The sequence below is a fragment of the Rana temporaria genome, chromosome 3 (genome assembly GCF_905171775.1).
Source record: "Rana temporaria chromosome 3, aRanTem1.1, whole genome shotgun sequence".
NCBI lineage: Eukaryota > Metazoa > Chordata > Amphibia > Anura > Ranidae > Rana > Rana temporaria.
In genome coordinates this window covers 65,661,152-65,733,240 of record NC_053491.1, presented here as the reverse complement: position 1 = coordinate 65,733,240, position 72,089 = coordinate 65,661,152, and the positions used below count along the sequence as shown (strand labels likewise).

The window sequence follows — 72,089 nt, the reverse complement described above, 5'->3', positions numbered from 1 at the left end:
CTTGCTCTATCCAAATTCTCTGAGTGAATACAAACCTGACTGAAATTCTAGTCCTTCCTCACTATCCAAATTAATAAATTGTTGGCTCTTTAGCCAGTTATCAGTTTGCCTGGCCTCAGAGGCAGTGAAGGCAAGTGTAACCAGCAAGTAAGTTCTCTATATACATTTTGGGGAACAGAGGTTAAATAGACATCAGGATGAACTGGGTTCGTAAAAAACTCGGCTGGAACCCATATCACCCAAACCTCACATGATCATATCTCTGCTAACCCAATGAGCTTCAGTAGATTTCTCTGCCCCCCACTGCATGTAACAAAGGGGCAAGGATGCTAATGACATCATTGACATAATATGGGCATATTATTACAATGCCATTGCCCTTAAGTATTTGGCAATATTAGGTGTGGTGGTGGGACCCTGTGCTACCTGGAAGATTGCTGGTTTATGCCAGATTTTGGAGAGAAAGACACATTGATTGCACAGCTGTGTGTTTGGCTATTTAGTTCTGACCAGACTATGGCTCAGGGCCCCACCCAACTGACAGGAAGTCTGTTTCTGGGAGTCAGGTGGACTCCCATCCCTCTGAGAGGAGTCAGAGGCTGCATGGGCGCAGCCAGAGTATGCATGTCTGCAGGAGGCAGATGTCATTGGTGATTAAGCAGCAAGGCGCTGATCAGGAGTAAGCTAGGAGAGAGCTTAACTCTAGAAAACTCTGTTTGTTTTGAGGAGCAGACCTATGGCCTAGGCTAAAGGCCTGAAGCAGCCGGATGGCAAGAATGAAAGCCAGGAGGCTAAAGTGTTGAGTATGCAAGATACAGTAAGGGTGGAACCCCCTGTGAGGGCTAATGATGTATTTGTGAACTGTTTGTGCTTTTAAATAAAAGTGGGCTACCAGGCCCTTAAAAATTCAGTTCTGGACTGGCGTACTCACTAAGAAAACGCACCTACCGATGGAGTCTGATCACCCCAATCTTACATAGGTCAATGATATCTTGAACATACCAGCCCCTATGTATATGTCCATCTGTGGAGCAGGAATTCTCCCACTCGCAGCTCATTAGCCTAGCAATACAGCTAACTTTCAAGTTCAGACTGAACCCATTTCAGGCTGGACCCAAGCTCATCCCTTCTATGTTTTCCAGACAATACAAATAAGTGCCTTCTCATTGCACTTGCCAAATATAGAGTTTTAGTTTTTATGTTAGGAAAGCAAACATTTACAGTAAAGCCCCATACACACTATCAGTTTTCCTACAGGTTTTTCTCTTCAGGTTTACCAAAACCATCTAATATGTTTCAATTTGTATGCAATCAGGCAGGCCCTTGCACTACATGGTTTTGGCAAACCCGAAAAGAAAAACCTGCAAGAAAACTGATAGTGTGTATGGGGCTTAAGTCATCGGAAGATGAAATTTACACAAAATACTTTTTTTTTTTTTTTATTAAGCCCATCATGCAGAACTTATCAAGGCTTTCTTGGGATGAGCCTTTGAATGTAGAAAATAAAAGCAGCGCCAAAATAGTTGCAATCTGCTCTACACCCTTGTGACCTTGCTTCCTATGTGACACATTTCCTTTAGAACTAGTGCCATGAGCAGAATGGGGATGTACGAATACAATTTATAAAGCCTAAAATTGTTCAGTCCATGAAACAAATGAACCCACATAGCTATTCTGTTAAACATTACAGATCTATCTGGGTATCGTGAATTCAGCCTTGGTAAATTGCAAAACCGGCTTTTTATAACCTTTATCTGACCAGGTGGCCTGTATCTGTGTCCTTGTAAAATTAATGAGGTTTAACAAGATAACTTGTGCTCTGTTACTCCATGGATTTTTTTTTCTGTTACACTAGAACCTGTGAACAATTTTGTATTCAATCCAATACACAGTATAGTTATTAGTTTCTCGTATTTGGATGTAAATTTAATGTACAGGAAACTAAAACGTTAACAAGATAATTGTGGAGGGTAAAAGAGAAAGGATGGCAAAGACCAAAACTGGCTAGATCTAGACTAGGGGTGTCCAACGTTTTGACCTTCATGAACCACACTGGAAGAAGAGGAATTGTCTTGGGTTACACTAAAAATACCTTAGGATAGCTGGTGAGCAGAAAATGTTGAGAAGATCACAAGTTATCGATCACTGATGTGATAATGTACCTATCTGGGTTATAAAACGTAATTCTTTTGTAATCTTTTTATTATAAAAGCAAATGAGGGCAACATAAAACTAGTGCGATAGTTGACACTGATTTTGATAAATAAATGCATCATTATCTGGATATGATAGCAATTCTCAATAAATTCCCAAGGTGCTCATCAGATATTTTTGTTCTAATTTTTCCCTTTGTGTGCTTCATCCTTGAAAATATTTGCTCACAAATATAGGTGCTGCCGAAAACTGAAGAGATGAATAAGGCGTGATTGTGAAGAGTAGGATTTTTTTTTCTTGGGAAGATAAAACGTTTTAAAGTCCAGTAATGAGACATTGTCAAATTTTTCTTCAGTTGCATGTGTTCGCTAAGTGTAAGTACATTTTTACCAAAAAGTCCCCAAAAAGTAAGTTTACAATTTTGTTTTGGGCTACATTCATAGTTGGCGTGGGTTGCAAGTTGGACACCCCTGATCTAGACTCTCAACCCAAATGTTGATGGTAATATTGGCATCAGATTTGGATATACAAACTCATAGCCAAGCCCTACCAGGTCAGCCATGGGGGTAAAGGTAATTTTCATTTTTAAATGAAATGCCATATGTTTACGTAGGAGTCTATTCAGTACCATCTTTGTATAACAATAAAATTTGATATATGATTAGAAACTCACATAAAAGGCTGTTAAAGCAAACGTGCCTTCTCCTAGAAACTAGATCCTACTGCCTGCACTACATTTACTACGCGACACGTCACCGTGGATGTATTCCGCGCGGATTTTGATCTGATGGTGTGTACAAGCCATCGGATCAAAATCCGGAGGAGGAATCTCCGCTGGAAACGGTCCGGCGGACCGTTTCCAGCGGAGATCCCTTTGTGTGTACAGGGCCTAATGCCTGTTCTGCTCTATCTGATAGTGACAGCGCCTTCTTCCTGCATCTATGTTCCCTAATGATTTTCTGCAGCAATCCCCAACATATACACCACTCCCTCTACTGCCTTCTCTACATCCTCTTACAGGCCCCTGCTCCTCCCCCCCCCCCACTGCCTATACAACATTCTTGTACAGCCCCCAACTACAACCTCTGCCTGCACTACAGTCTATGTAAGCTCTCTCCTCACTGCCGGCACTACACTCTCTACAGCACAGGTGTCAAACACAAGGCCCGTGGGCCGAATCCGGCCCTCCAGGCCATTTTATGCAGCCCTCGCTCCTCTCCTGCAGCCAGCCCTCCTCTGGTCCTTCTCCAGACCCCTACTTTCTGCTTTCAAGCAATGCATCCAGCTTCTTCCCAGCAGCAGCATAAGGTAAGGGTCGTGCACTGTGATGTAAAGGAGGATCAACTTCTGATGGTGGGGTGACTCTTGACATCTAATGTAAGGGAGGGGATGCGTTGGACATCTAATCTTACAGATACAACCGGCCCTTTTGAGGGCAGTCATAATGCTAATGCGGCCCACGATGAAATTTAGTTTGACACCCCTGCTCTACAGTCTCTAGCAGCTCTCCCATGATTTTCTGCACTATATTCTCTTCCAGCCTACCCTCCGCCCTCACCTCCTGCACTACATGTCCTGCCAACACTCTCTTCCCTGTCTGCACTATATTTTCTGCCTGTCAGCCACCCCAACCCCACCACCACCACCACCATTATACTATCTGTGATGCATTCTTTGGCCATCTACGGTCAGATCACACAGCTTCTATATTCATTCGATTAATCAGCATCTCCACTCTACTAAAAGTGAGGATTACTTGGGCACTACCACCTAAATAATTTGTAATGTGTATTTGGGAAACAGCTGCCAACACTCTGTGTCCTCACATGTGATGAAGTATTGTTATGAATCAGTGTGGCGCTTGTTGAAATAAAACCAACCAAGAAAATACAATTTTAAATCTACAAACAATAAAATTGTGTAAATATTGAAGTTTGTAGAAAGGAACATACACATTTAAAAATGTATTTCCATAGTTGGTTGTATTTAAATAAGCGCCACACTGATTCACAATAATACATCTCAACTCTTCTCCCTCTTTTTCATTTCCCCTGTGGTTTTAATAGCTTACAGTTTGCCTCCTCAGTCTTTTCAACTCCTACTCTACCCTCTCAACACCTCTCTTAATGTTCCTCTCTCCCCTCCACATCTTGCCATTATTAGCTTTACCTTCCCTTCATTATGCCCCACTAATCCACATGAAGCACCACCACCACCACCAAAGTCCATGTTCAGCCATTATTCAAGCTCCTCATTCTTGCCTCACGTCCATAATCAGCTTCAATTATGCTTCTCCCGGTTTTCTATGATTAGCCTCCTCTCTGCCTCCTAAATTCCTATTTGCCCAATTTGTTTACATCCTGGGTGCCCAACTCGTGAGTGCCCAATTTGTTTACATTCTGGGTGCTCAACCTGTGAGTGCCCAATTTGTTTACATCATGCATTGCAAGCCACTGACACAAGCATGACTCCCAAAGGCAGAAGCATGATGGGACTTGTAGTTTTCGCAACACCTGGAGAGCCACAGGTTGAGCACTAGGGATGAGCCGAACACTCCCCCCATTCGGTTCGCACCAGAACCTTCGAACGGACCGAACATTCGCGCGAACATTTAGAACCCCATTGACGTCTATAGGACTCGAACGTTCAAATTCAAAAGTGCTAATTTTAAAGCCTAATATGCAAGTTATTGTCGTAAAAAAGTATTTGAGAAACCGGGTCTTGCTCCAGGGAACATGTATCAATGGAAAAAAAGTTTTAAAAACGGTCATTTTTTCAGGAGCAGTGATTTTAATGATGCTTAAATAAAAAAAATAAAAAAGGAAAAATTCCTGAGATTACTATAAGAAAAAAGTAATTTAAAACTGCTTGCGGCTTTAATGTAATGTCTGGTCCCTGCAATATGGATGAAAATCATTGCGAAAAATAGCACAGACACAGACAGTACACACACCACGTAGCTTTAGGTGCAAACTACAGAGCACACGGCCAGTACACACCAAGTAGCTTTATGTGCAAACTACAGAGGACACAGGCAATAAACCACGTAAGAATACTGCAGCTAGCACAATAACCTGCCTGCCAATAAATTAAGAAGAACTGATCCAGCTATACTATACAGTGTATAAATATATGTACAACACCTGGAATGTATATATATCCTCTTCACACTATAATATTAACTGACTAGCCTGCCTGCCTGCTCCATCTACCTGCAAAAAATGACACTCTCTCTGTCTCTCTCTGTTCTCTCTAATCACTGCCGCAACACACTACACAAGGCTGACCTGCAGGCGGCCTTTTATAGTGTGGAGCATGTACTAAACCCCCTGAACGGCCCATAACGTTCGTAATTCGGCGAACGATCGAACATACAATGTTCGAGTTGAACATGAGTTCGACTCGAATACGAAGCTCATCCCTATTGAACACCCATGGTTTACACAATATCGCCATGTGATCTTTTAATGCGTGTGCTCTTAAATCATACATAGCACATGATAGGAGATATTTAAAACAAGTTTCCTGGCTTACATTGCAATGATAGTTATTGTGTGTTGTTTTATTTATACCTCGGTAATGGACAGTGTTGTTATTTAATACTACAGATTCCATTTTGTACTTTTCATCTAATTGAAACCTACCTAAAATATTTCAGCAAGCCAGCTTGTATTGAAATAGAAAATATGGCATACCTTTAATGTCTGTTTTGACAAAATCACTTAGCATGAAGTAATGTATTGCCAGTAGGCTAAGGGTGACATTGAAGAATTTTAGCATGAGGGCATCTTGTCCCCCTGCCTGTTTGGAAAGCGTGATAGTCATGCTAAATGTATTCCATTCAGTCAAGCTCTAATGGAAAAAGATAAATACAGTAAGATACTGTATAGAATAAAACATATTAACAGGTTAGTGATGTAACGCTGCAGGTTAGGAAAATGTTACACTATATAAAAAAAATTATGGATATAAAAATAATACCCACAGTTACAGAAATACAGTAAAGTTTTCTTATATGCAGGGAATTAGAACTCTTATGCCACGTACACACTACCGTTTTTAATGTCATGGAAAAAAAAATGTTTTTCTCAACGTGATTCTTGTCAAGCTTGCCTTGCATACACACGATCGTGAAAAAAAAATGCTCGAACAAAGCGCAGTGACGTACAACACGTACGACGGCACTATAAAGGGGAAGTTCCATTCGATTGGAGACACCCTTTGGGCTGATTTTGCAAATTTCCCTTCTCATAACCTGCTTCTGAGCATGCGTGTTTTTTTCCCCGTCGTTAAAGCCTACACAAGACCGTTTTTCACAACGTGAAAAACACTGAGAAAAAATAGAGCATGTTCTAAATTTTGAATGCCCTGGAGAAAAATGCTCTGGAGCCTACACACGGTTGTTTTTAATGACCAATTTAAAAAATTTCATTTTTCTCGTCATGAAAAATGGTCGTGTGTACGCGGCATTAAAGTGATAGTGAAGTAAACTCTTAAAAAGAAAAAAGCTGGTCCCCCTGCAGGTTCAGGTCATAATGCACCACATAGTAGCACATTATGAGGCCCCGTACACACGACCGAGGAACTCGACATGCCAAACACATCGAGTTCCTCGGCGAGTTCAGTGTGGAAGCCGCCGAGGAGCTCGGCGGGCCTACTTTCCTCATTGAACAACGAGGAAACGAGGAAATAGAGAACATGTTCTCTTTTCGGTCCGATGAGTTCCTCGGCGAGTTCCTCGCTGAAAAGTGTACACACGACCGAGTTTCTCGGCAGAATCCAGCTCTGACCGAGTTTCTGGCTGAATTCTGCCGAGAAACTCGGTCGTGTGTACGGGGCCTGACAGACTTACCTGCAAACGGGGCCCTCCAGCCCAGCGCTGTCATAGTTCCCCCAGCGTTTCCATCTTCGCCCAGTGTTCCTTCCGCATTTTGTATCTTCAGACACTTGAATGGTCAAGCAACAAAGGCGGTAATGTGACATGAGCTGCGCATTGGTGCCTCAGATCACATTACTTGCTGACAGGCAGGGGGGGTATTTATAATAGAAGAGTCTCTTCTGTTATAAAAAACCCTGTGTTACGGAACCATGAACCAGACGTACAACAAGAGATAAGTGAAAATAAGAAGGCTTTATTGAAAATCAAGCTGTAAAGCAAAAGTCCAACGGATGGTGAAACCAGAGGTCAGGAACCAGAAGAGTAGTCAGACGAAGCCAGGATCAGGAACCAGCAGGGAAGTCAGACGAAGCCAGGATCAGGAACCAGCAGGGAAGTCAGACGAGGCCAGGATCAGGAACCAGCAGGGAAGTCAGACGAAGCCAGGAACAGAACCAGAAGCAGCAGCAGTCTTAGAAGCATGTGCACACAGGAGGACCAAGCAAGGAACTGAAGTCACAGACCTCCTATATATGTGAGCCAGGTATCCAGCTCCTCCCAGTGGGAAGGAGGAGCCGCAGGGTGGGAGGCTACAAGAGACCTAGAAACCAAGATGGCCGCCAGCACATGTCAAACGAAGGAGACAGGAGAGAGGTAAGACCATGACACCCTGCCTGTTAAAGTTTTTAAAACAAATGACTTTACCACCACACTTTGAATGAAAATTTCGTGGTCATGCAACACTGTACCCAAACAAAATTTTTATCATTTTATTTTTTTTACACAAATAGAGCTTTCTTTTGGTGGTATTTAATCACATCTTGATTTTTTTTTTTGCTAAATTAACGAAAAAAGAACAACATTTTTTCAAAAAAAGTAAACTTTTTCATAGTTTGTTATAAAATGTTGGAAACAGGTAATTTTTCTCCTTCACTGATATACACTGATGAGGCTGCACTGATAGGTGACACTGGTTTGCACACATTGGCAGCACTGTTTGGACTGCACTGGACTGTCTCTTTTAAAGAAGCTGATTATCATCTCTCTTCTCCTCTCATGCTGTCAGCATGAGGAAAGGCATGCAGATAACTGGCTTTTATTTACATCTGTGATCAGCTGTGATTGGACACAGCTGATCATGTGGTAAAGAGCCGCTGATTGGCTATTTACCTTAATTGGTGATCAGCAGTGTCCCCCAAACACTGTGCAAAACAGATTATAGTGCACACATGCAAAAATGACATTTATATGCAAGGCTAGTTAAAAACACCTGAACATATTCAAAAATTCGGGGGTTTGGTCACACTATATGGTCATATAGTGCTAAGCCCACTTACTGTGACAAAGTACCCCGAATTAGTGGGTCCTACCCTGTTAATAGAATGAAAGAACCTGTGTCTCAACCATGGGAGGTAAACTCCTCTATGTGGGAGAACTGAAGGGATTCTTCCTATGCACTGGTGGCCACTAATGTGAGGTAATGAAGAGGGGGAGGGGTGTTCCAGCCCAAGAGACCTGGTCAGGGTCTATACAACATACAAAAACATACTTGGGGGGCACACCCTAAAAATGCTATACATCTAAGATGGTGCTGCTATAAGACCAAAGACAGTACAAAACAGATTATAGCGCACACATGCAAAAATGACATTTATCCTGCAAGGCTAGTTAAAAACACCTGAACATATAAAAAAATACAGGGGTTTGGTCACACTATATGGTCATATAGTGCTAAGCCCACTTACTGCGACAAAGTACCCCGAATTAGTGGGTCCTAACCTGTTAATAGAATGAAAGAACCTGTGTCTCAACCTTGGGAGATAAACTCCTCTATATGGGAGAACTGAAGGGATTCCTCCTATGCACTGGTGTCCACTAATAAGAGGTAATGAAGAGCCGGATCTGTGATCACAGAGCGCACCCAGCAGCGGGCGGTGAATTCCGTGGGGGGTAGGCAATATTCAGAGGTGTGAGGAGGTGCATGCTGACGTCACAGCGCTGTCTCGTGTTGAGGACATGGATTGTTTTGTAGCCGGCCGGCTTCATATTTTATCGTGAATGTAATCTTTGGAAGTGTAAGTGCATTTTTATTGTTCTAATAAACCAAGTTGGAGACATTTTTACACTATGGCACATCTCATTTTTCTTGAGAGGTTTATTAGCGTACATACAGCAGTTGTGTTACCCCTGCAAAGTTAAAGGCCCAGGCTGGGTTTAGCCGTCTGCATTACTTGGAATGATATCTGGTAAGCAGGATATCCATGTGGTGGTGGTGCACTTGTCCAATGAATTACTCACTGGGTGTTTTTTGTGCATACATTGGTTAATTTGTGCCTAAAGGCCTGTACACACGGTCGGACATCCGACAAACTTTCACTTGGATTTTTGTCCGAAGTGAGTTGTCCGGTCACACCCATAGCATACACACGCTCGGACTTTTCTGCAAACTTTTCTAAAAATTTCCCAACATCACATGGTTTTTCTGCTCTTTACTGCCACCCTTTGGTTAACTTCTGCTATTGTTGGTTGATTTTAACATTGGTTCTGAGCATGCGTATTTGCACTTTGTACTAAAGTCCAATGGCTTGCTGTAAACACGGTCGGACTAGGCACCATCGGACTTTTGTTGTCGAAAAGTTTGTCCGTTTGCAGACCAAACTTTTTGTCCGATGAAACCCGAAAAAGTTGGTCCGATGGAGCGTACACACGATCGGACAAAATTGAAAATTGAAAAGATTTTGAAGTTTGTTGGCCGAAAGTCCGACCGTGTGTACGGGCCTTAAGGTATGTGTATCTACCAAACATCTAAGTGAAATGGTGTCAGGCTATGTTTTTTCCTTTTTGTTTTTTGGATTAATCGATATATAAACACACAGAGTCTGTGGTGTTCAGGAGCCTGTGCATACTAGAAAGTGGAGGTCATCGCCATCCATATAGGATCTTCGTGAATACCCATTAGGATAAAGCCCCTGGCTGGGTTTAAGCCATCTGCTTACTTAGCTTACTATCTGGTAAGCAGGTTATTTGTTTGGTGGTGGTGCACCTGTCTACGATCCATTCACTGGGTGTTGCAAGAATAATTGTACGTTTGTGCAAGATTGTTTTCCACTTACCAACGGACTTTTCAACTAGCACATTTTTCTTTTCCATTTGCTTTTGTGTTATATCCCACATTTAATTGCTGCTCCCGGACTGGTCCATCCCATTCCTTTTGCTCATCAGCACAGTTGTTTCCCTTTACATTGTCTGTGTAAATGATACCTGCTTTTAGATCCAGTTTAAATGCATACAAATGTCTTCCTTTTTTTTTTGTAATACCAGTGTAGTGCCTGGTTACTTCAAAGTACCGGTGCTATTTAAATTTAGAGGGAGATCAGAGTGTTAGTTAAACTCTGATGTGGTTAATGTGTTCAAATTGGGTCTCTGTCTCATCTTGGCTGTGCTGTGGGCTTATTCTGTTGTTGCTGGGGTGCTCTTCCCACCCCAGGCAGTAGGTGGCAGCAGTGGATTCAAAGTTTGGGTGCTCTTTCACAGCAGCCAATCAGGAGGGTTGAGCCTTGTGGTGCATGCTGGGGGAGGGTATTTATGGGGCAGACGCCATTGGTTCTGGTCTTCTTCTTCTGCGGCATCCACCTTTAGGGTGTCTGCACCACGGCGCCCCAGCGTTATGGCCTACCGGGCCGGGGCGTGTGTGCCACGTGGAGTTCCTGGTTCCGGGACTATGTTGATCCGGAACATTTGAGCTGTGGCAGGGAACCCAGTGGTCGACTGGGTTCCCAATCCTGAAGATCCCAAGTGGTATAGCTGTTTGGTAGGGAGTCCATCTGAGGAGCGCCAATGAGAGGCTGGCGATCCAATAGGGTCTCGACAAACCACTGGGGATGGAGGTATCCGGACACTGGGAGGCTGGTCACCTGTCAGTCAGTACCTGAAAGCAACTTGAAGGTGATCCAGGCGTAATTATACCAAGGAGGTTCATCTCCGTAACCACAATCAGGAGGGCCTGTGGCAGAGGTTCCTCTCTGAATCCATTCCAGGAGGGTATGTGGCAGAGACTTCTCCCAAAAGGTTCAAGTTCATTCCAGGAGGGTCTGTGGCAGAGCCTTTTCCCCAAAGGTTCCAGTTCATTGCAGGAAGGTCTGTGGCAGAGACTTTTCCTTAAAAGTTCGAGCGATACTCTGGCTGCCAGGTCAGTGAGAGAGGCCTGTCCAGGTACGCTATTCCCACTCAAGCAGGAGTGGCGCAAGAAGTGTTACACGTGGGAGCAGGACTGTTTCCCTATTGCTTCGCCTGAATCTGCTGTTCTTCTTCTCCTTTCAACTCTACCTTCTTCACCACAAGTTTTATTGTTTTTACGTGGCTGGGTAAAAAGAGGACAGCAAAAGACACCTGTCGTGGACTACTGCTATATGCACCATTCACCCCTAGGAATTCGGAGAGCCGCGAGGTAAATGTGCCACCCAAAACAAACCAGCAGCTCCTCCGGGGGTAGTGCTACACCAGAATGCATGGTATGGCGGTTTTTGGATTTTGTATTAGAAATCTGAATGCAATGCATGTTTACACAGCTGTGTGAATGTTTCTATTGCAAACAATGAAGCTGCGTTCCGATCCGTAAATGTAAAAAAATGCTTTTTCTACAGGTGTGTGAATGTGGCCCCCAGAAGAGAGTGAAGAAGAATTTTACGCATATGTATATGTGCTCTTAAGCAAGGTCTTTACAGAACATTTTATTCAGAATCGTTTTCCTGAGTATAAACATCAGTAAATTCTTCAATCTGTGTGCAAGAGGCCTAATAGAATCTTTATTTGCCTTGCACACACAAACAAATATCTCAGTTTATTATATATTAAAGTGTTACTAAACCTACAACAGTAAAATCAGTATGTATATGCAGTAAAGCATGCTTGTTATACTCACTGTGTAACCTAAGGGGGTAATTCTCCGAATTGTGTAAGGCCTCATTCACACGACGGACCGTTCGGGTCCGCCTGTCAGTTTTGATGGCGGACCTGAACGGGCGATCCATGCAATCCTATTGAGCGTCGGATGTCAGCGGAGACATGTCTGCTGACATCCGACCCGATCCGATCCGCTAAAAACAGACGTAATGGGTGGCACGTCCCCATCCGTCCATGCGGATCGGATCGGGTAAGATCTGATGAAAACGGACATGCTGTCCGTTTTCATCAGATCGCTCCATAGGAGACAGCGGTGCCCGACAAGCCCCTCCCCGCTCAGTGAGCAGAGAGGAGTTTGTCATCCGTCGGCTCAGTGGAGATCTGCAGACTGATCTCCCGCTGAGCTGGCGGGAGCAGGAGGACTCCGTAGGAACGGAGTCTGCCTCGTGTGAATGGGGCCTAAAAGGGCTGTTTGATCCTGCCTTCTCTGATCCTCTCCTTCTTCCACTGACTCTAAAACAGCTCAGACAGTTTTAATGGAGACAAGCTGCACATGTTCAGTTTGGTGTATATTGCTAGAGAGAGTTTTTTTTTCTTGGGAGAGTGCATGTGATCAGCACAGAGCCAATCAGCACTGCCAGTGAAATTTTTACAGTAATCAGTGCATTTTTATAGCACTGATCGCTCTAAAATTGTCAGTGGTCCCAAAAATGTGTCAAAAGTGTCCATTCTGTCCGCCAAAATGCCGCAGCCCCAATAAAAATCGCAGATCGCCGCCATTACTAGTAAAAAAAATAATAGTAAAACTGCCATAATTCTATCCCCTATTTTGTAGGCGCTAAAATTTTTGCGCAAACCAATCAATATACGCTTATTGCGATTTTGTTTACCAAAAATATGTAGAAGAATACGTATCAGCCTAAACTGAGCAAAAAATATATATATATATTTTTTAAAAATTGGATATTTATTATAGTAAAAAGTAAAAGATATTGGGGGTTATTTACTACAAGTGCAAAGTGCACTTGAAATTGCACTGAAAGTGCACTTGGAAGTGTAGTCGCTGTAGATCTGAGGGGGACATGCAAGGAAAAAAAGAAAACGCATTTTAGTTTGCACATGATTGGATGAAAAAAATCAGAAGAGCTTCCCCTCATTTCAGATCTTCCCCTCAGATTTACAGCGACTGCACTTCCAAGTGCACTTTTACTTGTAGTTTGCACTTGTAGTATAGCGAAAAAAACTAAAAACCGTAGAGATGATCAAATACCACCAAAAGAAAGCTCTACTTGTGGATAAAAAGGGACGCAAATTTTGTTTGGGTACAGCATCGCACGACCCCGCAATTGTCAGTTAAAGCGAAGCAGTGCCAAATTGTAAAAAGTGATTTGGTCAGGAAGGGGGTAAAATCTTCCGGGGCTGAAGCAGTTAAAATTACACATGCTCATGGAATGGAATGAAGAGGAGGATCTGGGCTGCTCTGTGCAAATCCACTGCACAGAGGAGGTAAGAAAAACATGTTTGTTTTTTTTAACTAAAAAAATGTTGACTTTAGTATTACGATTACTATATTACTAAAAAATGTTTAGGCATCAAGTATTATTTATTTTTATTATTAGCCACCGTTTAACCCCTACCTCTTTACTTACCTGAGTCCTCATTCAATCCAGTGCTGTGCCCATCTGTAGCTCTTCTCTCCACTCAGTGCAGTGGGAAACATTGGCTCCCACTGCTGTCAATCAAAGCCAATGACAAGGGAGCGAGGCCAAGTGCTGCGTCTATAGATGCAGACAGTGAGGCTCAAGAGAGAGCCGCACAAGTGCCCCCATCTATGCCGGTGAGCACCACCCAGGAGAGCTGGCGCGGAGGACCCAGGAAGAGGAGTTTTCATTGCACAGGGCAGGTAAGTATAAACCTGTTTGTTATTTTTGAAAAAAAAAAGCATTTCACTTTAACTTAACTCTCTGTGTCATTATAATGGTGCAGGAAACTGTCAGAAGTGGCATATGTCACATTAACTAAGCAACTTATCTCCTCTTAAGCGTCTCTTCTCCAGACAGAATAAGTTTAGTGCTCGTAACCTTTCCTCATAACTAATGTCCTCCAGACCATTTATTAGCTTTGTTACCCTTCTTTGTACTCGCTCCATTTCCAGTACATCCTTCCTGAGGACTGGTGCCCAGAACTGGACAGCATACTCCAGGTGCGGCTGGACCAGAGTCTTGTAGAGTGGGAGAATTATTGTTTTATCTCTGGAGGTAATCCCCTTTTTAATGCATGCCAATATTCTGCTTGCTTTGTTACTGTAGCAGCAGCTTGGCATTGCATGCCATTGCTGAGCCTATCATCTACTAGGACCCCCAGGTTCTTTTCTATCCTAGATTCCCCCAGAGGTTCTCCCCCCAGTGTATAGATTGCATTCAAATTTTTGCCACCCAAATGCATTATTTTAAATCTTTCGACATTGAACCTCATTTGCCATGTAGTTGCCCACCCCATTAATTTGTTCAGATCTTCTTGCAAGTTTTCCACATCCTGCAGAGAAATAATTGCCCTGCTTAGCTTAGTATCGTCCGCAATTACAGAGAATTGAGCTTGACTAGTGTATTCGAGATATCCTCAACTCCCCAATAAAAAAAACCTTGCCCCCCTTTTAACCCTGTCTTGTAACATTTACCACTATCTTACCCCCTTTTACCCAATAATTAGACCACACTGGAGTTGGAGTATAATTGGCCATAACAGCCTTTTTTATTAAAGAATAAACATCAATAACTCCAGATAGTAAATAATCTTAATCCAATAACTTGTCATTAACATAACTTCCACATTTTAAACCACAGATTCCTAACTCCCAGTCTGTTGGTCTCTGACGGCACCCCAAACCTTTTTCACTTTCCACCACTACACTGCGGGACCATAATTTTACCATACCAGGCCTCCAGCCTGGCCTCCAGTTGGTCCAAGTGCACTTCAAATTCATGTAAACATGCAGTCAAAAACACGCAGTTATGTGCAGTTTCTGCTGTGAATGGGCCCTAAAACTTCTTTCAGTGTTTTTATATTTTTTTTTTTTTTTTTTTAACTGGTGAATGTGCAATAAGATTGTAAAAGGTTCATTCTTCATTTGCCTATGGTTATATGAAAAGATTTGGCTCATGTATGGAGGCATGAAGTTGCCAACATCACTGTATCAAATGAAAAAGATGGATACCTCTAAGCGAGGTGGGATTTTTCGGGCAACCAAAAAGCAATTGTGACAACTAGGTCATAAAAGTATAAATTTTTAATACATTAATTCAAAGCATGAACATTTCATAATGACAACATTATTTAAAAAAATGAAAGATTTTTTTTTTTTCTAGATTGAAAAAATTGTTACTGCTAGAGGATCACCGCACACCCCAGGACTGGGCTAAGGGCATGGATGGTCATTTATCCGACGCGTTTCAGATGTCTCAGTAATACATCCTTCTTCAGGGAACAAAAAGCAGTGTAAATTTTTTCTGAAACAAAAAAAAGGGTATATAATAACATATATATAGAATATACCTGTGACCAGACATTGACATTTGCAGCATGTGGAAAGTCAAGGGAAGAGGTGGAAAGCTCAATATGTAAAAGGAATGGGACTCACCCTTTTCCAAACACAGAGCGCCTAGATCATCCCCAAGGAGCTTGTATGTGAGCCGCGATCAGAGCGGTCAAACCAGATGAGATGCTCAATGTCCATAACGATCCCCCACTCCAGAGGGCTCCATAACCATGGGGGGGTGGGATAGCATAAGTATCCACAACAAAGTCAGCAGTCAGAGAGGAATAAGAAGTGTCATGGCTGGGGAGAAATTTAAATAAATGTATACAGGGAGGCTATTAGATTCTTGAAAGGCGAAGCCAGGAGTAAAATAAAGAAAATCTCCCTAAAGTGTACTCACCACTCCCAATACATCAGCTCAAGTAGAAATGAACGGACACTCCAGTCATGGAAACCAAATAAAAAAGGACCAGAAATCAGAATAGCCTCCCACTCCAACAGGAGATGGGAGGAAAATGAGTGCTGACAGAAACCCCCCCCTGACTCCCCTTTATACTTACTTGTAGGATGATGGGCCTCAGGTGTAACTGATCCACTCACTCCAGCAATACAACAGCTGTCCTTGGATTAGATGGAGTAATTGCTTGTGGGAGGAGCGATGAACAGGCATTGACAACAAACAAACAGGACTCCTGTCCTCCATGTCCACTGTGTCGGGCGTGCAAACAGCGCGCCCACTACTGACGTCAGCGTCAGGTGGCCGGGCTCTAGTCAATCAGAGCACAGCACCATGGCCAGGCCGCTGGTGACGCGCATCCTGCGCGTCATACAGCACATGACCCAAGACGTCCAGTGTAGTCCAGGCATCCCAGGGATCATGTGACCGCAGCGCACCCAATCAGGCGCGCGAGATGTCAAACGACTACACCGGAGCGCAAAGCACTCGTTGGGACCGCCCATTGTACGCGTCACAACGACGCGAGTCAAGGGCGCTCAGTAGCCGGGTTCTAGCCAGCACAGGAAAACGAAACAGAAAAGTGTCCGCACAGAGTGAGCGGAGATCGCTGCCCACTCACAAGGACAGGGTAGCCTGTAGCAATAAAAAATGTATGCAATTTCAGGACATCATTGGACAGGGGGACCAGGGAGAATAAAGAAATCAAAAATGAATACATTTATAATGGAAAAAAAAAAAAAAAAAACCATTAGAGGGACGCTGCATATGTGGGATGGGAAGGAGAAGGGGGGGCCCACAGATTTCCACACAGTACCCAACCAAGGGAAGGGAGGGGAAATCATGTTCCCTGAAGGAACTCCTAGAAACAGGGCAAAGATGTTTACTATGCCTGAATATTCAAAAACTGGCAGATGAAAAATCTGACAGTTGGAAGAAGGGAAATAAAATCACCACTGCCGGGTAGGAGAGTGCCCCCAGGGCATAGAATGCCCCTGGGGCAGGCACCAAAGTGCTGCTCTCCCCCGGCAGTGGATGGAGGAGCCCTCTTGTGATAGGAGGGGTAGGAGCATCACGGACACCAAAGACACCCAGGGAGGGCCGGTCGAGAAATGGTACCCATCACATGTGACTCCTAGGTGGAGGGCCACAGAGTATGCTGCAAACAAATCGTCAATATTTAATCACAGGTTTACAATCAAAAATTACATGTATAAATCCAAAAAAACATCTCGACTTGTACATTTACAGAATCAAATCATACAATAATTTATAAATATAAATCCTACTTATTACACATCTCAACTTCGAGCCCCAGTGCCCCAAATAATACAGGTGGAGTATAAAAGGGGAAGAAAAGAAATGAAAGGGTTGAGGGAAGAAGGGAAGAACGGAATTGGAAGGAAAAACAGTTGATTGATTGAGGAAAGGGGGAGGGGCAGGTGGATGAGGAAAGGGGGAGGAGCATATGGATGATCTCTCAGTAGCCTATGGGGGCTAGTCCGTTTTGCCCGAACTAAACCCCTCTAAGAAGGGCCTAAAGCTCTCCATCTCGTTCAATCCTGGAAAGGTTGTAGCTTTAAGGTATCTAATCCAGCGCATTTCGCGTTGGAGAAGTACCTTGTTCCAATCCCCCCCACGTAGGGGGATATGTATTCTGTCAAGGACAGTGAAGTTGACTTTGGGCATGTGGTACCCATGTTTTTTGGCCACGTGTCTCCCAAGAGGCAAATACAAATTGCCAATTCTCATAGAATGCATGTGTTTCTCCACTCTTTTATGGAAGGGTTGTTTGGTCTTACCGACGTAGAAGGAACCACACTGGCACTGCATGAGGTAGACTACCCCACGTGTGGTACAGTTGGCAAAATGTTTTAGCGAGAAAGTCTCCCCATTGGGCAATGCCAGTGTGGTCCTCCTACCAATGACCTCACATTGCGCGCAATGTCCACATGGGAAAGTTCCATGTGTCTTGCAGGGGTCTTTGGCGGAGTTGCCCTTATACTCACTCCGGACCAACATGGTCCCTAATGAGTCCGCACGTTTGAAAGTAAGTTGAGGCCTATCCAAGAGTAGATTTTGGAGGATGGGGTCCTCAGTGAGTATAGGCCAAAATTTTGTTATTATCCTTCTGATTCTTGTGTGCTCATTTGAGAACCCCAAGATAATCCTTGAGTTGTTTTCTTCTGACCCAACATTCTGCGATTTGGTTTTAAAAATCAGCTTGCGTCTATCTAGGGCTTTAACTCTGTTAAACGCCTTCCGGAGACAAGTTTTTGTATACCCCCTAGAGGATAAACGGAGAGAGAGTGCATTACATTGTTCATGGAAGTCATCCTCCAAAGAACAATTTCTCCTGATTCTAAGAAATTGGCTGTAAGGTATTGACCTCTTGAGAGGTTCGGGGTGAAAGCTACCAGCATGTAATATGGTATTCCCGGCGGTCTCTTTCCTAAAGAGAGTCGAGTATATTTTACCATCGGGATCTTTTTTGATATTAATGTCCAAAAAACTAATTTCTGATTGGTCATGAGACATAGTAAAAAACAGATTGAATTTGTTGATATTCATAAGTCTCAGAAGTTCATCGAGGCCACTTTGCGGTCCATCCCAAATAATAAAAATGTCGTCGATGTAACGCTGCCAAATCAAAATGTGAGCAGCGCACATCGACGCATTCTCTCCCAGGAGGAAATCCCGCTCCCACTCCCCCAGGTACAGGTTGGCATAGGAAGGCGCACAGCACGTTCCCATAGCCACACCCTGTACCTGGAGGTAGTGGGAGCCCTGGAAGAGAAAGGTGTTGTGATGCAAAATAAATTCCAACATGGTAAGGATGAAGGCGTTGAACTTCCAATCAGTGGTTGGCTGCTGCTTGAGAACCTGTTCAACAGCCCTCAACCCAAGTGAATGGGGAATGCTGTTGTACAGGGTCTCAACATCGACGGAGACCAAGATGGCGTCCGTCGGTATCGTCATATCTTCAAGCATCTGTAAAAGATGTATAGTATCTTTGGTGTAGGATGGTAGGTTGAGAACGTGTGGTCTCAGGTATTGGTCAATGACCTCACTGACACCTTCAGAGATTGAGCCGTTACCCGAAATTATGGGTCTCCCTGGAGGGTCCACAAGATTTTTGTGGACCTTAGGGAGAGCATAGAAGGTGGGTTGTCTGGGATGTTGAACCCTTATAAAATCCCATAAATCTTTGATTATGACCCCTCGATGAAAAAAGTCATCAACGAGGTCATAAAATTGTTTATTAAAGCCATCAACCTGGGCTGGCGAGATTTTGAGATAGCATTGTTTGTTATTTAGGATTTTGAGACACATTCGCTCATAATTGCTGTTATTCATCAAGACCACATTTCCCCCTTTGTCAGAGGCTTTAATAGTAATATCTGAAAGATTTCTCAGAGTTTTCAAAGCTAGTTGTTGTTCGGAACTTAGATTTGAATGGACACTGTCCTTTTTCATGGCTTCAAGCTCTTTGGAAGTTTCTCTGACAAAGTGTGAAATGGCTGGATTTTGGTTTAGCATAGGGAATTTATTTGATCTTCGTTTGAATCTAGACATTGGATCCTTATTTTTGGTGTTATCCTCACTCTCCATTTCCTCCAAAACCTCATTGTCCCAAGCTCCATCTAATGTCTCATTCTCCTGAAGTAGGAGATTTAGATCCCTAAGGGCTTTGAAGTCTGCTGCCCTAAGGTTGGGGGCCAGCTCTTCGAGTGGATCAATATGTTTTGCATATAGGCTTTTATAAAAAAGCCTACGGGCAAACAAATGTATGTCTTTAACAGCATCAAATACATTCGTACCACTATTAGGACAAAAGGAAAGTCCCAATGACAAAACCTCATGCTCTACTGCTGTGAGGTTGTGGGAGGAAAGATTGATGATGTTCAGACCCCCTCCTGGTTCAAATTCGGTAGTACAGGTGGTATATCCATTATTGTTAGGTTGGGGGATGCTGCTGGCATCCCCCTCTTGTCCAAAAAATTGTCCAATGCGGTACGTTGTATTTTAGGAATGGCCCCACTATCTTTTTTGGGGAAAAGTCTGCTTCTGTTGGATGGTGGATCCTTGGTATCCCCATCAATTATTTCACTTGGGGGAGTCATTATTTTTCTAAAGTTGTTTGTGACCAGGGATGGTTGTGGCACTGTCGCGGCCTTTTTATTGGCCTGTTTGACTTCCCCTTCAACATTTTGTTTGAAAGAAGCCCCTTTCCTTTTTGATGCTACACGCCCCGTGTTGGAGGACATAGAGGAGGAGGAATTGGAGGGAGTGTCAGAGGAATAGTCTTTCTGTTTACCATCTCTATCTATTTTGCTATTTTTCTTGGGATTTTGATTTCTAAACCTTTTGATATTGTCCCATTTGTATGCTCTCCCTTCACGGAATGCGTTTTTGTCTCTCCAATACTTTTTTTCTTTTTTAATCAAAATTGATTTACTGAAGGTTTCCAGATGATCCTTGAGTTTTTGTTCAAGGTTGGTATATTCTTCTAAAGTTTTTAAAGGAGTCAAATTAGCATAAAGGGCTTCAATTTCTTTATCCAGCACTTGAAGCTGCTGACGATACTCGTTTTGTAGCAGTTGCATTAGGTTCTTGGAACATTCATCTAGCCTGGCCTCCCAATTATTTTTGAGCTCCTTGCTAATTGTGTCCAAAATCGGAAAGATCTGGATACGTAGTCCAATTGGGTTGATATGTTCACTAATGTATCTTTCCATGGACTGTATATGCCAATGCAAGGCAGCTTTTTTCTCTAAAACCTTGGTTAGGTTAAAGAAAAGGGATGCCAGGTCAGATGTGAGTTGTTCCTTACCTTGGTAGTTCTTTTCAATTTTGGACATGAGTTCTTCCCACTGACCACCCTTGAGATCCCCCATGATGTAGTGGCACCGTCCTAATCACCCTTCCTAACCAACAAAAACAAAAACAAAAACAAAAAAAAAAACAAAAAAAAAAAAAAACAAAGAAAAGAGAGGGGGAAAAGGGATTGTTAAAGCGAGAGATGTTTCAAACAAAAACAATCATAATTTCTAGTCCTCCAAGGAGGAAACCCAAAAAAAATTATATAGATATGGGTAGTTTAAACAGGCTCTGGACCCTGTTCTCATGGAATTACCCAATAGAGTCCGGGGTAAAATATAGACCAGAGTCTGAAAAAAGAAAATTGTTTTTAGAAAAAAGTAGGATCCATGCCAAGATACATGAGCCCAGCGAGGTATGTGGGTGTGTTGTCCACCCTATAATTTATGAAAAGATTTGGCTCATGTATGGAGGCATGAAGTTGCCAACATCCCTGTATCAAATGAAAAAGATGGATACCTCTAAGCGAGGTGGGATTTTTCGGGCAACCAAAAAGCAATTGTGACAACTAGGTCATAAAAGTATAAATTTTTAATACATTAATTCAAAGCATGAACATTTCATAATGACAACATTATTTAAAAAAATGAAAGATTTTTTTCTAGATTGAAAAAATTGTTACTGCTAGAGGATCACCGCACACCCCAGGACTGGGCTAAGGGCATGGATGGTCATTTATCCAACGCGTTTCAGATGTCTCAGTAATACATCCTTCTTCAGGGAACAAAAAGCAGTGTAAATTTTTTCTGAAACAAAAAAAAGGGTATATAATAACATATATATAGAATATACCTGTGACCAGACATTGACATTTGCAGCATGTAGAAAGTCAAGGGAAGAGGTGGAAAGCTCAATATGTAAAAGGAATGGGACTCACCCTTTTCCAAACACAGAGCGCCTAGATCATCCCCAAGGAGCTTGTATGTGAGCCGCGATCAGAGCGGTCAAACCAGATGAGATGCTCAATGTCCATAACGATCCCCCACTCCAGAGGGCTCCATAACCATGGGGGGGTGGGATAGCATAAGTATCCACAACAAAGTCAGCAGTCAGAGAGGAATAAGAAGTGTCATGGCTGGGGAGAAATTTAAATAAATGTATACAGGGAGGCTATTAGATTCTTGAAAAGGCGAAGCCAGGAGTAAAATAAAGAAAATCTCCCTAAAGTGTACTCACCACTCCCAATACATCAGCTCAAGTAGAAATGAACGGACACTCCAGTCATGGAAACCAAATAAAAAAGGACCAGAAATCAGAATAGCCTCCCACTCCAACAGGAGATGGGAGGAAAATGAGTGCTGACAGAAACCCCCCCTGACTCCCCTTTATACTTACTTGTAGGATGATGGGCCTCAGGTGTAACTGATCCACTCACTCCAGCAATACAACAGCTGTCCTTGGATTAGATGGAGTAATTGCTTGTGGGAGGAGCGATGAACAGGCATTGACAACAAACAAACAGGACTCCTGTCCTCCATGTCCACTGTGTCGGGCGTGCAAACAGTGCGCCCACTACTGACGTCAGCGTCAGGTGGCCGGGCTCTAGTCAATCAGAGCACAGCACCATGGCCAGGCCGCTGGTGACGCGCATCCTGCGCGTCATACAGCACATGACCCAAGACGTCCAGTGTAGTCCAGGCATCCCAGGGATCATGTGACCGCAGCGCACCCAATCAGGCGCGCGAGATGTCAAACGACTACACCGGAGCGCAAAGCACTCGTTGGGACCGCCCATTGTACGCGTCACAACGACGCGAGTCAAGGGCGCTCAGTAGCCGGGTTCTAGCCAGCACAGGAAAACGAAACAGAAAAGTGTCCGCACAGAGTGAGCGGAGATCGCTGCCCACTCACAAGGACAGGGTAGCCTGTAGCAATAAAAAATGTATGCAATTTCAGGACATCATTGGACAGGGGGACCAGGGAGAATAAAGAAATCAAAAATGAATACATTTATAATGGAAAAAAAAAAAAAAAAACCATTAGAGGGACGCTGCATATGTGGGATGGGAAGGAGAAGGGGGGGCCCACAGATTTCCACACAGTACCCAACCAAGGGAAGGGAGGGGAAATCATGTTCCCTGAAGGAACTCCTAGAAACAGGGCAAAGATGTTTACTATGCCTGAATATTCAAAAACTGGCAGATGAAAAATCTGACAGTTGGAAGAAGGGAAATAAAATCACCACTGCCGGGTAGGAGAGTGCCCCCAGGGCATAGAATGCCCCTGGGGCAGGCACCAAAGTGCTGCTCTCCCCCGGCAGTGGATGGAGGAGCCCTCTTGTGATAGGAGGGGTAGGAGCATCACGGACACCAAAGACACCCAGGGAGGGCCGGTCGAGAAATGGTACCCATCACATGTGACTCCTAGGTGGAGGGCCACAGAGTATGCTGCAAACAAATCGTCAATATTTAATCACAGGTTTACAATCAAAAATTACATGTATAAATCCAAAAAAACATCTCGACTTGTACATTTACAGAATCAAATCATACAATAATTTATAAATATAAATCCTACTTATTACACATCTCAACTTCGAGCCCCAGTGCCCCAAATAATACAGGTGGAGTATAAAAGGGGAAGAAAAGAAATGAAAGGGTTGAGGGAAGAACGGAATTGGAAGGAAAAACAGTTGATTGATTGAGGAAAGGGGGAGGGGCAGGTGGATGAGGAAAGGGGGAGGAGCATATGGATGATCTCTCAGTAGCCTATGGGGGCTAGTCCGTTTTGCCCGAACTAAACCCCTCTAAGAAGGGCCTAAAGCTCTCCATCTCGTTCAATCCTGGAAAGGTTGTAGCTTTAAGGTATCTAATCCAGCGCATTTCGCGTTGGAGAAGTACCTTGTTCCAATCCCCCCCACGTAGGGGGATATGTATTCTGTCAAGGACAGTGAAGTTGACTTTGGGCATGTGGTACCCATGTTTTTTGGCCACGTGTCTCCCAAGAGGCAAATACAAATTGCCAATTCTCATAGAATGCATGTGTTTCTCCACTCTTTTATGGAAGGGTTGTTTGGTCTTACCGACGTAGAAGGAACCACACTGGCACTGCATGAGGTAGACTACCCCACGTGTGGTACAGTTGGCAAAATGTTTTAGCGAGAAAGTCTCCCCATTGGGCAATGCCAGTGTGGTCCTCTCTGATCGCGGCTCACATACAAGCTCCTTGGGGATGATCTAGGCGCTCTGTGTTTGGAAAAGGGTGAGTCCCATTCCTTTTACATATTGAGCTTTCCACCTCTTCCCTTGACTTTCCACATGCTGCAAATGTCAATGTCTGGTCACAGGTATATTCTATATATATGTTATTATATACCCTTTTTTTTGTTTCAGAAAAAATTTACACTGCTTTTTGTTCCCTGAAGAAGGATGTATTACTGAGACATCTGAAACGCGTCGGATAAATGACCATCCATGCCCTTAGCCCAGTCCTGGGGTGTGCGGTGATCCTCTAGCAGTAACAATTTTTTCAATCTAGAAAAAAATCTTTCATTTTTTTAAATAATGTTGTCATTATGAAATGTTCATGCTTTGAATTAATGTATTAAACATTTATACTTTTATGACCTAGTTGTCACAATTGCTTTTTGGTTGCCCGAAAAATCCCACCTCGCTTAGAGGTATCCATCTTTTTCATGCCTATGGTTATATATTCTTATTATTGTACAGGATTTATATAGCGCCAACAGTTTACACAGCACTTTACAATATAAGGGCAGACAGTATACAATACAATTACAGTACAGTTTAATACAGAGGGCCCTGAGCTTACAATATAAGAGGGAGGTTCAAGCGATATAAAGGTCATAACTGTGGGGGATGGGTTGATGGAGAAGATGGAAATACAGTTGGTAGGTGGGGACGGGGTAGACACCTCTGAAGAGGAGGGTTTTCAGTAGGGTTGCCACCTGTCTGGGATTCACCCAGACAAGTCCGAGTTTGGAATTGTGTCCGGATTTCAGTCTGCCTAAAACCCAGACACATTATTTAGACTGGGCAGTGCCTCCCCAAGTAACTCAGATAGTCACACAAAAATCTGTTGCCATCCAGGAGCTGCAGGCTGTGCTCTGGGGGCAGGTTCGGCATCAATGGGGCACTGGGTGGGGGGTGATATAGGGGGCATGATGATGTCAGCATGAGCAGTTTGGCCACATCAACTGTTTGCCACAGTTCGCTGCATTACCACTCTCATTGGGGCACCCAAAGGTGTCTCAGGTTTTGTATACTACAAAAGAGAATGTGCCCTGTGCCACTAAAGTGTTTGGGTTTGGCTTGAAGAAAAGGTGGCAACCCTAGTTTTCAGGGATCGTCTAAAAGTGGACAGAGTAGGAGATAGTCGGACAGATTGTAGTGAGTTCCAGAGGATAGGAGCAGGATTATTTCCTTGGAGGCATAATTAGAGTCCCTTTTTAGGCTATTGCTTTGCTTTGGTATTTACTGTGTTTTTCAGACCATAAGATGCACTTTTTCCCCCCAAAAATATGGGGGAAAATGTCTCTGCATCTTATGGAGCAAATGTACATCAGGCACCGCCCCCCGCAGCAATGCCCCCCATCGTTGTTGCCACGTTAGTACCGGAAGAGAGGCAGGAGAGCGGAGGAAAGACATCCCAAGCCCCCACAAGGATTAAAGTGGATGTAAACCCACTCTCATCCTTTCTAAACTACTGCCATAGTGCTGATCTATAAGGATATAGATGCCTCCTGCATTTTTTCTTCACCTGTCAAATGTCTCCCCTCTGTCTGTTATGAGACCCGAAAAACTGCAGATTCTGTGGGTGGATCTGTTGTCTGGAGCTCGGTGGGTGGAGTCGTGATGTCAGTAGACTCCCCGCCCTTCTCTACACTCCCCTTGTCAACATGCATTTTCTCTTGTGTATTCCTTACACTGAATTCTGCTATGATCCCTAACATCCAGACAAAATCCAGAAAAGTAACCACATGACTTCAGAAAAGGAGTGGGGGTGGGAATTAAAAAATACCTGTCTCAGGCTAGTGCATGAGATATGTAAAAAACCTGTCATTCATAGCAAGGGGGAAGAACAGACAACATTTTTCCTCCTGTTTTCCCGTTTATCTCACTGAAAAAAGAAAAGAGGATTGCTCAGAGCTGGATTAACTCTTTGTGGCAAGACTGGGCACAGATGATAGGAAATATTATACTCTACATTGTGACAGAAAAAATAATTAAAAATTCGGGTTTACATCCACTTTAACCACTTGCTTACTGGGCACATAAACCCCCTTCGTTCCCAGGCGAAATTTCAGCTTACGGCACTGCGTCGCTTTAACTGACATTTGCGCGGTCGTGCGACGTGGCTCCCAAACAAAATTGACGTCCTTTTTTCCCCACAAATAGAGCTTTATTTTGGTGGTATTTGATCACCTCTGCGGTTTTTATTTTTTGCGCTATAAATAAAAAGAGAGCGACAATTTAAAAAATATATATATATTTTTTACTTGTTGCTATAATAAACATCCCAATTAAAAAAAAAAAAAAATTCTCAGTTAAGGCCGATACGTATTTTTCGACGTATTTTTTAAAAAAGAAAAATCGCAATAAGCGACTGGTTTGCGCAAAAGTTATAGCGCCTACAAAATAGGGGACAGAATTATGATTTTTTTTTATTATTATTTTTTTTACTAGTAATGGCGGCGATCTGCGATTTTTATTGGGACTGTGATATTGCGACGGACGTATCGGACACTTTTGACACAAATTTGGCGCCATTCACATTTATACAGCGATCAGTGCTATAAAAATCCACTAATTACTGTATAAATGTGACTGGCAGTGAAGGGGTTAACACTAGGGGGTGAGGAAGGGGTTAAATGTGTATCCTGGGTGTGTTCCAACTGTGTGGGGGGAGGGGGGTGACTGGGGGAGGTGACCAATGCTGTGTCCCTATGTACAAGGGACACAGATCGGTCTCCTCTCCTCTGACAGCACGTGGAGCTCTGTGTTTACACACAGAGCTCCACGTCCCTGCTGTCTTACCGACGATGGCGTGTACCCAGCGGACGCCAGGTACACGCATTGGCTTCCCAGCTATGCGCCGGGACAGTGTTTACCCACTGCGTGCCCCCCCCAGTGGCGCGCGCGGGTAATGCTTTTAAATGACGTCCAAAGACGTCCAGTTGGCACTTGAGAGCCGCGCTGTTGACGTCTTTTGTCAATAGCGCGGGTCTCAAGTGGTTAATGGCAATGGTCAGGCTGCATTTTATTGGCACTGGTAAATATTTTAGTACATCATTTGATTCAGAATCTTTTTATTTCTTGTTTTCCTCCTCTAAAACCTAGGTGCGTCTTATGGAGCGAAAAATACGGTATATATTTCAGGATGGTGCCCCCGGGATATTATTATGGCTACATTTTCTAATTCTAAGTTATTGAGGTCTAGGTTTTCATTTTCCAGCATCTCAAAATTGTCAAATTAAACCAACATTTTTGTAGAGAAATCTGAATCACCCGAAGGTAAAATTTCACAGGTAAAATTTCCCATGTCACGAAAATCAATCATCAATGCAGACTAACAGGAAAGGTTACAACAGTAACACAACATGGCAATAATTTCACAATGCAGTCCCTATATGAGAGAAAGCATCATTTCTATTCCATGTCTGCTGGCTGATTGAATTCCACCGACCACGCCAGACATTAGTCACTTCCTGCATACTAAACAATCTGATTCATACCGTGTGCAACGTTATCAGGGTTATCATGAGCTTTAAAAATATATAACTGTGACTTCTAAGTTGTACACTGCTTTTACTAGATGATCTCAGAAAAAATGACCTTAAACTGGATAGGAAAAAAAACAAGTGAGGCATTGAAAAGATGATAAATGGGAGGCAGTGTGCAGATTCTGCAACAATGTGACTTTGATAAATGAGTCGGTAGCTAGGTTTTCTTACAGTAGATATGGGTGCTGATACAATGCACTTTTACAGGAACACGATGTACGTTCTCACCTTTATGGCGCTGGCTCTAGTTCTTCCTTTTACAAAATATGAATCATACACACAAGCTATTCAGTGAACTATTTAAAGCTGAACTCGGGCACAAAAATGTTCATCTAAATACATTCCTCAGCAGCCAAAAAGCATATAAATCTACTGTGTGTGCGCCCAATGCCTTTACAAACCCAAATAATAACTTGTACAAATAACAGTGACATCACCACAACAGAGCTGTGGGAGAGACCCAGCAGGCTCCGCCCACTACAGGATGCCTGCAGAAAACTACAGGAGGGGGTGGAGACAAGACCAGTCACCCTGCACAAGGAGGGAGATCAGCAGCGATCGGTCTCCTGCACAGAGGCAAAGTTTCACACTCTATTTCTGCGCAGATCAGGAAGAAATACAAAAAGCACACCTAGGGTGAGATTTACTAAAACTGGTACACACAGAAACTGGTGAAGTTGTTTATGCCAGCCAATAAGCTTCTAACTTCAACTTGTTCAATTAAGCTTTGACAGTTAACATCTTAAGTTTATACAATACAAATACATTACAACATGTGACATCACTTTTTTCTGTCGTACGAGAATTTTCGTGACTTTAATAACCACTTAATTTCTACTTGCGACTATTAAGCGGAAAAAGTCGTACGGTCTGTTGTAAGATATTCGGATCGTGTGTACGGGGCATTAGGCTTTAAAGAATGACAAATAGTTTGACAAATAAATAATAAACTACTGCTAAAGTGAATAGTGGCATTGTAATTTAATAACTAAATAACATTGAATAATAAAAGTATCACCCAGTGACAAGTGTACAGCCACGTTTGTTCATCACGTCTTACTCATGGGTTTCCCATGAGTAAGTCATGATGATGAAACGCGTCAGGACTGTGATTGGACAGTGAAAGACCAAAAGGAGACTGAGAATTCCATCCTTTCACTCTCTTACCCTGTCAGCTTGTTCTTTTTCACTTATTTTGCATGTAGCACACCAGCTTGGATTCAAGTGCTGCTCTACAAAGGATTGCAAGAGGCTGGTATCAAGTCAAATTCAGGAACCTACACTAGAACTAGAACTTTGATTGGTGATATGAAGGGCGCTGTAAAGTGATTAAATATTCACTCATAAATTTAATTAAACTAAACATTTACCAAAATATATAAATGTATACAAAAATAATAATAATCACAAATTCCACCTCAAGTGAATCAAGTGTAATACTATACAATTAGTGATAATATCTCTATAAATTGAATCAATAGACACACGCCCCCTGAATCAAAAAGATCCATTGAGTCTGGTAAGCACATTCCCCTTCTGTGCACTTTGGGTGTCGCATCCTAGATTGTGGTGAAGGAACAAGTTTGCACTTCCTGGCTAATGAATTATATTACAGCAAGAATTTTCATTCACTTTTTCTGTTGGTGAATTGGATTTTGGACTATAATCACTTCATCTGGGATTTTTTCCACTATTAGGACGTTATATATATTAGAGCTGTGCAAATTAACTTTTAATTAATCGATTAATCTTTAATTTTTTTGATCGATCAAAATCTTTTTGATCGATTAAAATTCTTTTGATTGGTACTCACCTCTCCGCTGGCTTCTGGGCCTTCAGAGAGTTCCGTCGGAGATCCAGTAAGGTCACGGAAACCAGCGGGGCTTGCCGTGTCCATCTGAAGGGCTCCTTTGCTGTGCCTTCATATCTGCATGCCGGCGGGACCTCACTATCTGCCACACGCAAGGGCTGTTACACTTCCCTCTATCACTTCCCTCTATCAACCTGGGATTCTACACCCATCCACTGGGAGTTGTGATAGTTCCCTTCATGGGACATCTACATGCCGACAGACTGATGTTAACCTCTCATCTGGATTCAGCAGTGGTATCGTTGTACACATTTTTATACCAGTATCATACTTGGCTACATGTTTTTATGACTGCTTTTGGTACCCCCCTGCCCCAAAGCACACACTCCCCCATGTTGAGGGCATGCGGTCTGGTACGGCTCGGGGGGGGGGGGGCGCTCGCTCGTCCCTGCCCCCATTCCTGTCCGGCCAGACTGCGTGCTTGGATAAGGGTTTGGTCTGGATCTTGGGGGAACCCCCACGCTGTTTTTTTTAGCGTAGGTTAACCCCTTATGATCCAGACCAAGCCGAAGGGCCTGATGTGCCACTGCAGGGGAACCCACACCGTTTTTTTAATTGAAATTTGGTGTGGAGTTCCCCTTTAGCGTCCCCGCTCGCTCCTGGTCCCAGAGCGAGAACCGGGAGTTGTGTGTGTAAACACACAGCTCCCGGTCCTGTCAGGGGGACAAATGCCTGATCGTCATAGCGATCTGTCATTTCCCCTAGTCCCAACCCCCCTTAGTTAGAACACACACAGGGAACATAATTAACCCATTCCTCGCCCCCTAGTGTTAACCCCTTCCCTGCCAGTGGCATTTTTATAGTAATCAATGCATTTTTATAGCACTCCTCACTACAAAAATGCCAATGGTCCCAAAAATGTGTCCGATGTGTCCGCCATAATGTCGCAGTACCGATAAAAATCGCTGATCACCGCCATTGCTAGTAAAAAAAATATATCAATAAAAATGCATTAAAACGAACCCCTTTTTTGTAGACGCTATAACTTTTGCGCATTTTGCGATTTTTTTATAACCAAAAATATGTAGAAGAATACGTATCGGCCTAAAGTGAGGAATTTTTTTTTATATATATTTTTGGGGGATATTTATTACAGCAAAAAGTAAAAAATATAATTTTTTAGGGTTTAAATTGTCGCTCTGTTTTTGTTTTTTTAGCGCAAAAAAATAAAAGGTGATCAAATACCACCAAAAGAAAGCTCTATTTGTGGTAAAGAAAGGACACCAATTTTGTTTGGGAGCCACGTCGCATGACCGCGCAATTGTCAGTTAAAACGACGCAGTGCCGAATCGCAAAAAGTGGCCCGGTCATTGACCAGCAAGTGGTTAAAAAATAACAAAACAGTAAAGTTAGCCCAATTTATTGTGATAATGTGAAAGATGATGTTACACCGAGTAAATTGATACCTAACTTGTCACACTTTAATATTGCGCACACTCATGGAATGGCGCCAAACTTCAGGACTTTAAAATCTCCATAGGCAACGCTTGTTTTTTTTTTACAGGTTACCAGTTTAGAGTTACAGAGGAGGTCTAGTGCTAAAAGTATTGCTCTCGCTCTAACGCATGTGTCAATATCTCACATGTGTGGTTTGAACGGCGTTTACATATGTGGGCGGGACTTACATGCGTGTTCGCTTCTGAGTGCGAGCTACTAGGGACAGGGGCGTTTTAATTATTATATATATATATATATATATAATTAGACATATATATTTTTTTGCTAATGTGTCTATTGATTCAATTTATAGAGATATTATCACTAATTGTATAGTATTACACTTGATTCACTTGAGGTGGAATTTTTGATTATTATTATTTGTGTATACATTTATATATTTTGGTATATTTTTTGTTTAATTAATTTATGAGTGATTATTTAATCACTTTACAGCACCCTCTTTATCACCAATCACACTTTAGTAAGAGGTCACTCTTTACATTTTAAAGGAAGCAGCTTAGATTTATAGAGATTATTTATGGAATAATCAATTTGTCACTTGGCGCAGATTTCTTTTTTACTAGACCTAGAACTTACACTAAAAAAAAAAAAAAACAGTTGGAGCTAGATTCAGGTAGCTCGGCGCATCTTTTGGCCGGCTGCGCTACGCTGACGTAAAATAGGGAGCCCAGAATAGTATTCTCTAAGATCTGGCGCCGTACGTTGCGCCGGCGTAGTGTAAATAGGTCGGCGTAAGCCCGCCTAATTCAAATGTGGAAGGTAGTGGGCATGTTGTAGTAAAATTAGCCGTGACCCCATGTAAATGACTTCCTGAACGAACCGCGCATTCGCGCGCATGCTCAGAGTCACATCGCATATACTCCCTAAGATACGTCGGCTCAGTGCTTTTGACGTGAACGTAACCTACGCACAGCCCCATTCACGTACGACTTACGTAAACAACGTAAAACCCGACGGCTGTTCCGACGTCCATACCTTAACATTGGCTACGCCTCATATAGCAGGGGTAACGTTACGCCGGACGTAAGCCTTACGTAAACGGCGTAGAGGGCACAAGTACATTCGTGAATTGGCGTATCTAGCTCATTTACATATTCTACATGTAAATCTATGGAAGCGCCCCTAGCGGCCAGCGTAAATATGCACCCTAGTTATGACGGCGTACTAAGACTTACGTCGGTCGGATGAAGCAGGAATTCAGGCGAATTATAGTTCCCTGAATAGCGCGCATAGATACGACGGCGCATCTTTCAACTTACGCGGCGTATCAATAGATACGCCGACGTAAAGGGTACGTGAATCTAGCTCTTAGTTTTTAGTAGTGGGCAGCACAAAGCACTGGTGTGAACTGCTTCAACTGAAATATATTGATTTTACAATGTATATACACTGACATGTGTTGATTAACACATGACAGCACACCTACTGTGAATGAACCCTCAGTGATTTATTAATGCATATATAAGGCCCCTTTCACAATAGCAGCAGTGTTTACCAACTCCCCCCCCCCGAAAATTCATGCAGGAGTTTATGAAGCGATACGGACAATTCCTGAGGACTGTTTTTTGTTTCTGAACAGTGACTTTGCATTGCGGAACCCCACTGCAACTACACGCCAAGCGGTTGGCTCACAGTTGCAGTGTGGTCCCATTCACTTACATGGGAAATTTTACAGGAGGTACTGCCTGTCAAACTCTGCATTGAAAGTTAAAATCGCCGCAATGCAAAGCATCACAGGTATGGCAATGTGTATTTGCATGAGCAGCACCAAGTCTGCTTTTAGGTGGGTGGAGGTAAAAATGCAGATCAACCACCCTTTTTTAGGATCCCCTGGCTGGCTGTCTGTATGAAAGGAGCCTAAAGCTGGCCATAGACTGAAATCCGGTCAGTTTAGCAGTGACCGGACATATTTCAATCAGTGTGTGGCCATCCCTGTTCAATAGGAGTCGATCGTTTGATTGTCCCAGCTAGGGTGATTCGTCCATCCACATTCGTCCAGGTATCTATTATTTTTTTTGGATTTATTTTTCATTTTGTTTCGAGAGAAAAAAAGAAAGGCCCAGATTCACAAAAGAGATACGACGGAGTATCTCAGATACTCCGTCGTATCTCTCAGAGTATCTATGCGACTGATTCATAGAATCAGTTACGCATAGATAGCCATAAGATCCGACAGGTGTAATTGTTTTACACTGTCAGATCTTAAGATGCAATACCGCGGCCGCCGCTGGGGGGAGTTTGCGTCGTAAATCAGCGTCGGGTATGCAAATTAGGAGTTACGGCGATCCACGACGGTTTTTCGCGTTCGCTACGTCGCTGCTAGTCTAGTTTCCCGTCGCAAAGTCAGTCGTAGTTTTTGGTGCCTTAACTTTACACAGCACACGTATGTGCTGTATAAAGTATGGCCTTCGTTCCCGCGTCGAAATTTAAAAATTCACGTTGTTTGCGTAAGCCGTCCGGGAATACGGAATTACGTTACGCGCGTCGCCGTTCGAAAACATGACGTCACTTCGCGCAAAGCACGGTGGGTAATTCAAAAGGGAACATGCGCAGTAGGTCCGGCGCGGGAGTGCGCCTAATTTAAATGGCACACACACCTTTGAAGCACCTTACGCCGGAGGCCGCGGGCATAGTTTTCATCGCAAGTGCTTTGTGAATCATGCACTTGCGATGAAAACTTGCGGCGGTTTAACGTATCTACGATACGTTACGCCGCCGCACTTCTACCTGAATCTGGTCCAAAATTTTCATCTACGACCAGCTGTTTTTTTATATATCTGCCTGGAGTTTAGCTTGAATTAGTCTTTGTGACTTCTCAAGTGCAAAACTGCACTTACTTTGAATTAAACAGGTGAGCAGGCACTTGCAAGCACTTGACTTTCATGGCCCATAAAGTAAATTTTTTGCATTGCCGCTAAGCCTGGTTAAACCCGCAGCTGTCATCAGGTTTCTTTCTAGTGTGCAGGGCACACGGCCCACATTGACAGCGATACAAGGCTTTTGATATAGAATCCTCAGATAAGTGTTTGAAAATTATAGTTTATCAATCCAGATTTGTCAGCTTTGACTTTTGTCATGTATCTAGTCATCGTGACCTTTGCTGAACAACTTGATCTGCGTCACCTTTTACTGAACTGCGTATAAAACTCTATATAGTTAGAAAAGTTTATATAGAATTACAGACCTTTTATGCAGCAACATGTTATCTAGGACACTCTAAAAACCAGCGCTGAGCACTGACCTACATAACACAACTCTTTCGTCATGAAAAAAAGGAGCTCTGCTATGTTTTCCTAACCAGCATGTGTCTGCAGCAAGTTTAGTCTGGAATAGGAACATCGGCATAGTTTTAGGAACTGGGGGAAATAAGTGGTAACTATTGTCCATAGCAACCAATCAGAGACTTGCTTTTATTTATCTATCCTGCACTGAATAAATTAAAGAAGAAAATGTAGAGTCTGTCAAGTTGTTCTGAATTGCCTACATTCCCTAGTTTTTGTAAATCAAAATTTCCAATGTTACTGAAAATGAATGTTTTACTTTTTGGGAGCTTCTCATATTATTAAACAGGATTTATGTAGCACCAACAGTTTGCACAGGACTTTACAAATTAAAGGCAGACAGTACAGTTACAATATGTTTCACTAGAAGAGAAATCAGAGTGTCCTGCTCGTTAGCGCTTACAGTCAAAAAGGGAGGGTTATGTGATACAAAAGGTAATGACTGTGGGGCCGCGTACACACGGTCAAAACAAAAAAGCCGCGCCACAAATATTACAAGTTTCTTGACAAGATTCTTAGAGGATAAGGTATATTGAAGTCCATATGCATGTATCTTGCACCATGAATCACATCACTCTCATTTATATACAAGTCCGTGGAAAGGCATGGTATAACACTTAATCGTAGGGCTCTCCTTGATTAGATCACTGCAGAAAGTGTCCTAAATTCCACACCACCAAGTGATATGTATGGCAAAATAAGTGAACTCTCCACCGGAATAAGAGGCCGCTTACCAGAGGGCAAGCAAATCGAACATTTGGCTATAGCAAACCGCGGCCTTTAGCTCCTCAGGGACCCGGGATGGAAGGGGTTAACAGCAGACACTCGATGGCAGACAGCTTCAATTCAATCGATTAGGACAAGAAAGAGAAGTGCACCATAGCGTGACTCCGTTTTACAAAAAGATTTATTTTAAAAAAGAGATATACTCACAAACACAGGATTTAAAACAGCATGTAAAATCCAAACAAATGCTGGCCGGCATACAAGGAGCCCTCCTCCTCTGCGTGGTGACGTCACTGCGTGGTCTGCGTGGTCCAAACCGATGAAAACGGCCTGAAGTCCAGTTTCAAGTCGTGTGTACGGCCCATCGGTCTGTTTTCCTTCGGACAAAAATTAGAGAACTTGCTTTAAAATCGAACCGATGGACGGCTGGCCATTAGTCCAAACCGATGGTTAGTACACAAAAGCATCGGTTCAAAACCCGCGCATGCTCAGAATCAAGTTGACACATGCTTGGAAGCATTGAACGTCGTTTTTTTCAGCACATCGTGTGTTTTACATCACCGCGTTCTGACCCGATCGGTTTTTGAGCTGATGGTGTGTACACACATCAGACCATCGGTCTGCTTCAGCGGTGAACCGATGAAAACGGTCCGTCGGACCATTCTCATCGGATAGACCGGTCGTGTGTATGCGGCCTGGCAGATGAGCTAGGAAAAAATAAAAGTTAAGAAGGTTCCGGAAAAGGTCCAAAGAGATGTATTTTCAGGAATCAACAATAAAGTGAATAGAGTGGGAAATAATTATGCAGATTGGGGTAAGGAGTTCCATAGGATAGGAGAGGCTCTGGAGAAGTCCTGCAGGTGAGCAGGAGGTGATAGGGAAGCTGAAGGACTAGTGGTGTGGATGGCTTTGTAGGTTATTAGTATTTTGAATTTAATTTGTGGGGTGAGCTGAGCGAAAGCTAATGGAGGGATTGGCAGAGAAGGGTAGCAGACACTGAAGGGTTGGTAAGGTGGGTAACTGTGGCAGCAGCATTCACGATTGACTAAAGGGAGGGATAGCCTATGTAAAGGTAATTCATTGAGGAGGGAGTTGCAATAGTCTAGGAGAGATAACCAGAGAGTGAATTCGATGATTTATGTTGAAGTCCTTATAAATCCTTACCTACACCCAGGGAAGTGACCAGTACCAAGTCATACACTGAGATGAAAAAAACACCTACATATACTGTACTTATCTACAGCCCTCTTTTCTCTACTCCCTTCTAAAAACGCACAGATCAAAAGCTATTTCTAAGCTTCAGAAGGTAGGGGGCGGGGACCACACACTTCACAGCATAGTGAGGAGAGCTGAGTGTAATCTTAAACCCCATACAAACTATTCGATTTTCTGTAGTTTTGTCACCAAAATCATGTAGTGCAAGGGCCTGCCTGATTGCATACAAATTGAAACTCTTAAGGTTTGAACTTATATTAAATGGTTTTGTTAAATCTGAAGACAAAAACCCGACAACAGACAATTGTCCACAGAAAATGTTAAATCCTACCATCCAACATTTCTTTGTGGAAAATCCGACAACAATTGTCGGATGGAGCATACAAACGGTGAGATTTTTCGCCAACAGCCTGTCATCACACAATTCCCTTTGGAAAATCTGATCATGTGTATGAGGCTTTAGACTGTTAAAAGTGACTCATGCAGATAGCAGAGGAAGACGACAGAAAAGAGAAATTACATTCAGTGCTTTGGGTTGAGACAAATACACACTATAGAAGCACATTCTTTGTTCATTTTAGAGGTTTACAACAATTTTAACAATGGGCATCTTTTGCAGAGGTTACAGAGGTTGAGGTGAGACAATTTGCACAGTGATTAAATATGGGGCTGAAAGGGGAGTTCAGAGTCCAGGATTACACCTAACACTTGTAGGGATGGACTGATCATTGTGCCATCAATCTCGATGGGTAAAGGGCACATGGGGGAGGCAATATTATTAGTTCAGTTTTGGATAGACTGAGTTTGTATTCATTGGTATTTATTGAAAAGGTTTAAAAGATGTATACAACAGTACAAAAGCGTTCCAACACATCCACCAGCGTTAGTAAACGCAATCAAGGACCCATACATATACCGTACAAGTAATGCAGTAAGTCATAAAAAATAAAAGTACAAATACACACAAATTCTGAAAACCCCCCCAGGATAATACCCAAAGAGTAACCCTTCAGGAACAACATAACTAACAGTGTGTATCCCAGGGACCTCAAGTCCCGCAGGACAAAAGTCCTCGGGCACAAAATTGTAAGCCCATTTTACTGCTAATACCAACATCTGAGCAAAAAGGGCCAGTGTTGAAGAACTCTTGAAAGAGAAATTGAGAGAAAAAAGAAAGAAAAAGAAGAGAAGTAAAGAAGAAAAAAGGAAGAAAGAAATATTAGACCTACCGTCCAGGACCCATCAAGTAGGATCATAACTACATCGCCAGTGTCCTCAGGTCGTTGGTGAGATACCCAAGCCATGGGTCCCAGACTTTATGGAATAACTCCATTTTGTCCTGTACCAGTGCCGTCAAACGTTCATTCAGCATCAGCCAGGACATTTTTCTCTTAAGCTGATCGAATGGCAGGGGATAGACTAAGTTTGAGGAAGTGGTGTGACATCCATACTAATATGTCTGTTAGTAAACTAGTAATGTGTGAGGAGACTGATGGGGTGAGCTGAGGCGTAGAAAGATTTTTTTTTGTCATTACCATAGAAATGGTATTGGAAGCCATGGGAGGATATCAGCTGATCCAGGGAGGAGGTATAGGTAGAAAGGTCCAAGGAAAGAACAGTGGGGGGACCCTGACAGAAAAAAATAGTAGGTAGAGTCAGTGACACTGACATTTTGGTGAGATGAGAGCAACGAAGAGTCCAAGACTAAGGCTCACATTATTACGAATTGAATGCAGTTTTCCCCACATCCAATTCGAATGTAAGGAGACTGTGACCGGCTCTCAATGGAGTCGGTTCATACAGCTCTGGGACAGCTGCAAAGCGAATTGCACAGGAGCCCTGTGCTACTTCTGGTCCGTTTCAGGTCCAAATTCAGCCAAAAATTCTGACCGAAATCAGACCTAAAAATGTTGAACAGGGACACACCGGACCCCTGCTGTGAGCTGCTCCACACTGCAGTGTGAACCCAGCCTAAAGCCTCATACACACGATCGGATTTTCATCGGACAAAGCATAGGACTTTTATCCGAAGGGCGTTGGCCGTGAACTTGTCTTGCATACAAAGGGCAAAGAATTGTCGGCCAACAGACACAAGCGTAGTGACGTATTAGACATACTACGAGACTACAAAAGAGGAAGTTCCAATGTCAGGCGCCACCCTTTGGGCTCTTTCTGCTAATCTCGAGTTAGTAGAAGTTTGGTCAGTGTTGATTTGCACTTTTCAGTTCAGTTTCTAAACGGTCGTTTGTCAACCAGCCATGTTGCGGATTCCCGAGGAGAGAACGTGCTATTATTGGGCTTGGAGTTATTGCTTTGACCCAAGTCCGGTCCAGGAACATGAGGAGGAGTTCTAGGACCAAAAATTGGTTGCCTAATTGTGATCAATTTTGTCATATGCCTTTGATGGCAGTGCTTCAGGATTAGGGATGAGCCGGAAAAAAAAAAACGTTCGGTTCGCACCAGAACCTTCGAACGGACCAAATGTTCGCGCGAACATATCGAACCCCATTGACGTCTATGGGACTCGAACTCAAATTCAAAAGTGCTAATTTTAAAGCCTAATATGCAAGTTATTGTCGTAAAACTTCTTTGAGAACCCGGGTCTTGCCCCAGGGAACATGTATCAATGGAAAAAACATTTTAAAAACGGTCGTTTTTTTTTGGAGCAGCAATTTCAATGATGCTTAAAGTGAAAAAAAAAAGAAAAATTCCTTTAAATATCGTACCTGCTGGGTGTCTACAGTATGCCTGTGAAGTGGCACATGTTTAGAACTGTCCCTGCACAAAATGAGATTACTATAAGAAAAAAGTAACTTAAGACTGCTGCAGGCTTTAATGTAATGTTTGGTCCCTGCAATATGGATGAAAATCACGGAGAAAAATAGCATGGGTTTCCCCGCCCCCTTTTTTGTTCTTCACTAACCTGCAGGCACATTATATGATTGATTTTTATCTATTTGTAATCATTTTTAAAAGGAATCAGTTAACTATTATGTCTCTATACCCTGTAAACAGTCATTTCAGCAAAAAAAATTGAGAAAACATTTTCCATTATGTGATGGATGGAGTCCATCTACTCTTGCTCTCAGTGCTTTAAATCTGACCATTGCTTTCGGATTGGATTCTTCGTTTGGTGCACCGAAAATTCCCCCTCCAAAATTAGGTATTTTTGGCTATTGGGCCTTTCGTAGTTGCGCAGCTTGCAATCGTAGCCGTGCTTCTCAAGGATGCGCACCATCTCTACCCCCTCACCCTTTCTTATGGGGGTGGCTTTGCACCTCCTATAAGCTCCATCAAGGGCCTGCCTAGAATTCCCTGAATCCACCATGTCGTTCCACCCAAATGTTCAGCTGTGTGTGTCGCATGCAAAAGAGAGATGGACACGCCCCAGCCACATGACGTACTGAGAGCGGAGTTTCACGCATTTGCAGGGTATATAAAACCATAACGAGCAGTCGATGTAACGGCCGTAGGAATGATCTGTTAGTGGAGGACAAATGGTCGCCATCGCCAAAAGGAGACATCAAACCACAGAAACCCTACCTACCACAGCAGCATGGTGGACAAAGGTAAAATGGGGCATCGGTGGTTAGTGGCCTATACTGCTTAGATTGAGGCCTATATTGTGACCAGATTATGAGTTAAGCCTGACATTATGGTTTGTCTTGTGTTCTGTCTTGCAGGCATCTGATAATTAACAATGGTGGACAAATTCAGTGCGCCACAATTTTTGACCAAATTTATCGAGCAGTACCAGTCTATGGAAAGTGAAGAGTAGGGATTACGCTATTAAAACCAAGAGGAAGGCAGTTTTGCGGAAGCTTGTGGAATTGGTGAAGCCTCTGTACCCCACAGCAGCCATCAATTATGTGAAGACCAAAATTGGTAGCCATCGTAGTACATACAATAGGGAGTGCAAGAAGATCCTGGAATCCGAGATCGGGAGCAGCAGCTGATGAGATCTATGTCCCCAGGCTGTGGTACTACAACAGCCTGTGTTTTCTGTCAGACCAAATCGAACCATGCCGATCCCTCTCAACATCGGCTGAGGCCACAGCTTCTGAAGTCCACCCTGGTCCTTCTACACAGGAAAAAGATGTGCAGGAGCCCAGCTTGACCCAGGTATAGCATTGTTGAACAGATTTGTATCCAAAAATAGAATGATGTTAACTAGACGTTATTGATCCTAAATTTCTGCCTTAACAAAGTGATTTCCGTATCAATAGACAGTAGTGGCCAAAAATGATTGGGACAAGAATGAAAAATGCTGGGGTCAGAATGATAGTCTTTTCTATTTCTCCACATTCAACTTGCAACAGTCATGAGCTCAAAATTGTGTGTGATTGATGCCCAAAAAATTAACATTATGTCCCATTTTCATACACAGGAAAGTGGGAGTCGGGAGGAGCCTGGGTCCAGCAGCCAGACAGTAGCAGATCCCTCCCCTACTAGAAGGGCCAGGAAGACCAAGAACCTGGACGAGTTCATGCAACAAATGCCATCAGCATGGCCCCAGATGCAGCTGAGGCAATTGGCTGTATGACAACCAATAAGCTCAGAGAGTTAGAGAACGAGCAAAGGAGCATGAGTGAGGCCCTAATCCTCCAGCTCCTTAACAAGTGGAGGAGTGGACAAATTTTCCCCAAAACACATCTCTGTGTTTTGGATCACACACCTCCACCACAACCCTACCCACCAAAGCACCATGGTGGACACTGGCAAATACCCCAAGACCCCCAAAAAGCCGACTGGGGAATTTCATCCCTACTAATTTTAATTTTCTTTATTTTTTGAATTATGATTTTATTTATTATACTTTAGTTCCTTTTGTGTGCGTCCAATGAAGTTTTTGTTTGTTTTTTTATTTTGATGGCAGAAAACATGTCTAATTTATTTTTTATGAAGAAAGCACAAGAACAAAATGGCCTCAGCCGATGTGGAAGGAGGAAGTGTTGAGAGCGATGGTTTGGTTGTTCGGTCTGGTCTGTCAAAAAAAACTAAGGCTGTTGGAAGACAGCAGCCTGGGGACATACCGGTCATCTACTGCTGCTCCCGATCTCCCAGAGGGCTCCCTATTAAATGCACTCTTCAGGTTCCCAAATTTGGCCTTCATATAATTGATGTCTGCCCTGGGGTACAGAGGCTCCACCAATTCCAAAAGTTTTTCAATTGTTGCCTTCCTCTTGCTTTTGATATGACCTTCTTGTGCTCCCTATTCAATAAAAAAAATTATTTGAAAAATACTTGGTTATGTGTCTTACTTCAAATGACAGTTTGGGAGAAGGCAGTTACATTTCAAAAATACAATGTAAAATTAACAAGGGACACCAACATGGTTGGATCTTTGATCCTAAAAACTAGGGGATAATGGGGTTGCGGTAACTTAATCCAAAAGAAATTTTTTTATATATATATATATATATATATATATATATATATATATATATATATATATATATATATATATATATATATATATATATATATATATATATATATATATTCTTGATATCACTAGGAAAAAAAAGCCTCTTTAAATACGTTTGTCAGAACTCCATCAGTATCACCAGCAAAGCAGCTTAATTTTTATGCCGTTATAAAGAAAAGAATGTGCGCTGCATTTTGAGATTTCATAATTTGCTGCGTCATGAATGTCATGTCTCCATTATGAACGCTAGTTTTACGAGACGCTTCCGGCACGTTCTTGCTTCCGAGCATGCGTGTTTGTACTTTGGAGTTTTTTTCCGAAGGACTTGTAAACACACGCTTGGATAATCCAACAACACATATTTGTTGGCGGACAGTTTTAAAGCATGCTGTCCCACATTTGTCCACGGAAAATCCGACAATTGTCTGATGGAGCATGCAAACGGTCGAATTTTCTGACAACAGCCTGTCATCACACAATTCCCGTCGGATAATCTGATCGTGTGCACGAGGCTTAAGAGTACAGAATAGTGACCATTGCTTTTAGTGGTTAGTAAGTCGTTCTTGAGTTTTAGGAGAGCAGTTTCTGTGAAGTGTTGAGGACTAAATCTAGACTGAAGGGGGTGGCCAAGAAGGTTATTTAGTGGAGGTGATAGCTCAGGCAGTTGTAGATTTGGCATTCAAAGTGTTTAGAGGTCAAAGGGAGCATGAAGCCTTAGGTTAAGATTGGTGGGGTCCTGTTTAAGAGGGTCAGGGAATATGCCAGTAGACAGGAAGATATTGATGTGAGTTAGAGTATAGGATAGAGAAAGAGGGTCACTATAGTATTTGAAAGGGACCAGGTGGTGAGCATAAGAGAAAAAAAAAAAAAATTTAGCAACGTCCTCTATAGTAACGTAGTTAAATGAGGGAAGTATGAGTGTGCAGGTGGACATGACATGTTAGGTGGGGAAGATACCCATATAGTGGAGATCTCACCATGAATTGCAGCAATCTTATTTTTGAAGCAATTTGTGATCTCCTGGGCAGTAAGTTAATTAGCGGGTGGAGGCAGCAAAGGATGAAGTTAAAAGTAGAAAACAGCTGAGGGGGAATAGGCAAGGGTGATAAACTAGGTCAATTTGGCAGTGCAGAGACGAGAACTGTATTTTTGGAGGGCAGAATTATACTGGGTGAATCCCCATGGAACTAAACGTTAACTATGGCAAACACAGCTCCCCAGTCCCCTCATAAAAAAATTAGAACTACATCCACACCTGTGCAAGTGTGCCTGCATATGTGGCCATTCAGGACAGCACATTCATTGCAATGGGCTATCCTATGCACAGCAATCACACATAACATTGCACTAAAATGCATATTAATAATAATAATAATGATAGTGCAATGTTTTGTGATGCAATTAAGCACTATTTTGTGTGTTTGGGGTAGCATTAATGAATGGCACCTCAGCACACCTGCTAGAACAAGTGCCTAACTAGGACTTTTCAGTGATGGAGTTTTCCGAAAAGGGCATCTAAAATAAGCAACACTTTTTAAAGTTATGCTTTGTGAATTAGAACATGTAACAAATATAAGGTAGGTGTTATCCTAATTTGGCTGCATGAACTTTGTCTTTTGCACATTTTCATTTTTACCTCGACAGCATTAGATTTTGCAAGTAGCTTGAAATGACTATTTCCAATGCAAACTGGCAAGGGCGACAACCCTGCAATAAATTCCTTGCTGAGAGAAGAGCATTGGCACCCTATCAAATAAAGAGCCTATCCAATGGTTATACAGGAAAGAGCAACAGGTACAGTATATACAAAATGAATGAGGGAGTACTTAATGAAACAAAGACCAACCTTACCAGTATGGGCAGCCTACATCACATATGTGACTTTATAGTATGACCATGGTTCTGCTTTCAGAAATGAGCATCGATCAGAACTTAACAGCTTGCAGCCTAAAAGATACACATATTGAGTGAATTTTTATTACAGTATGTTAAGAGCATCAGACAGACAACTCTAATTTCAATCTGTTGTTTATGATATATACAACATGGATAAATTGAAAAAAATGTTTTTACTCCATATTTTAGCTACAGAGCCTATTTTAGGAAATAATTAGAGGGGCAAGCCAAATCATTTCAAAATTGAGGATGCACAATTTCCTTTTTTAACACAATGCTGCTCAACTCCCAGGAACGATGCCGAGGGAGGGCGATAAAGTCCAACGCTGGACGTGGGCATAAATCTGTAAAACTACATTGTCCTTGCTAGACCCCTGAACATTACTTAATCCAGACCGCTTGAAGTATATTGCAGCTGTCAGAATAGATCCAGGTGGTTATGTAGAGGAAAAAAAAAAAGTGTTCATTGGAGGCCTCAGAAATTTGTTTTTCTGCAACAAGCCAACTAAAGTCTATGGGAATTCCAGAGGTAAATACTCTGGCAATACAAATACAGGATCTTTGGAACCACATATGAGTGAAGCTGGAATACACCAGCTTCCAGCGAGGAGAGGGGGGGTTGTTGGAGGGAAAAAAAAAAAGCATGGGACCAAAACACACACTACGTTGCAATACCAAACAAAAGAAAGAAAACAAAAACATATACCTTATATATCTCTGCATAATTAGGGGTGGGTGATGTGGGGAGTATAAGGTTCAGATGAGATAAGCCTAAATCTTTTGTCGCAGCCCCCAATCCTCTTGCAGCATGGAGAAGCAATGGGTTTTATTATACAGCATAAACTGGCAGGGGAAGGAGTCTCACTGGCATTTTTTTCCCCCATTTGTACACAAATTGGATTACAGGTTTTAGGTGCTTTTGTACAGCTTCAGGCACAATATCCGCAAACATTTGCACGGCAGACCCCCAAGTTTTCTGTTGGTAGATTCTCTTGTATCATTTGCTCGTTAATAGTATAGAAGTGTGATTTTACAATTCTATCTCTGGGGATAAGATTTTGATTAGGGGTAGTCAGAGAAATGTGAGCATGGGCAAGCTCTAGCCAGTGGGTGGGAATGTCGGGTATGAGTTGTAGCAGCAATTGTTTTCCCACTTCTTCCTCCACCTTAGTAAAGGATTCTGGCAGGAAAGGAATACAGAAGTTATAACGCCATTATCTATTCTGCAGGTCCTCTATTTTAGCAAGAGCTTTATCATAGGTTCGAGGGCTCTCAAACTGGCAGCCCTCCAGCTGTTGCAAAACTACAATTCCCATGAGGCATTGCAAGGCTAACCATTACACGCATGACTCCCAAAGACAGAGGCATGATGGGACTTGTAGTTTCACAACTGAGGGCCACCCAGTTTGAGACTCCTGAACATTTGTGGAGATCTTGGACACGAGTGGAGTTCTGGTCCGTGCTAATGATCATAGAACGCAAACTGGATGCTGTGTGAGAGCCTAGCTTTTTAATATCACATTTTAATTTAGACCTGAAGAGCTTGCTTTCTATAAGCCTTGTTCCAGCATTGTGTAGAATCGGGTCTTTTGAAGTATGCAGGGCAATTCTGCTGCCCTACTGTTAGCTATATTACCCCACAGGAAGGAGTGGATTGAGAGTCTCTAGGGAGGAAACCCTCACCCGATGAGACATCACTCATGCTTTGGCGGGCCATTGCTGCCATATTGCAGGCCCTTCGTCTGAAGGAGGAACACCTGACAACTGGTTGCCAGTATCTGCCCCACACCATAGAGCATTGGCAGAGTGATGCGAAAGCTGAAATGGTGGGGGAAGAGTTACCATGCGATCCCCACATTGGCTAGAATCAGCAATGTAACACCTGAGATGGTATAGTGTTGAAGCACTACCCAGCCACCTTGCTTAGATACATGCAACCTCCACATTAAAGAGAAACCTCCACATTAAAGCAAAATTTAAAGTTAACTCTCTCGCCACCCCCCCCAGTTTTGACTAGTAATGAAGGGTTTGAACCTTTGTCAGATGGGAATAGGTGTATGTTGCAGTTGGAGGGATTTAGAATCATTAGAGATCTTCTCCCTTTCCGTTACACTTTGAGGCTGGAAGTGAAAGTCCAGCCAACAGGTCCCAGAACTTATTTTCTGCGTTCATTAAAAGACACAGCAGCCATCGTGAATCTGACCAGAGCATCACCTTCACGATCAGGACACTAGACTGGTCAAAAGAAAGAGTGGTGAGTACTATGTCCTTCAATGAATGTAGAGAATAGGATTTAACGGCAGGTACCCACCCCAGGTTGGGGTAGAATGCCAAAACCACTCATTGGCAGGGTGCATGGCAAACTGATCTAAAAATGGAAGATACAGGCAAACCAATGCATCTTCCATTAGCTCAGCAGGTGTTTGAAGGCCTTGATCACTGAAAAAAAAAAAAAAAAAAAAAAAAAAAAGATTCAACAGTTCAACGCCGTGCTTAGGTCCATGTCACTAGGCCAAAAAAAAAAAGTCTGTTCTAAAGCAAAACTAAAAAGGCACATTATAAATCACCTCCAACGATCCAAGATGTGCCCTGCCCCCCCCCCCCCCCCCCCCGGGTGCTGCTCTTCAGACATCTTCATTGGATGGCACAACTCCTGTGCAGGAGTCAGTCACCCAGCTACATGCACAATTCAGTTTACACACAGAAGACTAAGCAAGCAGGGAAGTGTATTTTATCACAGCACAGACACTGCATTTATCTTACGCAATTATAGTCTTCCTGCTTGCAGTCTATTATAAAAAGACTTTAGTTTCACTTTAAGAAAATGTTAATTATAGCAATGCAGTTTTAATAAGAGACACAAAAAAAAATAATGACATTTCTTGCTGGCCATGTTTTATTATTCTTAAATAGGGGAAATGATAGTACATAAATAGTATGCAAAATTCAGAGGCAAACAAGTTTGCAGAGAATTGAGATACTACATGCTTTTCTTCTCATGCAGGTTTGAAAACAAACAAAAAAAAATAAAAATAAAGAATCCATAAAAACATACAGTAAAAGCCAAAAAAAAAAAAACCTTACATCAACTCTTAACTTACAGTAATGTTGTACCATAATTCCATGCACGCTTTTAACATTGCAATAAAATAAAAAAAAAGTTAAAAAAGTTTCTAGGAGTATTTAACTTTTACAAGGTTCCTATGTTTTTTAGAGATCGGTCAAGCACTTTGAAAAAACAAAAATTCCTATACACAGTGAGCACTTTCCTTGAAATGAAAGAGTGGAAAAAAAAAAAAAAAAAAGAAGAATGAAGCGAGAACACAATGACCTGTTAATATGCAGGCTAACTGTACAATGTAAACTATAAATTAAATGTCTCCACTAGATCTGGACAACCTTTAACAGTCCAACTGTCATATTCCAAAGGGCTTATTTAAGAAGACAAAGGGCAACATGTACAGGGCAGCAGTTCATAGCAACCCATTTAGAATATTCAATTGATCTGACCATTGTAAGGTAAAAATCTTTTTTATTATGAAGTACTGCAAATCATTACTGCTCTTCCCAATGTCTTACTTAACTAATTCTTTAACACCTGCCTGAATAATAATGGCATGCTTGTATTTTGACAGCTAGATGCCAAGATGTCCATTTGCCAATCTAAGCCATTCTGAGGTGCCATATTGACACGCGTTGTGAATTTAATAAATAAAAATACTGCATATTAAAAACACTTCATTACATAGGATGCAGTCAAAAACATTTATAAATATTTCTGCAATTTTCTCATTTCAAGAATAGCTACTACAATAATGCTGGCTTAAAAGAGGTGCGTGATGGATAGCACTATCGGTGGCAAATATACAGCCACAAACTGTTGTTACCTTGAGGTAGATAACACATGCGTACCAAAATCTGGCATTCAGTTGCTGCTGGTATCATGTGTTTCAAGAAATGGATATGAAAAAAAAAAAAAAAAAAAAAAAAAAAAAGAAGAAAAGCTAAAAAACACAAAGACCTAGCTTAGAAAATAAATATAAAACTGACATCTCCATGAAGGTAAGTAATGTCTCACTGTGTTAACATCAAGGCAAGATAATATTTAGAAACATAACAGATTTTTAGGTTTTTCTTCAGTTAGTGCATATTTCCTGTCTCCACCCTACATTGCATCTTTTTTTTTTTCTTTTTTTTTTAATCCTTGTGTGCAAATGTCATGCCAGTTTAAAATGAATATGTAGAAAGTAGTTTGTAATTGTAAAAACAATGATAAACACAACTAAATTTAAATACATACTAAAATACAATTCAAGTATGAAAAGACAAAAAAAAAAAAAAAAAGTGTAAATAAAAAAAAATTAAATAAATCAAAAAGTGTTTTAGTTTAAATGTTTTAGAATGCTGCTGTAGGCTTTGTGGGGGGTTTGAGGAGAGGATGTCATTGCAGAAGGCGTCAATGTGGCTTGTATTGATTTGAGGGGTGAGCCAACAGGATTGTGGAATTGGGGAATCCCTATACAATCCAGCTGCTTACTAAGGAGAATGTCATCACTAAAATTTGGTAAGCCTTCCTCATTTTCCTTGCGGCTATCTTTTCCTTCTTCTTCTGCTGGCTCGGGGTCTGACACTTCTGGCTCTTCCTTTCTACTGAACAAGTTGTCTAGGTAACCTGTGTAAGTGATTTCCTTCTGATTGTGATCATCTTTCCTTACTTCACAACAAAACTGATCTTTTAGGAGGAAGCAGTCTTCACCAGTTACGATTTGACTGTCCCAAGAATTTTGGTTTCGCACACCCAACTGTGCTAGGTTGACCATGCCTTTCTCTTGTTTTTCCAGGCCTACAGACTTCGATATTAAGGACTTGTATTCAATTTGTATTACCGAGCTATTCAAGTCATTGAGCTTGTCAACACTGGAAGAATCATCTTGCAGACTAAGCTGAATAGTACCTGCTATGAAAGAATCAAAGTCAAACTCCTTGCGTTTTTCCCTTTTTTCAACTAGCTGCTGTGATGCTTCTTCAAGGGCTATCTGAGCCTTCACTAAACCATTCTTTTCACATTTTGATTTCCCCTTCTTATCTAGCTTCTCTTTATTTTGCTCCTTCCAGTTGGAAAGATTGATAATAAGTTTTGGCTCATAATAATGGTTGACCTCACTCTCCCTCCACACCAAGTTATCTAGGTAAGATGAGGACCTCATTTTGTAGTTACATGTATGGCTGCACTCAAGATCACAATATTTATTCTCGTGGTGATTTGGGTACTGCCAAGAAGGCTCAGCAGAGAAGTAATGATCAAATGCAGGATCTTCCAGATATTTTTCTCGATCTCCATCTAGATATTTGCGAGGATCCACCTGAACCTCTTCCTCATCACTTCCATCCGAAAAAGCCCTTGGATCACGTTGAACTTCATCAGCTTCAAAATTATTATGGGTATGCCAATCATGGTCAGAATCCTGGCTCTCATGATATCTAGAATAGGATAAACAATGCCATCAAACTACAGCTTTCACCCCAAACACTATCCAGAGCATGGGCGCGTTAGAAGTACTAGCAGATTTAAATACAGTAACAAATTTAAGCTGAATTCCAGCTAATACATTTATATTCAGTTACAGAAAATTGTTTTTCCCTATTGGGAAAAAGATTTTACATAAATAAATGCCGATCACTTGCACCCCTGACAGTGTTAAATGGTCTGTGTCACCCCTCTAACTGCAAGAGAGCTTTTCTGCTTGAAAAAAAAACAGACTTACTGGCTAGGTCACCAGATGAAAATAGCAGAAAGACTAAAAAAGAGAAAATGAATGCAGCCATCACATCTAAGAATTGGTAAGCTGCAATATAATAAAAGTTTGCCTTTGGTTTAATACTGCTTTAAATCAATAGATTGCCCCAGTCTCCTGTAGCACTGTGTGCATTAGGTATCTTTTTTTTAATCGACTTACAAAGTATATTTGTTAAGGAATGGCAATGAGCAAATTCTGCCCTTACTACTGGGCATACAGGTATTGAAACTTAAAAATGAGTGGCCGAGGACTCAAATACCTTTTGATATGGATGCTTGCAATTCTTATGCTAAAATCTTGCATTTACCTCCGAGTCATCAGCACCTACTACATGTGCTTCTGCTTTAGACCTGAGTCACACCTATGCAGTTTGCATATTCCAGGTGCATTTTTCATCCATTGAAGTCTATGGAACCAAAAACTAGAAAGTCCCTGGCCCTTTCCATAAAATGCACAGATGTGAACTACATCCCATAGGAAACCATGTTAAATGGACTAATGCATTTCTGCAAAACTGAAAACATGCTACAAAATGCATAGGTCTGAACCAGGTATGTGTAGAACAGCTTTACAAAAATGGCATGCTGTGCCAATGTCTGCTACTGGTTTTGTTGGAGGAAAAAAAAATTATAGCAAAGTGAAAATTAGACCCACACTCTTTTCAAACCAGAAACTTCCTTTTAAGATGTATTTTTTTGATGAAGTATGCAGTGAAAAGGAACAAATTCCTAAACACGGGTTGCTACTCACCTGTATTGAAGTGGTAGCAAACTCCGTTTTACCACTTGTACCTACAGGTAAGCCTATAAATCAGGCTTACCTATGGGTACTGTGAATATCTCCTAAACTGTGCAGGTTTAGAAAGATATTCCTACTGCACGCAGCCAGTGACGTCGCTATTGCATGTGCTCTGAAGTTCTGGCACATCATGCTGGACCTTCAGAGCCTGTGCTGCAAACAGCGGCTCCCACGCACATGCGCAGGAGGGACAACATCACACCCCCGGCCACTCATGTAGCTGGAGATCACAAACTCAGAAGACCGGGTGAAGATAGAAGCCCCGTTAGTGGTGACATCGTGCCGCTGGAGGCCTTCGTTATTAGCCAAGTCTCTCATAATGTGCTAGTATGCATACTAGCACATTAGGACATTGCCTTGAAGGGGGAAGATTTTTTTTTGTTTGTTTTAACTGCACTTTAAATGCATAGAACTGCAAAGTGATATAAAAGCTCTAAAAACAATCGATTACTCAAAATATATATCCATGATCATTTTTTTCACTAGGGTTTAACAAAACGGTTTGATGCTCTGCTGAGAATATTAGATGTGCACAAATGTGAAATGTAGTTAAATGATGAAAGACCAAAAACATCACATTTTACATTATATTGTACCAAAGAATTTTTAAAGTTCAAAGTAGTTCATCCACAAGCACCCAGCAAAAGATCAAGGACCAGTTCCCATCGCAATGTCCGCTTTCCAGTATGCGCATTTTTGATGTGTTCCAGTACTCCCCCACACCTTTTCTTTATATCAACCGAGGACATATGCTTAGCTTTGCGTTTTGCCATGTTCCAGATTACTTTTGTTGACTGCACTGGAACACACACTGCACTGGTGTGAACTAGGGCCTTTGGAATCCATGCGTTTTTAATACAGAATAAAAATGCAGTGAACCAGCCCTAAAACGAACCCATGTGTAACAGCGAAGATTGGAGTTACAGCTTCCCAGGGCCATGGTCCAACTGGTATGACATTTTGGGGTTTATTGAATATCCCATCTCTTGTGGTGGTTCTACACAGGCAAGTATTGGTTATCTAACTTTGTGGAGTGCTTGTAGTGAAACTTCTTTGGACCAGCAACAAAGCCGCTAATTAAAAACTTTAAAAGTGCGCTCACATCAGTTTAATATAGCATTTTAGTAATATTACCTTTCCCAATTATAGACATGGCTGTGGTTGTCATCCATCAATAATATATCATCTACCTCATCTTCAATGTGAAAAGGATGGTGTGAAACTGGCTCATCCAAAGGGAAAGAATAGATGCTCATATATGGGTGGGACAAAGCTTCTTCTGCGGTTAGTCTGTCCATAGGACTAAATGTCAGAATTTGCTCCAGGAAGTCTAGAGCTGTTAAAGGATATAAGGAGGTAATTGCATTTGTGGTAATTAAATGAAAAAGTGTAATTACTAAAATTATAAAAAAGTTATTAAAAGCTTACCTTCAGGACTGATCCCAGGAAGTAGCTGTGTTAAAGGAGTATGTGGCGCAGTCATATCATTTTTGATAAAGATTGGGATTACGTTGAGAAGCTCCTGTTTATCTTCTTCATGAACAACAGGTATAGACTCCAGAATTAGCTGCATCTGTTCAAGTTCATGTGCACCTTTTAAAAGGAAAAAAAAAAATGTTTTTTGTTAACCGTTTGCCGACCGCCTCACGTAGATATACTGAGGTAGAATGGCACGGCTGGGCAAAATCCTGTACGGAAACTCCTTCCCCTTCTTAGAGTGTGCGCACCCGATGCATGGCAGGGGACCAGATGCTTGCGGCCGGCTGGTGCAAACGCGTGCACGAAAGCCAGCATGGGGATTCGTGTGTGTATATAAAACACACAAATCCCTGTTCTGTCTGGGGAGAGGAGAAATTGATTGTTCTTACCAAGTAGGAACAACGATATGTCTCCTCCCCCAGTCAGTCCCATCCCCATACAGTTAGAACACATCAAGGGAACACATAAAGGGAACACATTTTACCCCTTGATCGTCCTAGTGTTAGCCCCTTCCCTACTAGTGACATTTTACACAGTAATCAGTACATATTTATACCAAAAATAATTTTGCAGATCACTGCCATTACTAGAAAAAATAAAAGCCATAATTATATCCCCTAGAGATGCTACAACATACGCTTATTGCCAATTTTTTACCAAAAATATGTAGACTAAACTAATGAACACATTTTTTATGTGGGGATATTATAGCAAAAAAAAAAAAAAAAAAAAAAAAAAAAAATTGTCGCTCTTTTGTTTATAGCGCAAAAAATAAAATGCATAAGTGATTAAATACGCACGCACGCAAATATGGCACGCACCAATGGTAATCCTAGAAGTGAGCAACAGTTTACCACTTTGTTAACTAAGGTTTACAGACCATCCTTGAAGCAGTCATCATACAAAATGATAATCTTTGCTTCAACTTCAAAATTCTTCCTTACAAATTTGGAAATGGAGGCTAAAACGTCAAGCTCTTATTCAAACTGACCAAAGCAGGGATGGTAACTGAATAAGGTATTGTACTGCCAGCCAAGAACACACTGGAGAGGTAAAAACACCAGAATGTATAGATAGAAAAGGGGCACAAAGAAAAACACCAGAATGTGGGTGAATAGATACATCAACTACTGACTTATGTTAAATATCTGTACAAATACATCTATTGCGGACAGTGATAATATAGCATAACGCAAACCACATAGATAACAGCTACTTCGTACATTTATTTTTGCAAATTCTTACTAGTTTGTTTGAAAAAAGGTACAAAACAAACAAAACCTCTGGGCATACCCCGGCTTGAAAAACAAAAGAAAAATATGCAAGTTAAAAACAAAACACAAAAACCCCAAGCTTGCTGCACAGTAAAAAAAAAAAAAAAGTTATGAATGTTTGGCATATAATATAGGGGTAGCATATAGCTCTACCATACGCCTCAGTGGCTAGTCACCACCTCCTAGCCACACCCAGGAGCCAAGGCCTCAAACATGCAGTTTTAAAAACGAGGAAAATGAAAACCTCCCGTGTCGGTAAATATTTTTTTTATATCTTTTCATGTGACAACACTGAAGAAATTACACTTTGCTACAATGTAAAGTAGTGAGTGTACAGATTGTATAACAGTGTAAATTTGCTGTCCCCTCAAAATAAATCAACACACCATTGGACCTGGTTCACATTGATGCTACTTTGAAATCTCGCTAGTTCACTTGAAGTAGCGCGATTTCAAAGTAGCAAGGTCAGCGTGATTTCAGCTGCTACTTGGACATCTGTGTGGCTTCATGCACAGATGTCTATTGAAAATCGTATTTGAAATCAGCAAAAGTACTGCAGGAACTACTTTTGCAAATCAGTGCGGCACCGCACAGTGTCACACCGATTGCCTCCAATAGGCTGCGACTTGTCATGCAATTTGATATCTCAAAACCTCTGGCAACAAAAGCGAGTATACCAAGTGAAAATGTGCAAATGGAGTCCAATTAGCCATTTTCCCTCCCAGTGTCATGTGACTCGTTCGTGTTTCAAGATCTCAGGTGTGAATGGGGAGCAGGTGTGTTAAATTTGATGTCATCGCTCTCACTGTCTCATACTGGTCACTGGAAGTTCAACATGGCACCTCGCGGCAAAGAACTCCCTGAGGATCTGAAAAAAAGAATTGTTGCTTTACATAAAGATGGCCTAGGCTATAAGAAGATGGCCAAGACCCTGAAACTGATCTGCAGCATAGTTGCCAAGAGGCTAGCCATGATTAAGCACTAGCTCAGTGCGAAACGCGTCGGCTATCTACCTGTTCCTTTGTTGCACCTTGTGAAGTGATGTACTTGCTGTGTTTTTTTGAATAAAAGACAACCGTTTTGGTCATTGGAGTGCGGCTATCCATCCTCTTTCTTCGTATCTTATGCATGGTCAGTGCATCGACAGCACCCACGGTATCCTGAGTCAGTCCATCTCTACATAGTGACCCACCTGGAGCGGTGATCCCTTCTCTTCTCCATGGCCAAGAGGGTTAAGGCAGTGCTGCAAAATATTGACACTTTGGGCCCAATTTGGACATTTTCACTTAGGGGTGTACTCACTTTTGTTGCCACCGGTTTAGACATTAATGGCTGTGTGTTGAATTAGTTTGAGGGGACAGCAAATTGACACTGTTCTACAAGCTGTATACTCACTTACATTGTAGCAAAGTGTAATTTCTTGTTGTCACATGAAAAAAGAAAAAAGTTTTACAAAAAATATGGAGGGGTGTACTCACTTTTGAGAATATATATATATATATATATATATAAAAAAGTATTAGTAAAATATAATTTTTTACTAAATCGAATCTTGTCTAAAAACCCAATATGCAGAAGCAAACAATGTTCGGAAAACAGATAAAACCAGTGTAGTACTAACCTGCAAAAAGTGTTTTTCCAGTCAGCATTTCAGCAAAGATGCACCCAGCTGCCCACATATCAATAGCCTTAGTGTAGTTATTTGGTGAAAGTAAAAGGCGTGGAGATCGGTACCATTTGGTGACAAGTCCTTCAGAAAGGTGTCCCTGTGTAGGTGTAAAAACAGGTCACGATTACCCCCATGTTTTACGCACCCATATGCAATAAAAATAAAAACTATTTTGGACAATGCAAAGTGTTGTAGTTTCCTTGACTGCAATTTTCTTCCCATTCTATGCTGATGAACCAGATGCTATATTATAAATGTTAACAAGTCTTAAGGGGGGCAGCGAGTCATTCCAAAAAATGCTTTCTGAAGTAGGCCTTTTAAAATGAACAAACTGCTATATCTAGAAATGCTCCTGCAAGGCTAGCCATAGGTAATATTTCTGCTATTCAAACCTAGGGGGTGGGGGTATATGTTCCTTCATCTATGCTAAACAGCCTGGATGGAGGAATCTTCCCTGTCAGCTGCTGCTTCCAGGGTTGTCAGGATACCTAAACAATGACTGCATCTCAGACTGCAGTTACTGCTCAGCTAAGATTCTGTAAATTTTCAGTGTGGTACCAACAAAAGCAATTCCTGCTGGATTGGCCAATCTTGAGCAGTACGTGGCCAGCATAAACCTGCATTCTGACTGCTTTAGTCAAAGGATGGAATCGTCTCACTTCTGTTGACTTTACTCTGTTTACAAGGGGGGGGGGGGGGGGACTATTGATAATTGTGCATTGCACCCTCTTACAATAAGATTTCAGGTGACTGGCTTGTGCATTTTTTCATACAAAAATCAATGCATTATTTGACTAGTTCACTTTTACTGCAATGTATAGCCAGGGAACATTTTAACAATTAAGGCATAATAATCAAGATCATATAAGTGATCACATTACTATCAACCCAATCAAAACATTTTTTCCCCGCATTTAACTAGCATTAAAAAGGGAAGATTAAAAGGGGTTGTAAACCCTTGTGTTTTTTCATCTTAATGCATCCTATGCATGAAGGTGAAAATAACACCTTGCAGTGTCCAGCCCCCCAGTTTTACTTACCTGAGCACCAAATTTCCGTGGGCACAATCCCGCGTCGACCTCTCCATGGCATCTCGGCTCTTCATTGGATAGATTGATAGCAGCGCAGCCATTGGCTCCCACTGCAGCCAATCAAATCCAATGACGTGGCCACCAAGGGCGGGGCAGAGTCATACACTCAGCGGCTATGGTCTATGGAGCGTGTCCGCAAGGTAACCCCCTCGGGAGAGAGCTTCCCAGAGGCAGTTATATATTGCGGGGAGGAGTCGCCGTGAGACCCCAAAAGAGGACGATCAGGGCCACCCTGTGCAAAATGAACTGTACAGTGGAGGCAAGTATGACATTTTTTTTTTTTTAACAAACACCAAAACTGAACCCATAGTATCACATTAATTCTGAGTAACAAAACAATAGCTGTATCTTTAAACAAGCTGCACTGCAGAACAAATCCATTGAGACAACTGCAATTACAGTCCACAACAGGATGTGCAGACAGCTTATAAATCTCTCAAGTCCCATTTGTTTAGAATGTATTCACACATAGCTTTGCTTTAATCAGTGAAAATTGCACACCGTCATGGAGAGTGTTTATTATAATAAAATGAATGGACCTATTTCAGGAGAAGCAATCCAAATACCAGTTATACCTATAAATTATATATCCTTTATTTTGTCTTTCTGGAGCACATAAAATACATGTGCTCACTATACTTTACACATCAATTCTTGATTTACTGCAATGTAAAATAAATTGGGCAGGCCATAGATGGTACGATTTTGTTTCCTTCAACTACAGGTGGCACTAAGGGGGGGGGGGGGGATTTATTTTAATTTGCTCGATAGCCCGTGTCAATGAGGGAATCCCTCCTGCGGAGCCAATGACAATCGCATTGAAAATTTGACCAGATAGTTGTACCCAAGTTAAATGATCAACTTGGATACAATCAGCCCGCTGATATAGTTCGAATTTCGGCCGATCCCTGCTGAACCAGCCAAGATTCAAACCATCTATGGCTGGCGTTAGGAAAATTTGCAGCATTCCAAACGACAATTGAAAACGCTGATGTGCTCCACATGGCCACCTGTGTCCAAACATTGCTTGCCTCCTAACCACACAGGCATGGGACGTTTTTACAGTTCACAAAAAGTTTCAGCTCTCTGTGGGGGGTGCAAATGTGGCTTAGAACCAAGGAACTCAGCTACCCAAAGGGTGACCAATTTGCCACAACAGAACAACTTCAAATTCCTATGACCATGGTTCACATGGCAACCAGAATCCTAAAATTAGAGTTGATCGTCATATTTCATCTCATATGTAAATGTGCAATAAAAATGGTTTGTATTTTGCCAGAGCAAATTCTATTCAAAATTTCAGCTTACAGTCCATATGAATCTGCTGAAGTTGTATGAGGCTACACAGACATTTCCAATCGTGGTCATGAATTTTAGCCATTAAGCCAAGAGATTAAACTTGGCCCAAACAGAAAGGAAAGGGGGAAATAAATAAATACTGCACTAAAGTCCTCCACCCAAAGATACAACAGAGGGTGTTTGGCCTGCATTTGCCAAGCCAGAAGAGAACTCCCCAGGTGCCAGACTAAAGCAGGAAGCTCAAAACAAAATCACAGCTGCCCCAGTAGGGTTCCACTTGCTGAGGATAATGAAGAAGACTTCATAATAAAGCATGTGCATCACAAACATTTGCCGATAAGATGTATGAGCCCCAAAATGACGGTTACAACTAGGAAACTGAAAAAAAAAATTTAGATATTATATATAAAATCTTTAGCTATGGGATTCAAACACTGGAATATGTCTAAAGTTGGCAAACAGTACGCGTTTGCCAATTTGGGTTAATACAATTCCTCCACACTGACACAATGACACCAACAATGGGGCATTGTTTTTTCCCCCACTGTCATTGGGACCTTTTCTACTCTCAATAGCCACAGTCTGGCCCTCTCTAAAGTCTGGAGGACAGTAAACGTGCCCTTGGTTTAGAATGTTGAGACCCTTGGACTAGAACAAGAGGCATGTGTCCATGTTCCAACGTGACATCAAATATACCTGAGCAGCCTACAGCAGTGCCTTGGGCTGTCATATTTAGAACCAATCAGAAAACAAAGAACATCACTAGCATTATTTACATTACCAATATGGGACAATAAAACGCCTTACCTTGTGGGAATAATGGGGATCCATGATTCGTGCAAGACCGAAATCTCCGATTCTTACCACCAAATCTTCAGTATTTATGAACAGGTTTGCTGGCTTAAGGTCTCGATGCAGCACATTCGCAGAGTGGATATATTTAAGCCCACGTAGCAGCTGGTACATAAAGAGCCTAGCATGCTCTTCACGAAGTTGGCCTTGCTCTAGAAGCTTGGCTAGATCGGTCTCCATATACTCCTGAACAATATGCACGCAGTTCAGCTCGGTTAACGAGCTCACATCCTCCGTCATGCAACTTCCGTTAGGGCCGAGAATTTCAAATACTTTAACAATATTTTCATGATCAAGTCTTCGGATAATTTTGATCTCCCGTAGAGCATGTTTGACGCTCTGAGGGTCAGTCAGGACAATTTTCTTCACAGCCACTCGCTTATCACAGTCATTATCAACAGCAGAAAAAACTAAGCCATTACCACCGTAGCCCAGGGGTTTTAAGTCCATGTATCGAGAGCCCAAATCAAACCCATGAATGTTCATGAGGCTTTCAAACTTTTCTGCCATGTTGGCTACTTTACTTCCTTCGTCCAAAAAATCTTCAATTTTCCTAAACTCCTGATGATAAACCACTGCTGGTATCTAAAGAAAAGATTTCAAAACCCTTACCAAAAAACAAAAAAAAACAAAAAAAAAAACGCTCTTCTTCAGACCGGTCAGCTCCAATTCTCATTGCATAACAGCCTGCCAGGCCTGATGGATCCCAAAGGCCACAATTCTAAAGCTCAGTTTGGATTGTATAAAGATGACTGTAGTCATAGTTCACAAGAGATGCAGCATTCCAGCAAACATCAACAAAAACACTCAATGGAAGTGAAACGGAATGAAATGACATACTATGCACGTGGCTCTAATGTGCAAAACAAATTGACATGGAACAAAAATGTGAATAAATATGCAAGATATAGGCTTCTATCATCATCTTCCTCCTCACAGTGCAGATACATTCAGTGTTGAACTGGTCCTGAGCAGCGTCATTCTATGGTGCTGGTAAGCACTAGAAATTTGTAATTTGATGTTTTTGTGTACAGTGCATCCGAAGAGGAAACCGTGGCAGACCTTAAATTACAGAAGAGTTCTCCCGTTAATGATCAGGTGGCTCCAGCTCACCACAATCGCAATCAAAGCTGCTATCCATCTTATTTTCAGAACACCTAAAAGAGAAATAAAAAATAAAAATTATATTGCCATTTAGAGATCCATTAAAAACATAAGGCACATTTTTCCATAAATTAAATCTTACACTAAGTTACCAGGAAGAATAAAGCTTCACGAAAAAAACTCCACTACTAGACTGACACTTAAACGCCGGGATGTAACTCCTCAGTACACCAACCAATACAAAGCCTTGCTGACTGCAAATCAGTAGCACCCATAGAAAGGTGAACCATGAATGAGCAAGAGGATAAATCTATCCAGAATAATTCATAACCGACAAGTAAACTTGGAGGACTGATCACTTGGTCTTTGCCAGCTGTGAAGATTCTGGAATAAACTGAATTCTGTTTTATACAAAAAAAAAAAATTAGGAGGCGGTGTTTATAGCCCCTGGAGAAAGAAGTAGAAAAGCAAAGAATAAATGTACTGCAGTACATAACAGGAGGGAGGGGGATGTACTTGATTTAAAGTGAAACTTGAGGTAATTTCTTTTTTATTGAGGCCGACTTAAAACATTTAGGGCTCTTTCACACGGAGCGGATCCGTAATTGATCCGCTCCGTTAGCCCGTTTGGCTCAGCAGGGATTGCTCCGTTAATCCCCACTGAGCTGTCGGCGGACAGGGCAGTCCCCGCACACAGTGCAGAGACCGCCCTGTCTCTCCTCCGCTCTCCCCTATGGGGAATCGGATGAATGCGGACCGTCTGTCCGTCTTCATCCGATCCGTCAGACGGAAGAAAAATAGGGTTTTCTTCCGTCTGAAAAACCGGATCCATAGAGAACCATTGTAAGTCCGTAAACGGACTTATAAAAAGCAGACCGTTCGTCAGCCGGTGTGAAAGGACCCCAACTGTTGAGTCATTAACCATTTCAGTACTGGGCAATTTCACCCCTTTCCAGAGCCGTCTTACTTTGAATGACAAATGCACGGTCATGCAACACTGTACCCATAAGTAATTTTATCATTTGTTTCAGACAAATAGAGCCTTCTTCTGGTAGTATTTAACCCAGGGTTTGACAATAGTGTAATGATTCTGTTACTACGAGTAAATACCCATTTAATTCCTTCATCTATATCATCTCCGCCATTCTAGTTTCTGTTCTCTCATTCACTTCCTGGTTTGCGGCGCTCATTCATGTAAGAACTACATTTCCCAATATGCATTTTCGCTCGCCCAGTAATTCACACCTCCTTGAAGTCTAACACGTAGAGAGCGTCCTGCCACACAGATGTAGTTCCCAAGAGGGGGTGAGCATGTTACTGACCACCGCAGTAAAGCCTCCCTTCACGGTGGTCAGTAAAAATCAGACAAGCAGGAAGTGAAGAGAACAGAGAAGAAATAGAGCAACTTCTAAGCAAAAACGAACAATGAGGAAGTGAAAAAAATCTGCAGGTAAAGGGTGCTATTTTTTTCCTTTACAACCCCTTTAACATCCGCCCGCCGTCAAATGCTCTATTGTTCCGACAGGACGTCATATGACGTCCTGTCATTTAAAGCCTCTAGGGCGCGCGCGCACCCGTCGCGTCACTGGGAACACAGTGCGTGTGCCCAGTGGCCGCGATTGCCCAGTAACTGAGCAGGGACGTGGAGCTCTGTGTGTAAACACAGAGCTCCACATCCTGTCAGGGAGAGAGGAGACCGATCTGTGTCCCTTGTACATAGGGACACAGATCGGTCACCTCCCCCAGTCACCCCCCTCCCCCCACAGTTAGAACACACCCAGGATACACATTTAACCCCTTCCCCTAGTGGTTAACCCCTTCCCTGACAGTCACATTTATACAGTAATCAATGCATATATATATATAGCACTGTTCACTGTATAAATGTGAATGGTCCCAAAAATGTGTCAAAAGTGTCTGATGTGTCCGCTATAATGTTGCAGTCCCGGAAAAAAAAAAAAAACGCAGATCGCCGCCATTCCTAGTAAAAAAAAAAAAAAATCATTATGTCCCCTATTTTGTAGGCAATATAACTTTTGCGCAAACCAGGTTATTGCGATTTTTTTTTTTTTGTACCAAAAATATGTAGAATACGTATCGGCCTAAACTGAGAATATATATATATATATATATATATATATATATATATATATATATATATATATATATATATATATATATATATATAATTTTTTTTTTTTTAACCACTTCCATACAGGGCACGTATACACCTTCCCGCCCAAGCCAATTTTCAGCTTTCAGCACTGTCGCACTTTGAATGGCAATTGCGCGGTCATGCTACACTGTACCCAAACAAAATTGGCGTCTTTTTTTCCCACAAATAGAGCTTTCTTTTGGTGGTATTTGACCACCTCTGCGATTTTTTTTTTTTGCGCAACAACTAAAAAAAGACTGAAAATTTTGAAAAAAAAATACGTTTTTTTTTCTGTTAAATTTTTTTGTAAATAAGTAAGTTTTCTCTTTCAATTACGGGCACTGATATGGCGGCACTGATGGGCACCGATGAGATGGCACTGATTGGCGGCGCTTGTATGCGGCACACATAGGCGGCACCGATGGGCACTCATGAGCGGCACCGATGGGCACTGATAGGTGGGCACTGGGCATGGATGGGCACTGTGGGGTGGCACTGATGGACACTGTAGAGTGGCACTGATGGACACTGGGGCGACACTGATTTACCTATGTTGCCAATCAGTGCCCATTTGTGGGCACTGACTGGCATCTTTTTTTTTCCCAGCTTTTTTTTTTTTCATCTGCCCTTCCCTGGTGGTCCAGGGTGGGCATCCCTGGTGGTCCATGTGGCGATCCGAGGGGGGGCTGCGCTGATAAACAATCAGCGCGAACCCCCCCCTGTCAGGAGAGCCGCCGATCGGCTCGCGTCTGTCAGACGCGAGTGAGGAAGAGCCATCAACGGCTCTTCCTGTTTACATCGTGATCAGCCGTGATTGGACACGGCTGATCACGTGGTAAAGAGTCTCCGTGAGAGACTCTTTACCGAGATCGGTGTTGCAGAGTGTGAGACTGACACCCCGCAACAACGATCGCCGCGATGCGCGCCCCCGGGGGCGTGCAGCGGCATAGAATCCTGAGGACGTCATATGACGTCCAGTCAGGATTCTACAACCACTTTGCCAACGTCAATATGTCATTGGCGGGCGGCAAGTGGTTAAATGGGATCTTCTAGCAAAAAGTATTGTGTTTTTTTTTTCAAAATTGACGCTTTTTTTGTTTATAGCCCAAAAAATAAAAAGCGCACAGGCGATCAAATACCACCAAAAGAAAGCTCTATTTGTGGGGGGGGAAAAGGGATGTCAATTTTGTTTGGGAGCCACGTCGCACGACCGCGCAATTGTCAGTTAAAGCGACGCAGTGCCGGAAGCTAAAATCTCGTCTGCGCAGGAAGGGGGTGTATGTGCACAGTAGGCAAGTGGTTAATATTTTCCGGCAGACCACCACTTTAATGAGCATTTTCATGAGGACAGTCCAGCAATGCCACAACCCAAAAAAGACAACCCCCTTTTAAACGATATTTATTTTCCAATATGATTATTCTCAGGTCTGCTAGGTGTGATGAAATGCCCGGATGAGGAGACAAAGCAGCCGACCTCGGCAATTAGCTGACGCGGCGGTGACGTAGCCAGTGACGCGCACCTTCCGGCCAGTCTGCAGGGAATTCCATATACACAGCTGCCGGAGGCGTTCTATTGGCCCCACTGAGAGATCACGGCTTGGCCAATAGGAAGCCGGCAGCCCACACACGTGGTGGGAGGGAGAACAAAGTCCCCAGCTGTGACAGCACACAATAGCGGAGGGAAAAGCCCGAGCCCTCGGGCGGCACATACGGACCATGTGAGTCACCGCATGACAGTTTTGTTCCAGTAACAGGCGGCTACAGTCACCCCCTAGATAAGGAGGAATCATAGGACAGCCGCCATATTCCAGCACGTCGCCTAGTCCACCCCTCTCGTCTTTCTCTATAGTAAATGCAAATGAGGCTGCGGTGTGTGTATGTCACCCTAGCTCAATCAGATGACTGGAGAGGGGGATGCGAGGCTCCTATTGGCTGCGCCGAGAGAAGTCCCACCCCTCCATACCGGCTTCATTCCGAAGCTGCCAGCTGGGCCGGCCGCACGTCAATCAAAGCCGCTACGTACGTAGCTCCCGATTCACCATCTGCGCTACGCCGGGATTTACGTCCACGTAAGGGCTCCGTACGCTAAAAGCGCAGGTCTCCCCCGACACAGCCGGGTCCCCTCTACTACAAAGTGAAGGTGACTCGGTGTATGGGGAGCCGGGTGAGAAACACACAGGTGGCGGCGGGGGTGTGATAGACCCGGGGGGGATGTAGCCGGTATACCGGGGAGAGGGGAGCCCGGGCGCTCGCTATAACCCCCGCCGGTCCCGGTATGTGCTAGGGGGGAGTCTGTCCGGGGTGTAGGAGAGGCTGGGGAAGCGGCCGGTGTGTGTAGACAAGGTTCCGGCCATTGTGGACTAGCCGGACACATTATTGTGTGACACAATGGAGAGCCGGGCACCGCACACAGGAGTCCGTCCCTTCCTCCCTCCCGGGACACAACGGCGTCTACTCACAGCTCTCGTCAGCTTCATATGGAGAAGGGTCGGGACTTGGCCACTCCGCTCTGCTCAGCCGCTTCTCCTGCGTCTTCTCTCTCGCTCTTTGCCGCAGTCGCCATGTACGCTGACTGACTACTGAGGGGGAGGAGCTTCGCAAGACACCCGATCTGCCGCCTACTGCGTCACCCGGAACGCCCCCTGCAGGCCATTGCGTCACCTGGCGGGAGAATTCAAACAGCTTCCGGCGCGTCAATCAATCGGCGCCCGTCAGTCAGAAGATGGGGGAGGAGCCGGGCGCCGATGACTGGGGTGGGAGGAGCCGCTTCTATAGAGAACCGTGCTGCTGCCTGCTCGCCATGTGCTGAGTAGAAATGACCAATCACACACTTCAGTTTCCTATCTTCTTATTACAGTAATACAAACACTGTACAGTATAATTCGCACACCTAATGCCATGCTCAGTATAAAAGAGTCCAGTCACACCTCTACACAGCCCCTGGAAGTCATAAAGACTATAAGAACGTGTCTCGTGTGTTCTAGAAATGGTGCCAAATCCATCTACCTGTATATAAAGCTTTAGCCAGATTCAGGTAGGGCCGCGTATCTTTAAGGCGGCGTAGCGTATCATATTTACGCTACGCCGCCTTAAGTCAGAGAGGCAAGTACTGTATTCACAAAAGCACTTGCCTCCTAACTTACGGCGGCATAGCGTAAATGGGGCCGGCGTAAGCGCGCCTAATTCAAATGAGGATGGGGGGGCGTGTTTTATGTTAATGTTTGGTGACCTGACGTGATTGACATTTTTTACGAATGGCGCATGCGCCGTCCGTGTACATATCCCAGTGTGCATTGCTCTAAAGTACGCCGCAAGGACGTATTGGTTTCGACGTGAACGTAAATTACGTCCAGCCCCATTCACGGACGACTTGCGCAAACGACGTAAAATTTTCAAATTTTGACGCGGGAACGACGGCCATACTTAACATTGGCTACGCCACCTAGGGGGCAGCTTTATCTTTACGCGGCGTATCTCTTATGGAAACGGCGTATCTTTACTGCGACGGGCGCACGTACGTTCGTGAATTAGCGTATCTAGGCATTTACATATTCTACGCCAAACTCAACGGAAGCGCCACCTAGCGGCCAGCTGAAAAATTGCACCCTAAGATACGACGGCGCAGGCTGTCGTATCTTAGCTAGGTTTAAGTGTATCTCAATTTGAGCATACACTTAAACTTACGACGGCGCAGATTCCGAGTTACGTCGGCATATCTACTGATACGCCGGCGTAACTCTCTATGAATCTGGCTACTAGTGTCTGAATATTGGTGCATGTTGTGCCCACTTTTAGAAAGCATGTGAGACAGATTTGCAAAATCTGTGCCAGGGTCTCTCGCCGTATGCCAGAGAGCAGTGACAGTCTGTCCATTAGGAGCGCCTGGGCGCTGCTCCCACGCTCCATGCCACCCCCCTAAATAGGGTGACCAGACATCCCCGGTTTCTGGGGACAGTCCCCGGATTGAGGACACTGTCCCCGGACCAGGTCTGTACCCGGTTTTGTCCCCGGATTGGATTTGAACAGGGGCTGGGGCAATTTCAAAGACAGTCAGCGCAGAGATAAAAAAAATAATAATTCTGAATTACACCCCCCGCTCCTACTAGCTTAGGGGGTGTATTTTTTCCATTATCTGTGCCCCTTTCTGATGATCAGAGCGGAGGGAATATTTCTTAAGTTTCGGGTGCTGCTCCGCTCGTATGCTCTTCTGCCTTGGCTCTCGTCTCGGTCAGCCGCCTGCCTGCTTATCTCCTTGCCTTCCCTGTCGGAGTGATCTTCCTCCACTCCCCACCAAGTAGTAGCCGGGGCCTGGAAATTAATGCCTCGTACACACGACCGGTTTTCCCCTCTGGAAAACTTGCATGACAGCTTTTGGCCGGGAAAACCGGCCGTGTGTATGCTCCATCGCAGTTTTCCCGACGAGAAAAACTGTGGGGAAAAAAAGAGAACATGTTTTTTTTTCCCCGCTGGGATTCCTGGCGGCCTTTTTCCCGTCTTGAAAACCAGTCGTGTGTATGCTTTCCCGAGGGGGAAAAAAACACACATGCTCAGAATCAAGTATGAGATGGAAGCGCTTGTTCTGGTAAAACTATCGTTCGGAATGGAGATAGCACATTCGTCACGCTGTAACGGACTGAAAAGCACGAAGACTGAAAAGCGCAAATCGTCTCTCACTAAACTTTTTATTAACACGAGGATCAGCAAAAGCAGCCCTAAGGGTGGTGCCGTTTGAATGGAACTTCCCCTTTATAGTCCCGTCGTACGTGGTGTAGGTGACCGCGATTTGGCCGGGTGGTATTTCGCCTGAACGTGTGTATGCAAGGCAGGCTTGAGAGGAATCCCGTCGGAAATTTATTTATTTTTTTCCTGCCGAGAAAAACAGTTGTGTATACGGGGCATCAGACTTGACAGGCTGTGAGGCAAGCAGCGACGGTAACGGGCAGAGAGTCGCTGATTGTTACCATTACTAGTAAAATATATATGTCATTTATTTAAAAAAATCTGGTCATCTTACCCCGTTATGCAATGAATAGATTCATGCATCCGCGGCCACTCCCCATTCATGCGTCTGGCCCCTTTCAGGGCCCCGGGCGCATGAATTACACCGACAGGGTATCTTTTGAAGCACCTGATTAGAGCCAGAGGTTCTAATAGGTTTCAAAATAGGGTGGGCTGGAGGCACAGAGAATGTGCTCCGATCCCACCAAGGTGTGTTACAACAGCAAATTAATATTCGCTGTTGAAACACTAATTCTCAATTGGCCAATCAGAAGCGGGTGTGAGACCCGTTTTCCAATTTTCATACTGTTTGCCACCCGTCCAAAAAAAATTCCACCGGCCGCCATTGCCAAAGAAAGTTGGTCTTACATCACTCCACTTTCTTAAATTATGTATTTTATTTAGAGTTTGGCGCATGTGTTTTGCACCCCAACGTAGAAATGAAGCAAATTGGAACTACCTGAATTTGGTGCAGGAAACAAGAAAAGTGGGGCAGCAGCTTTAGATTCTTTTCACACTGAGGCGCTTTACAGGCGTTTTTTTTAAAAAGGGCCTGTAACCTGCCTCTTCTGCAGCCCCAGTGTGAAAACCTGAGTGCTTTCACACTGGGGCAGTGTGCTTCCTGGACAGGAAAAAAGTCCTGCAAGCAGCATCTTTGAGGTGGCGTGGGAGCGCTGTATACACAGCTCCTTCACCGCCCCTGCCTATTGAAACGAATGGGCACCGCTTTCAAATCGCCTTAAAAGCGAGTTGAAAACAGCGCTAAGCGGGCGCTTTTAACCCCTTCTGGGGGGCCAAAGTGCCACTATTACAGCGGTAAAGCGCAGCTAAAACTAGCAGCGCTTTACCGCTAACGCCCGCACTGCTCCACTGTGAATAAGGTATTAGTGAATTCCCCCAGTGTGTCTTTGTGCATTAACCGGTTCCCGCCTGCCATATATGACGCCTGGGTGGGAGTGCACTATGTCTGGGAGGCCATATGATATCCTCCCATTTTTGCCACATATCGCCCTTGGGGGCGATCGGTTGTGAGCTGTGTCTCTAGGGCACATCACATCACTAATCGGGGTAAAGAGCCAATAACAGTGAGGCTCTTTACTACATGATCAGCTGTGTCTAGTCACAGCTGATTAGGATGTAAACACACTTGAAGGTTATCCGCATTCCTTTCCTCATGCTGTCACGGTGTGAGGAGAGGCAGAGCCTCTAACCAGCAAGTGTGAAAGGGGACATCTACACTGATAATCAGGTGCCTATCAGTGCCTCAAAAGTGTCACTTCACCAGTGCTGCTTATCAGTGCCCAAAAAGGAAGACCCAACAGTGCCAATCAGTACTGCCCATCGGTGCCACCTATCAGTACCGCTTATCAGTGCCCACTAGTGCCGCCTCATCAGTGCCCTCTAGTGATACCTATCAGTGCCACCTCATTGGTGCCCATAAGTGCTGCCTGTCAGTGCAGCCTCATAAGCACACATCATTAAAGGACAACATTTTGAGAAAAAACAAACAACTTTTTATAAAAAAAAAATTTGGTCTTTTTTCTGTTTAGCAAAAAATAAAAAACCCAGCAGTGATTAAATACCACCAAAAGAAAAAGCTATATTTGTGTGAAAAAAATGATAAAAATGTGGGCAGGAAGGGGGGTAAAAGCCCAGTAGGCAAGTGGTACTTGCACAGCTGTCAAATTGGGAGCAGAGGCTGTATTTGAATGCGTTTCAACTCAAGTGCATTTGACAGGCATCAACATACTCCAAACTCAAAACACATGGGGCCAGATTCAGGTACAATTCCGGCGGCGTAATGTATTGCATTTACGTTACACCGCCGCAAGTTTTACGGGCAAGTGCTTGATTCACAAAGCACTTTCCTGTAAACTTGCGGCGGCGTAGCGTAAATCCCTCCGGCGCAAGCCCGCCTAATTCAAATGGGGCGTGGATCATTTAAATTAGGCGCGTTCCCACGCCGAACCGACTGCGCATGCTCCGTTTTGAAATTTCCCGCCGTGCTTTGTGCGAAATGACGTCGCACAGACGTGATTTTTTGAACGTCAACGTGAGTTACATCCTTTCCTATTCACGGACGACTTACGCAAAAAAAAAAATTAAATTCGACGTGGGAACGACGGCCATACTTTAACATGGCAAGTCTAAAGATAGACCAAGAAATAGCAGCTTTAACTATACGCCAGGAAAAGCCGACTAGCGACGACGTAAGAGAATGCGACGGCCGTGCGTACCTTCGTGGATCGCCGGAAAAAGCTAATTAGCATACCCGACGCGGAAAACGACGCAAACTCCACCCAGCGGGCGCCGAAGTATTGAACCTACGATCCGAAGGCGTACGAAGCCATACGCCTGTCAGATCGAAGCCATAACCTGTCGTATCTTGGTTTGAGGATTCAAACTAAAGATACGACGCAGCAAATTTGAAAGTACGCCGGTGTATCAGTAGATACGCCGGCGTACTTCTTCTGTGAATCTGGCCCATGGTGTTTATCCAGCCTCATTAGCGGAAAACAGGATCTACTGAGCCTTTGAAATGTTTTATGGTCCATAGTGTACAATGTTACCCTTGGTAAACATTGGTGCTGGTAAAAAAGATAAGAAAGATATTTTTAGATGCCTTATTTCAATTGACTCCAGTTTCACAATGCAGAAGCTCCAACTCCCTTGTGTCATGAAGTGGTACACAAGGGGCAGATCTCTGGAAGGCATGATGTCACCCACCGGTTTCCTTGGTCTATTGTCGGCGCTTTCTGTTGTCCCTTTCAGCAACCGGCACCGACGATGGATAGGCAATGGAAGCCAGTGGGGGATATCATGCCTCCTGCAATTCAGTCCTATTGTCCAGCTCTGGCTCTGCATCACAAGAATGGACTAAAGTGGACTGAAATAAGGTATGGGCACGGGTCTTTTTTACAAGCAGTATACAGCAAAGGTAGTCAGAGGGGGGAAGTAGTGGCTTCAAACATATTTACAGTATATGTGGTCTTCACTGTGAGCATTCCACACGCTATCCAAAAAATAGAAAAAAAAACTGACTTTCATTCACTTCAAATTATATTTATAGGTCAGTATTTTTGCAGCAGCGGAACTAAACCCTCCATTCCTTTTTAGCCAAGGAATCTGCCATCTTAGCCTCTGTTTGATCTGCAACTGCCATCATGCTGCACATGTGATCAGTTAGGACCACATGAGTTGTGATCATCGTTAGACAATTTGGTTGTGAGCTCAAACAAATTGACAGTTAGCATTCCATTCATGCTGCCAATGTAACTGTTTTTTGAAACTGTTAAATTGATGGGTTTAGTTCCACTTTAAATACTTCCCTGTGTTTTGTAAGCCGTTCTCTTACAGTATCTGCATCATGCAAACAGCAGGAGCTAAAAATAGATTTTTAAACATAATTTCATATCAACAATTGAGATGTTTAAGGATCGGTAGGAAAAAGTCACACGCTTTATGCATTGTTGGCAAACTGTCAACTGCCAGTGAACATCTCTTATGCTGCCTGTTTCAAATCAACAGTGTTTTATGTACGGTAGATGTACTAACAGCCAAACAACAACAAAAAAACAAAAGACACTACATACCAACCGGAGTTGACTACAAATTTATTGAGCATGCTGCTCAAAGACCAAAAGACCAGCATGAACCCTAATAACCCCATGAAGCTTCAGAATGGCAAAGTTGGTTTTATGACAAATTATGTGAGCAGACTGCAGTTCCTCTTTAAGCCCCCATTCACACCTAGGCGTTTTGTCGCCTGTAGTGTGACGCTGCTGCCGCCAGAGGGATGAAAACACATTTCCCTCTATGGAGATGGTTCACATCTCCACGCCGTACGCCGGACGCCTGACGCCTGCCGCCTGAAAAAAGGTCCCGGACCTTTTTTTCAGGTGGCGTTCGGCTAGGAGATGGGAACCATCTCCATAGAGGGTGTAATCTTGGGGCACATCTAGGCGGAAAATACCGGCGTTTTGTCGCGAATTTGTCTGCCTAGGTGTGAATGGGCTCTAAAGGGTCACTAAAGGAAATCATTTTTTTAACTGAAATGACTGTGTACAGGGTATAGAGACATAGGGGCAGATTCACAGAGCAAGTACGCCGGCGTATCTACTGATACGCCGGCGTACTTTCAAATTTCCCGCGTCGTATCTTTAGTTTGAATCCTCAAACCAAGATACAACGGCATCTGGGTAAGATCCGACAGGCGTATGGCTTCATACGCCTTCGGATCGCAGATGCAATACTTCGGCGTCCGCTGGGTGGAGTTTGCGTCGTTTTCCGCGTCGGGTATGCAAATGAGCTTTTTCCGACGATCCACGAACGTACGTGCGGTCGTCGCATTCTCTTTGTCGTCTGTAGTCGGCTTTTTCCGGCGTATAGTTAAAGCTGCTATTTTGTGGCGTATAGATAGACTTGCCATGTTAAAGTATGGCCGTCGTTCCCGCGTCTAAATTTGAATTTTTTTTTTTGCGTAAGTCGTCCGTGAATAGGGATGGACGTAAGTCACGTCTAAGTTCAAAAAATGACGTCGTTGCGATGTCATTTAGCGCAATGCACGGCGGGAAATTTTGGAACGACGCATGCGCATTTCATTCGGCGCGGGGACGCGCTTCATTTAAATGAAACCCGCCCCCAATCCACCCAATTTCAAATACGCCGCCAGAAAAACACTACGCCGCCGTAACTTACGGCGCAAATTCTTCCTGGATTTGAATTTACGCCAGGTAAGATACGGCGGCGTAGCGTATCTCTGATACGCTGCGCCTGTCCAACTGTATGTGAATCTGCCCCATAATAGTTAACTGATTCCTTTTAAAAATGATTAAAAATAGATAAAAACCAATCATATAATGTGCCTGCAGTTTAGTTTCGTTTTTGCTGTTGTTTCCTGGTTCTCTGATGTACAGAGACAAAGAGCCAATAGAGGGCAGTGATGCTTTGTAAAACGAAACTGGATTGGTGCTGACACACAGTAATCACACCTCCTTGATTAGTCACCACAGTGAGAAATCTCCCAGTACTGTGGTGATCAGGAAACAGACAACCAGGAAGTGTCCAGAACAGAGAGGAATTACAGCAACATCAAAGCAAAAAACGAACAATGAGGACATGAAACCAGGACTGCAGTATGGTAAAGGAAGCTATTTAGCTAAAAAGAAAATTTCCTTTAGTGACCCTTTAAGCCCTGTACACATGGGCAGAATATCAGGAATTATTTGCTGGTAAAAAAAATACCAGCCAACATTCTGCCTGTGTGTACTGTGTGTCAGTCTGTACGTCAGAAGCCACATGCTGCTCTAAAAGACCAACAAAAACAGCATGAACCCTAATAACCCCATGAACTCTTAAAAATCCAACTAAAATCACTAAACCAGAGTGGGACCTTGGACCACACTCACTAATGTAGAGGGATTGGGATGCAGTCCCAAATGGAGCTGAGCCCACCCTCCCCTATACAAATCCTCCTCCCATTAAAGATGCAAAGACCCCTATGGGTGGGATAGGGGTCTTTCCATCTGGGATGGGGGGAGGATTTGTATAGGGGAGGGTGGGCTCAGCTCTGCTTGGGACTGCATCCCAATCCCTCTACATTAGTGAGTGTGGTCCAAGGTCCCACTCTGGGCAGAGTCACTTAGGGATTTTAGTGGGAATTTTAAGAGTTCATGGGGTTATTAGGGTCATGATGATTTTTTGGTCTTTTTGAGCGGCATGCGGCTTCTGACGTACAGACTGACATACGGGCAGAATGTTGGTCGGTATATTTTTTTACCGGCGAATGTCTTCTGACATTCTGCCTGTGTGTATGGGGCCGAAAGGGTTAACTGCAGTCTGCTCACATAATTTGTCATGAAAACAACTTTGCCATGAAGTTCCGCTGACATATTTTCCTTCCAGTGCAATGTAATACTGCAGTCATTTGCTGTTTATAACAGTTTACATTAGCAATACGGAGCTGCAATGTGATACTGTTACACGCTGCATTCTGTTATGGGTTTGGAAAGTATTTTTCATTTGTCTTGGTGAGAGGATTACTTCTCAAACCCATCCATCGACCACACGACCGTTTTTCATGACGAGAAAAATGCCATTTTTTAAATTGGTCATTAACTAGTTGCCGACCGCGCACCGTCATTATATGGCG

At 43.0% G+C, this 72,089-nt stretch overlaps 1 protein-coding gene across 1 annotated transcript; it reads right to left on the bottom strand.

Annotated features, from left to right (window-relative positions):
* Positions 1 to 46,299: 46,299 nt before the first annotated feature.
* On the bottom strand, positions 46,300 to 63,546 carry MAPK6 (mitogen-activated protein kinase 6). Its single transcript, XM_040342689.1, has 6 exons — positions 63,400 to 63,546; positions 57,637 to 58,838; positions 54,392 to 54,536; positions 51,446 to 51,610; positions 51,152 to 51,353; positions 46,300 to 48,902 (listed from the first exon to the last, which is right to left on the bottom strand). Exons 2-6 carry the CDS (start codon positions 58,189 to 58,191, stop codon positions 47,804 to 47,806), a joined length of 2,166 nt encoding a protein of 721 aa, XP_040198623.1. The 5' UTR covers positions 58,192 to 58,838; positions 63,400 to 63,546; the 3' UTR covers positions 46,300 to 47,803.
* Positions 63,547 to 72,089: the final 8,543 nt, after the last annotated feature.

Bases quoted from the DNA above. Each gene is read 5' to 3' on its own strand.
- MAPK6 (XM_040342689.1), bottom strand. From the start codon at position 58,191: ATGGCAGAAAAGTTTGAAAGCCTCATGAACATTCATGGGTTTGATTTG. The intron at 51,611-54,391 runs GTTAGTACTACA...TCCTTTTAAAAG, and splicing joins TGGAAAAACACTTTTTGCAG to GTGCACATGAACTTGAACAG. The intron at 48,903-51,151 runs GTAATATTACTA...ATCCTATTCTAG, and splicing joins CATGTCTATAATTGGGAAAG to ATATCATGAGAGCCAGGATT.